The 72,089-nt window shown below is 39.7% G+C and overlaps 1 protein-coding gene across 1 annotated transcript; it reads left to right on the forward strand.

Moving 5' to 3' along the window:
- The first annotated feature begins 33,376 nt into the window (after positions 1 to 33,376).
- GEM (GTP binding protein overexpressed in skeletal muscle) lies at positions 33,377 to 48,616 on the forward strand. Its single transcript, XM_027856947.1, has 5 exons — positions 33,377 to 33,533; positions 35,324 to 35,663; positions 42,198 to 42,274; positions 44,537 to 44,741; positions 47,450 to 48,616. The coding sequence occupies exons 2-5, from the start codon at positions 35,333 to 35,335 to the stop codon at positions 47,725 to 47,727; spliced, it is 891 nt and encodes a 296-aa protein (XP_027712748.1). The 5' UTR covers positions 33,377 to 33,533; positions 35,324 to 35,332; the 3' UTR covers positions 47,728 to 48,616.
- The last annotated feature ends 23,473 nt before the right edge of the window (positions 48,617 to 72,089 follow it).

The raw sequence follows: 72,089 nt of genomic DNA on the forward strand, positions 1-72,089 counted from the left end.
CAGGAGAGGTGAATTTGAGAATCATCAGCATAGAAATGATAATTAAATCTATGGGAACTCATGAGATCACCAAGTGAAATAGAATAGAGGGAGAAGAGAAGGCAGCTCAGGGTAGACTCCTGAGAAATATTACAGTTAAAGGGCAGGAATTAGATGAAGATACAGCAAGGGAAATTGAGAATGATTGGTCAGATAGTTAGGAGAACCAGGAGAGTGTCATCCTGAAAACCTAGAGAAAAGAGAATATCAAGGAGGAGAGGGTGATCAACAGTGTCAAAGGCTGCAGGGAGATCAAAGACAATGAGGATGGAGAAAAGGCCATTGCATTAGGCAAGAGATCATTGATAACTTTGGAGAGAGCCCTTTTGGCCATAAGGTAGAAAGCTGGATTATAAATGATTAGGAAGAGAGTGAGAAGAGAAAGTGCAGATGGTCACAAAGGACAGAAGAGATTTTATGTAGTATCTATTATTTGGTTCATTTCTAGTTGTCTCCCAAAGGCATTCATTTCACCTTCAAGGAACCATGATTACTGATAATATTTGAACTTAGAGCATATTTATTACAAAGCAAATACAAACACAAGTGGACCCTGCTTCTGAGCACAGTTAGCAAGGGATGTTTTTTTAATCCAGCTTTTTTTAGTGGCCCCCTTGCCTTTGGTAAATCATTTTTGCTTGCTAGAAGTTAGATAAGAGAAGCTCAAAGACAAGAGGCCTCAGCTGAGCTGAACTTTTTGCCTTGGGTAAGTAAGGGAATAATTTGAATGATAGGATTTAAAGTTGGTTTTAAGAGTTTTCCCTTGCTATTATCAGCCAACACGCTATAGATCTAAGTGAAAAGCATTAGACATTTCAGATGTTCTAGAAAGCTGAGGGTACTGAACCAAAAACTTCCAGGCACCTCTTTTAGTTTATCATGTTGCCTTGCACATAATACTTCCCTTAATACCGAAACTCATACCCTTAATGGCAAAACGACCTTCTTCTTTTTTTTTTTTTTTTTCTTATTCTTGGGATATAGTGGGTGGGGAGTCAAACTGGGATTTATTTATTTTTCAAACATTTAGGCTTACTGGGAATTATTTTGGGGGAGCAAAGAGAGTCTCTTTTCATATATCTAATGGACACCATGCAGTAGTAACCTGCAATAAAATCTCAGAGTCATATTTTTTTCTTCCAGTTTGAGTTTTCCTTTGAATTAAAAACAAACTTAAATACATTTTTATTGATATCTTTTTATGCCATCTAAACTTTTCCCTCTATCCCTGTTTCCCCTACTTCCTTATAATTCTATTCATATAATAAAGATTTTAAAAAGAAAAAAAGAAGAGAAAAAATAGTAAAACCAATCAATGCATTAAAAAAAATCTGACATTATATGCAATGTTTCACACTCATGTACTCCTTGCCTCAACAAAGGAATTCTTGATAATTTTGCAACATTTATTTTTGATTGTTTTATGGTTGTTGTTTCTTCCATTTGTATAGTCTAATTCTTTGGTACAAAGTTTTCTTGGCTCTGCTTACTTCACTTTGCATCAGTTCATGTAAGCCTTTTAAATTTTTAAAAATTTAACAGAGTTCATTGATATTTTTCATGTTTTTTATATCAGAATTTCTCCTAGTAGATATTTATAAACATTTGATTATAAAATGTTTAAAGAATCCCTTTCTAGAAACCCATCTCATATAACAAATATTTTTAATGGAAAAAAAAAAGAAAAAGAGGAAGAGGAAAAAAAATCAGAAAAATCAATTAGTACATTGACAAAGTCTAAAAATATATGCAGTGTTCCACACTCATGGGCCTCCTCGGTAGGCTGTTTTGTCATATTTCTTTTTTATATCTCATTTGCTCCTCATCATAACCTTGTGGGGCAGCCCCATTTTGCAGATGAGGAAACAGACTGAAGCTAAGGCTAAGTGACTTACCTAGGGTTCACATATTCATTCATTCAATAAACATTTATTAAGCACCTACTATGTGCCAGGCACTGTGCTAAGTGCTAGGGATACAAAAGGAGACAAAAGATAGTCCCTAACCTCAAGGAGCTTACAATCTAATGGGGGAGACAAAATGTAAACAAATATATACAAAGGAAGCTATATACAGGATAAATAGGAAATAATTAAAAGAGGGAAAGCACTAGAAATAAGAAATGTTAGATCTGAGGCAGCGTTTGGACTCAGGTCTTCTTGATTCCAGGTCCAGCACTCTCTAATCATTTTACTCCACCTAGTTGCCTATAACTGTATGCCAATTACCCCACATATATTGTTGTTGTTCAGTTCTTTTTCAGTCATGGCCAACTCCTAGTAACCCCATTTGGGGTTTTCTGGGTAGCAATACAGGAGTGGTTTACCATTTTCTTCTCCAAATTGTTTTACAGATAAGGAAACTGAGGCAAACAGGGTTTGACTTGCCCAGGGTATCTGAGGCTAATGTCAGTGTCTGAAGCCAGATTTGAACTCATGAAGATGAGTCTTCCTGACTCCAGGGCTGGTGCTCTATCCACTGCACTACCTAATTGTCCTACTTGGCATATAGTTTGTATTTATTTGTTTACAAGTTATATTTCTCTAGTAGACTGTAATCTCTCTTTAAGGCAAGAGACAGTTTTATTTTTGTGTTTGTATTCCCAGTATTGAGCACAGTGCCTTGCACATAGTAGGTGCTCAATAAATCCTACTCCAAAGCCTCTTAATGGCCCAGAAGTAATCCATGGCTCTTAAATGGTATGTCATTTCATCATAAGCTCTGGCAGGTCCTGCCAAGTCAGAAAGAAAGGCTAGTCCAGCAACAGTCTAGGTATATTCTGCGTTGTCTGGGGTGTTCAGGGAAGACTGGAATCTCTGGTGAGAGGACTTGCTGGGTCCTTTTCAGGGCTGTTCATATACCTCTGGTATCTACCTGATTCACCCAACTCTTGCCTGTGGCTCCAAGAAGCTTTTGGCCCCGGCAAACTGTCTCAGCAGATGGGCTAAACCAGGTTGAGGGTAACCAATGGGCTTCAGACCTGTCAGTGAGTTAAGGCAATGTCTACCCCAAGCAAGTGACATTTCTCTTGAAGTCCCAGACCCAAAGAATCAGACCCATGGCAGGAGGCCATGATTACAAATTCTGTGGAATAAAGCAACAATGGGGCAGCTAAGTGGGATAGTGGTTAGAGTACCAGGCCTGGAGTCTGGAAGACTTGAGTTCAAGTCTGGAAGACTTGAGTTCAAGTCTGGCCTCAGACTCTTAGTTCTGTGACCATGGGCAAGTCACTTAACCCTTTTTTTGCTGAGCTTGAGAAGGATGTGACAAATCACTCCATTATGGGGTCACAAAGAGTTGGACACAACTGAAATGACTGAACAACAATAACAACAAAGCAATGCCACTGAGATGTTATCACAGTGAACGGATGGCTGGGAGAAGGAAGTTGAAGCCAAGACACATAATGGAGATAGCAAAATGTCCCGATTCATGGGACCTGGGACTGCTGAGACGAGCAGGCTACCCTACTGAGCCACCTGAAATGGAAGTCTGAAATGGAGGTGGTACAGATGGACTTCTGGGAAAGCTGTTACTCCCAAGGCAGTGGGGCAGCAGAGGTGAAGAAGCCACTGTGGCTGAAACTAGAGTTCAATCATTAGAAGTTAGTCATTCAGTCAATGAGTGCCGAATAAGTACTTACTATGTACCAGTCAGCTATAAGAGAGGGGGCTCAAGGGCTACCAACACATTGCACCACATCCCCCCAAAACTAACCATGTTGTTGTAGGACAGTTGTTTCAGTGGTGTCTCACTCTTCATGACCCCATTTGGGGTTTTCTTGGCAGAGATACTAGAGTGGTTTGCCATTTCTTTCTCCAGCTCATTTTACAGATGAGGAAACTGAGGGAAACAGAGTTAAGTGGCTTGCCCAAGGTCACACAACTAATAAGTATCTGAGGCTGGATTTGAACTCAGGAAGGTGAATCTCTCTGACTCCAGACCCAGCACTCCAACCACTGCATTATCTAGCTGCCCTAGAGTCAGGGGGACCTAAGTTCAAATACAGCCTCAGACATTTACTAGCTCTGCGACCGTGGGCAAGTCAGTTAACCTTGATTTGCCTGAATCTACTGGAGAAGAAAATAGCAAACCATTCCTCTATCTTGGCCAAGAAAACCCCAGGGACAGTATGGTCCACAGGGTCAGAAAGGGTTGACAGAACTGAAAAACAACAAATCTAATCCCATTACCATGTTACTAACTCAAACCTTGATTGACACCACCTCCTTCAGTTTCCTCTCTCTACTGATTGAAGAGCTGGAGGGTAGAGTACCAAATTCTTCCCAATGCCTTCCTTTAGAGAGGAAGGGCAGAAACTAGACTTTTTGGCTCACTCATCATCTGCTGTTCTGCCTGGTTTCAACTCCATGGAACAAAACATCCCTTCCCTTGTACCCCCTGGTCTCTTCCCTCCCTTTCCTGCCTCCTTTTGTGTGTTGTCTACCCTCATCAAATTGTAAGCTCCTAGAGGGCAGGGACTGTCTTTTGCCTCTTTTTGTATCTGCAGAGCTTAGCACAGTGCCTGGCACATAGTAGATGCTTAATAAATATTTATTAACAATTGGAGCATGAGGGCTGAAAAAAAGGCCATTGAGTTTGGTGATTAGGAAGTCACTAGAGGCCTTTCATTTGCTACTCTACAGGGTTTCAACTCCAAGGGAAAAGATACTCCTCCCAGGATAAACTCATCACTTCTAATCCCATTTAGCAGCTGGCTGGCACAATGGATTGAGTACCAGGCTTGGAATTCATCTCCCTGAGTTAAAATCTGGCCTCAAACACTAGCTCTGTGACCCTGGGCAAGTCACTTAACCTTGTTTGCCTCAGTTCCTCAATCTGTAAAATGAGGAAGGAAATGGCAAATCTATCTAGTATCTTTGCCAAGAAAACTCCAAATGGGGTCATGAAGAATTGAACGTGACTGAAGAACAACAACCACAGAGACCCTAAAGATGGCATTTTCAAAAGGATGGAAGCCATATATCAAGGAATTAGGAAAACCATTTTTCTGCAGATGATTTTTCTAAAGTCCTTCATATAATTGATAGAGAGTGGATGGTGGGAAGTAGAGGGATTGAGTATAGTTAATTTCTAAAAGAAGTTTGAAGGACAGGAAAAATCTGGGAGCAGATCCTTTGAGAACTGGGGGAGGCTTTTGGGAATGGGGAGACATGAGTGGATTTGTTGATACATGGGCAGGATCCTGTGGAGAGGGAGAGATTGAGGATGATAAGGCAGAAGGGATAATGGCTGGAGTAAATTTATTTCTTTTGTGAGTAAGAAGACTCATAAAATGCCAGAAGTCCCCATAAGTAGGGGTGCTATATGACCACTGACAATACATACCTTTTAGATCAGAAGTGAAACAAAAGCTGAGCTTGTAACTAGGAGATCAAAATATTTAGCATCCTTTGAAGAATAGCCTGTCTTTTTTAATAACCCCATTGGTTTACGGTTTCTTTCTCTTTATTCTTATGTGGTAGGCTTTATCATAATTTATGAGAAACTAGTTGAACTGTAGCATTTAACAATAATTAGGTCATGTTTCTACAGCACATGGAATGAGGAGTGGGTAGATACTTACATACTGTCTGTCTTTAATTGTTTAAGTAGGCAGGCTACAGATGGTATTAAGTGAAGGTTTGGGAAAGCTGAATGATGAAATAAAATCCCTTAGTCACTAAGAAGCTATGTTGTGGTCATGGGCACAATTTTGTGCTGGTGTATGGTGGTTTTTTTTTTGTTATTGTTTAATTTCCATTTTCAAATCTATCAATTTTTTTTAAATCATTCAACAGAACTTACAGAACTAGAAGTTTGAGGAGACAAAGACTTTGTAAAGCTGTGTAGAACACTTTGTGAACCCAAGAGGACAAGTCAAGTCAACAAGCATTATCAAGTGATTACTATGTGCCAGGAACTGTGCTCAATGCTAGGAACACAAATACAAGCAGAAAGAAAAAGTCCCTGCCCTTGAGGAGTTTACATTCTAATGGGGAAAGACAGTACATTAAAAAGAAGCTGAAAAGGGAAGTGGGAGGGAAGGAGGGCCCTATCTGGCCTGGGCAACCTCCTTAAAATGGAGGCTCTAATAAGAACCAGCCAATCAGAGGGAAAGACTGCAGGGGTGGTATGAACTTCCAATCAGAAAAGAGGCTACAGAGGTGAAGCAAACTTCCAGGGTGAAATTTTTGTAACATGGTAGAGAAAATCCAGAATCAGGAGTACAACCTGGCAAAGACTGTACTAGTACTGTGCTCATTAATACTAATAAAATTAGAGAAAGCATTTATTAAGCTCTTTCTTTATGTTAGGTACTGTGCCAAGTGCTAGGGATACAATTACAGGCAAGCAAGACAGTCCTCACCCTTAAAGAGCTTATATTCTATTGAAGGAAAACAACAAATATGAGGGTGCTAGAAAGTGGGAAACAAGGGTAGAGGAACGGTACTAAGGAGAAGGAGGTGGAAGCTGGAGAGAATTAAGACAAGAGTGAGTTGAAACATGGCTGAGGTCCTTCCCAAAATGGTGGTCCCAGGAAGGGAATTGCCTAGGAAGAGGGGAGGGCCCCAGGGTGAAGCATTCTCAAGGTGGCAATACAGAAGGCAAGGAGAAAGAGGTGAAAGCCCAGAGAGAATGAAGACAATGTATTTGGCACAGTAAATTGTCAACTCAGTGAGTGACACCATCACTGTCTGAGGCCATTATAGTTTGACAAGGAGGGGGCAAAAGAAACATCCCATTACTTTTAAAAAAAAATGCTATCTTGTTTTAAGAAGTTGAGTGAGGCAAGATGCTATTTTAGGTGTGTACTTTCTGACTTTGTGTGGCTAGTCAGCAATGGATCTGAAAAATGATCTGGGGACTTTTGTGGACTATAACCTCGATATGAGTCAATGATGTGATATTGTAACCAAGAAAGCTAGAAATCTTAGGCTATATTGAGAGGACTGTCAATAATTAGGTCATAGTATTAATGTATTCTATTATAGTCAGCTCAACTTTTATGGTCAGTTACTCCCAACACCTTGAGCAGCTAGCTGGCTCAGTGGATAGAGCACTGGGCTTGGAACCAGAAAGATGCATCTTCTTGAGTTCAAATCTGACCTCAGACACTTAGGGAGTTTGTATGACCCTGGGCAAGTCACTGAACTCTGTTTGCCTCAATTTCCTTATCTGGAAAATGAGCTAGAGAAGGAAATGGCAAACCCCTCTGGTAAGCATCTTTGCCAAGAAAACCCCAAATGGAGTCACAAAGAGTCAGACATGACTGAAAAATGACCTAACAACAGCAAGACTCCCAATATCTGGAGTGTTGAGGTCAGTTCTTACTGCCACATATTAGAAGTGGCACTGACAGCCTGGAGAATGCCTAGAAGAGGGCATTGGGAAGTGAAAGATCTTGAATCTAGAACATTTGAGAATCCACTGAAGAATCTAGGGACACACAGCAGTTGCCTTTAAGTATTTGAAGAACTTGTTACCCGCCAAGAGTTGCAGAGAGACAAATTTAGGTTTGACATTGGGAACAACTTATTAACAATCAGAGCTATTAAAATGTGTGATAGACTGCCTCAAGAAATAATGGATTTCTCTTCATTAGAGGTCTCTGAGTGAAGACTAGGTGATCACTTGCTAGCTATATAGTAGAGGGGTTTCCTGTTAAGGTACAGGTGGATTTGGACTGGCCTCTGTGGTTTCCTTCAACTTTGAGATTCTGTGGGTCTGTGAGTGCTCAAAGGTGCTTAGTATGAAGCCAGGGCATAAGTGGAGCACCTGGAGAGTCTATAGGGGCTTAATAAATGTTTATTGAATAAATGAAGGAAAGGATTTCGTATGACGGCTTTGTATTTGCAAAAACAAGGCTTGAAAGTGACCTTGTGAATTTGAGAAGTCTAGAGGTCTTGGGTCCTATTGGGTCAGAGCTGAATGGCATCAAGGGGACAAATTCCTGGAAACTGTTCCAGAGTTCTCGGAGATGAAAAACTCAAGAAGATTGGTTGAGACTGGCTTTTTTTTTTTTTTTACCAGAAGTCATGGACAGAGCAGAGCTGATGTTAAAATGTTAAAATTCAATGTTCAAAAACCTAATTAACAATCCTGAAAACTGCTTTATGGAGTTAAGTATCAGCCTCCCAAGAATATGATTGCAGTTGTATGTTAAGTTACTAAATCTTGTCTTAAGTTGTTCTATCGATGTGACCTGTCAGTCTTTTATAAGAATTTCTTCTGTGTGTAGGACATGAGCACCTGTCCCATAACTAATTTATATTGTACAGCGGTACCTTTCAACTCCCTCATTGTGGTGGCTTCTGCACAGGCCAAAGCTCTGCTTTAAATAATTCACCTCCAGAGTGCTGTTCAAAGAAGGCTGGAGCTAAAGAATGTGAGGAAGAGAAACCTAACTTCTCTCTTTAGAGACCAGGCTCCGTAAGACTGAACCTAATATGTACCCTTTGCTCCGGACCCATGCTGGTGGTCTGGTCTGTATTGAGTTCAGTCCTGGTCTCTAAACCTGGACACTTTAAAAACAATGTTCTGTTGCCTACAGAAAAAGAAACAAAAGGTAGAAAAAGCAGGCAGGGGCCCAGTAACAAACTCACACAGTTGAATCCATGCTCCATGTGGGAGCCACAATGGGTTGAGGGAAGAGCACAGCTGCCCTCCAAGCTTCTCATGGGGAGGCTAGGGACAAAGTTCACTACTTGCCATATGGGAACTGAAGCAAAAAAACCCAGTTAGAAGTTGTCTCTCCTTTGAAAAGGTCTACTGAGTCAAAGGGTCATCTGACTCTATAGCCAATAAGGGGGGCTCTTCATTCTCTCAAAGTACAAGCTTTTCAGCCTTGAGACACACATGGCCAGAAATAGGTCTCTCATATGGTGCCTTGGAACCAAGAAGATCAATTTTAATTATCCTCTATGGTATGGTCCTAATTACACAACCAAGTCTCAGTAATATTGATAAGCTCTCCTTGCACTAAGATACCTGGTTTACCTTATTTATCACCCATAGCTTTTGTTTTGTATATAGACATTTATGTGTATAGGTAGATGTTTAGGGCAGCTAGAGACATAGGGCAGCTAGGTGGCATAGTGGGTTGAGTGCCAGCACTGGAATCAAGAAAACTCATTTTTTTGAGTTCAACTCCCACCCCAGACACTTCCTAGCTGTGTGACCCTGGTCAAGTCACTTAACCCTCCTTGCTTCAGTTCCTCATCTGTAAAATGAGCTGGAGAAGGAAATTGCAAACTGCTCCAGTATCTTTGCCAAGAAAATCCAAGCTGGTGTCATGAAGAGTTGGACACAACTGAACAATAACAATTTGAGACCAAGTGTTTTATTCCTGGTTTCTTTATTATATAGTGTTTCCTTGAAATATGAACATGTTGGGGACAGGGACTGTTTTGTCTTTCTGGCACATAGTAAGTGCTTGATAAATGCTTGTTGATTGACTGTCTGACTTTTGTATTCTTCTTATGTTGTGGCTGCTACTTTCCATGGTCTAGTGTGTCAGATGCATGCAATCAGTTTTCTGCCTCCCTTTTCAATTTAAAGCCCTTTTGATTGGATTTATAGGATCAGGCAAATCTATTTTTACTGGCCTTTGTTAGGTGTGCTCTACGCTTGGCCAAAAGCTTATTATTTCAATATATTAAGCTGTGGTTCAGAAATCTAAATCATATTCTTAGATATCATCTTCTTAGCCATCTGTTCATTTCCCATGCCCTTCTTCTCTGTGCCAATGCCTCCTAACCTTGGAAGACAACAGTGATGAAAACACGAACTTTTGGGTCTTCAGTTTTAGCTTCAGAATCCCTAACTACTTTCTAGGCTCTTTGGAGTTGCTTCATTTGTCCTCTCTTTAATCACTAGGAATGGGGTTGTGATTATTGGATTTGACAATTACGGGAAGCTCTCCATTATGTCCTTGACACATCTCGTAGGTATACAGCTTCCTCATCAGCAGAGAGTCAACAACCGCCAGGATGGGGATCTTTCTTTGACTGTTCCTGGATGACCTTTCTCCCAGTGACACTTGCATTATTTGTTAAAACACAAGAAGCTGCTTCATCTTCTGAAGGTTTAGCAGCTGGAAAGTCTCATACCCATTGTAGGTAGGTCCTGATGAGTGTGAACAAGGAATTCTATGAAGAGGCATGTATTTAAATTCCTACTATTCAAAGCTGTAATTATATAAAATATGATCACTGGTTCTAGCCCAATGTGCATTTGAGTAAAGCAATTACTTGGTGCAGTGCTTAGAGCGCCGAGCTTGGAGTTAGGAACATCTGAGTTTAAATATGGCGTCTGACACTATCTATGAGACTGTGTGCAAGTCACTGAAACCTGTTTGCCTCAGTTTTCTCATCTGTAAAATGAACTGGAGAAGGAAATGGCAAACCACTCCAGTATCTTTGCCATGAAAACCCTAAACTTGGTCACAAAGAGTGGGGCACGACTGAAAAACAACTAAACAACAATAACAACAAACAAAACTACTTCATGGGATTTGTTACTTGCAGTAATTGGGACTTAGCTCCAAACACAAATCATACATCTTCATATGTTCAGTGGTCTTTTTTTCTCTTCCTCATCTTTGTTTAATTGTTCTGCCCTCCACTATCCTGACAAAATTTGCTGAGCTTTTCAGATCCCTTTTCTTCTTTGCTTCTTTTCTGAAGCCCATCCTTCGTTCTTTCAAGGACTCCTTCATTCACCACATAACCCACATGTTCAGCCTTCTCACCTTCTCACATAGCAGAGGAATCAAACTGTAATTTGTGCATAGATAGTTGTTCCTTCTCATTGGTAGAAATACAGACTTAGCACAACAAAATTCCTCTTATCTTCTAGAGGAAAAGGGATAGGAACCAGACCTGTGATCTCACCAGCACAGGGAACTTTACCTACCAACGCAGATCCAAAGCTTTTCTGCAACTTACAGAATTGCCTAGAGCATTGAGAGGTTAAGTTGTGCCCAGGATCACACAAATACTATGTGTCAGAGGTGGGCCCGGAACTCAAGCCTTCCTGGTTTCTAAACTGGTCCACAATCCACCCTACTCTATGCTACCTTTCCTTCTCCAGTCTTCCTGGAAAGAAGAAGCTCAGCTTTCTGTCTCTGTTTTTCCTTGTTGTGGTTATTTTTGACCATGTTCACTACCTTGGGGGCTCAGTTGTTGAGGCCTCCAGACTGAGGGCTTCATTTATTTATGGCAGATTGCTTGCCTTTTCTCAGGACAGTCAACATAGCTCAGTCTTTTGACTGCAATCCCTACATTCCTGGAACAGTCACAATGCAGATAGAATTCTCCCTCAGCTATTTTCTGTTAGAAAGTCTCTAGTAGAAATACAATTTGTTGAGTCTTTTCAGACTCTCTGTGACTCCATTTGGGGTTTTCTTGGTAAAAATACTGGTGTAGTTTGCCATTTCCTTCTCCAGCTCATTTTACAGATAAGGAAATGGAGGCAAACAGGGTTAAGTGATTCACACATCTAGTGAGTGTCTGAGGCCAGAATTGATCTCAAGAAGAGGAGTCTTCCTGAGTCTAGCCCTGTTGCTCTACCCACTGTGCCACCTAGGTGCCCCAGAAATACAATGACCAGCTTATTAACGCCATTCCTACAACTTTTATTCTCTCCCCTTAGCTCTACTCTGGAGTCCATAACTCCATTCAAGGTACAGCTCAAGTGCTACCAGCCACATGAAGCCTTTCTTGTTAGCATTCTCTCCCTCGAATTATGTTGTATTTACTTTATGTATCTTTTGTATTTACTTATCTGTGTGAATTTGTTCCTGACCCTTCCCCCTCCTTCCCTACCCCCTCACCAGTAGAATATCAGCTTCCTCTGGGCAGAGACCGTTTTGTTTTGTCTTTATGTCCCCAGCACCAAGCTTAGGGCCTGGTACACACTAAGTACTTAACATGCTTGCCAAATCGAATCATATTTAATTAATCTCTTTAAAGTCCGCAAACCGGGCTGTATGGTAGTACATAAATAGTATTATCCCCATTTTACAGATGAGGAAATTGAAGCTCCAAGGGGTGAAATGTTTTGCTTTGTAGGCTTCTGAGGCAGGCTTTGTGATGCCTATTTCAGCGCTCTATTGACTATCTGTGCTCCTGTCTTCTGAGGACCTTCCTAGCTGAGGTGGGAGAGACTGGCCACTCAGTAATAACATTAACTTTTTTTCCCCTCTATAACTCATGAAGAATGTCTGCTAAGGCAGGGGGTAAGAGGTGGGGAAGATTGCAATTTGCATTGATGGAGTGACCACATTGAAGAAATCATGGATTTTTGGAGTGTTGATGTACATATTATTGTTGTTGTAGTGCTCTTTGGATTTTGGTTTATTCTTTTGAATCTGTATTTTTCTGGCATCAAAGCTCTCTGTTTCAGCATGGGAGCATTTGGAGAGTAGAGGCCATCTTGAATTAATTAGATCCCAATGGCATCTTCCCCAAGCCAATGTGTCTAAGGGCACTAGCCATGTGTTGTTCAAATGGTGATTCTCATAATGGCACTTGCCAAATGATGTTATGGATGCATTGTTAGTAAAGTACTTTCAGTTCCTAGATGAAAAGCCTTTATATTAGTACTATGTACCCTTTGTGATTATTTCTGGTCTCATTGTTAATTTATGCATTAAAAAACCTATGAAACCTTTTAACTCAGATCTACAAATGGAACTGTGCTTAACAAATGTCTTTTGTTGCTGATGTTGATGCTGATGCAGCTTATCTCTTGCTATGTATGCATGTGTTGCATGTGTGTGTACACACACATACATAAATATGCAAAAACATATAAATGTTTTGGTGATGTTTAAAAAAATAGTCACTTCCCAGCACCACCTTTCATGATACATATCCTTGTAACAAAGAGAATTTAAAAAAAAAATGGGACCTGTGATATTTCATTGGTGTAAAGGAGCTTCTGATGAAGGATTCAATCTATCAAAAATACAGGTCAGTATTTCTCTGAAACTTATGTTATTTGAGAATGTAATGAGAATGTCCATTGTCTTGGCTTCACTGGCCCAATTTTGCATTAGGCAACCATTTTATGATGAAGTGTTTTGATCTTTGTTTTCATAAATTATTTTTCAATTTTAAGATAAGCATATGTGTGATATAGGTTGGTAAACAACATGTGTATATGTTGTCCTTAACAACTGGCAAACATATGGGACTCCCAGATAGGAGAGGTCACCAATGGGAAATTTTTGTAAACAATTTTTTCATTGGCTTATGTTATCAGGTACCAACTAAATAACTAGTAAACAAATGAGGTCATCACCCACTAATCAGAACTTGGGTATAACCAGTTAGATGGGAGAGAAAATAAACACTTATATAGCACCTACTGTACCCTAGGCACAATGCTAAGTGATTTACAAACATTATATCATTTGAGCCTCACAACAATCCTAGGAGGTAGGTGCCAGTATTATCCCCATTTTACAGTTGAGGAAACTGAGGCTAACAGAGGTTAAATGACTTGCTTAGAGTCACGTAGATGGTAGCTCTTCGAGGAAGGATTTGAACTTAGGTCGTTTTTACTCTAAGCTTAGTGCTGTACCACCTCTAATTCACATAGCTAGAATTAAAGAAAACTTTACCAGAGACTTCAGCCTTCAGCCTGCTATTTCATTGTGAATAGGACCTAGCTTCTGTATTTCCACCCCTACTCTCCCTCCCCCCAGCCTGAGACTTATATTTGTCTGAAGGAAGTGCTGATTGATTGATGGAGATTCAGTTTGCCAGGCAACCACCTTGCAGTGAGACACATGACGTCTGACTGGGTAGAGATAGAACCTTATCATTGAGTACTAGTATGAGATCTGCTTACTGAGAAGCCCCAGGAAATCATCGGTGGTTTGTTCTCAATGGAGACATTTATATGGTCTAATAGGTAATTACAAACTAGAATTAAACATTGATTAATAAAGTTTGATTGCATGCATTGAAAAGTGCGAGTCTGTTTAGTGCTTGCATTACACTAGTTAGCATACATAATCGTGAATCGGTTTTGTGTTCTCACTACGTGTTGACTGGGGATAATGAGAGGAGATGTTACGTGCCCTAGCTAGAATTATCCAACCGGGATGTGTAAGACTGACCTTGAACCCAGGTCTTCCTGACTCTGAGGCCAGCTCTCTATGAACTGCACCATGATGACTCAACAAAAAGAAATGCAAAATAGACCACTGTGGGGACCGTGTCTGATAATGTATATAGCATTTCACATCCACAGTCCAGCGCCTGTCTATTGGGAGGAGGGTCATATGTCTCATCATCCATCATGGGTCTGTCTGAATCCCCAAGAGACAAAGTCCTTAGTAGGAGGAAGGAGGGAAGAGAGAGGGTAGTGATGAGATAGAGAAGAAAAAGGGACTTAATGTTTCTCCACCACCAGGATATATTTTTATCCCATTGGAAACATAACAAGGATAACAGTTGTTGGGGCACATATCACTTGTGCTGAAACACAGAGTGGGATAACCTCATAATTTCTTGAAGCCGTCTACTTCTTTCATGTGTCAGAAGAACTTTTACAGAGTTTAAATAAATTTTAATGGGAAGGAGCATCTGTTTCCTATCCAACCACCAGGCACTGCATCAAGGTTGGACGACAGTTTTCTGGTAAGGCACGAACCATGCTTTCTGCACACCATCTGCTGATATGAAAACATTGTATTCCTACAGGAGTGGGGGGAAAGTTGGGGTGGGGAGAGTAGAATCAGAGCAAAGGGAGGGAGGTACTTTGGCCAAAAGTCTCTGCCTTCCCCAGCCTGTGGCTCAGGGTGGCACTTCTGCCCCGTGCTGATTGACACACGCAGTCAAGCTTCTGTGCGCCTTGACCTTTTGGAATGGGACTATGGCCAGCAGGAGTAAAGCTCCTGGCTCTCTTTTCTTTAGCAAGGCCCCTCCTTATAAAAACTTCTGGTTGCACTTGCCCCCTTGTACGGGAAAGAGTCTGTCTGTGGTTGGATTTGAGGGCATCTTGACCACATTTGGTCCTGAAGGCTTCTCCCTATTCAGGCCTTTATCTGTCTCTCACTTGATCAAATGAGAAAATATTTCTAAAGTGCTTAGCACAGTTCCTGGAATGTAATAGGCACTATAGAAATATTAGTCATTACTATTATTATTACTTGAGGAGCCACTGCTCTGGTTTCAGGATTGAAGCTTCTAATGCTGAGGGCAGGACCATTATCACGGCCCATGACGTTGGCATTCAGGCCATGAGGCCAAGTACGCTTGTTTTCTGTAAGTCCCTGCCCACATGGAACGGCAAGGCCACCATCAAACTGAATTTAAGACACGGAGAGTCAAAGACAAGATGAAAGAAACAGTATCTGCCCTCATGGAACTTACATTTTACCAGAGGATGGGGGTATAATATTTAAACAAATTATTTAAAACAGATGTAGTTCTTTTTATACAACTTTTATTTTTTTTTGTAAATAGCATTTTATTTTCCAAAGTAGTTTTCGCTCATTTTTTAATGAGATTTTGAGTTCCAAATTTTTCTCCCTCCCTCCCCCTTTCCTTCCCCTTCCCCAAGATGGCAAGCAATCTGATATAGGTTATACATGTGCAATCATGTTAAACCTATTTCCACATTAGTCATGTTGTGAAAAAAAAAGCAGAACAAAAGGGAAAAAACACACAAAAAATGAAAATAATATGCTTTGATCTGCATTCAGACTCCACAGTTCTTTCTCAGGATGTGGATAGCATTTTCCATCATGAGTCTTTTGGAATTGTCTTAGATCATTGCGTTGCTAAGAAGAGCTAAGTCTATCATAGTTGGTCATCGTATAATGTTTCTATTACCGTGTTCTTCTCATTTCAGTCAGCATCAGTTCATATACGCCTTTCCAGGGTTTTTGGAAGTTTGCTGGCTCATCATTTCTTATAACACAATAGTATTCCATTACATTCATATACCATGACTTGTTCAGCCATCCGCCAATTGATGGGCATTCCCTCAATTTCCAATTATTTGCCACAACAAATAAAAGTTACTACAAATGTTTTTGTATATGTAGGTCCTTTTCCCTTTTTTATGATCTTTTTGGGATACAGACCTAAAAGTGGTATTGCTGCAGATGTAATTTTTAAACAGACAAATGACATAATTGAGGAAGGAGAAATATTCACAAAACCAGGGGGATCAAAAAAGGCTACTAGTAGAAAATGGTGCCTTAGTTGAGTCTTGAAGGAAGCTTAGGATTCTAAAACGCAGCGGTGAAGAGGATATACATTTCAGGCCAGTATAACGGGATGGCCTAGTGTCATTAGAGTTGGACCTCCTCCAAATCGACAGATGGGAAAAGTGAGGCCCGGAGAAGAGAATCAATTGTCTATGTTCATACTGTTAGTTAATGATTGAGGTAGGACTAGAGCCTAGATCTTGTGATGTTAAATGGGAGCTTTTAAATACTTAGTCGGTGATATTATATAGAGATTCTGTAAAGATGGTGAAGGCCTACAGATGTTCCTGTTTATGAATGATATAGTGCTGATTGCATCAAGTTCTGCAACACTGTGAGTTTTCTTATTGAAATCCATAATCATTCAAAGGAAGCCAGGTGGCATGGTATAGTGGAAAGGGCCCTGGCTTTAGAGTTGGTAGCCATGTGTTTGAATCTCAGCTCTGCTGCCTATGAGACCATGGACAAGTCACTTAATTTCTCTGGGTTTAGAATGACTTTAAAAATGAGGAGTTTGGATGAAATGATTTCTTAGGTCCCTTCCAGCTCTAAATCTGTGATTATATTACTGTCCCAGAATAATCAGGTGAATGAAGGATAATTATGTCTGAGATAAATCAGATTGGTAAAGAATGTTTGTGGTCCAGACTTTGATATGTTGGTTGGGCAGCATTTTGTTGTTGATGTTAAGTCATGTCTGACTCTTCGTGACCCATTAGGGATTTTTCTGGCAAAGATACTGTAATGGTTTGCCATTTTCTCCTCCAGTTCATTTTACAGATGAGGAAACTGAGGGAAACAGGGTTCAATGTCTTTCTCAGGGTCATACAGTTAGTAAGTATCTGAGACCAGATTTGAACTCAGGAAGATGAGCCTTTCTGACTCCGGGCCCAGTACTTTATCCACTATGCCACTTACCTGCCCCTGGGCAGCCTAATGCAGAAGGAAGGGGTGGTGCAAAGGATGCCACCATAGAAATGTATTCTTAGAGAAGAAAAAAAAGGATGGGCTGATCATGCAGCATGTGGACAGCTGATATCTTTACAATACTGAGAGAAAGCAAGAAAGGCTTCTAGAATGTTGGGGGCATCACCCTGTAGTGTATTTAGGGGAGTACGTGGATGAGTCATGTAGATTAAACAGGAATGGATGGGCTGCAATCTGCATTGTGGGAAGCAATAATCATGGATGACCAATAATCATACGGATGTGAATACTAGTGTGTTAATAAGTGATAGTCAATTAATCAACAAGCATTTATGAAGGGCCTACATATAATGTGCAGGTACTTTCCTAGTAGCTGGGAAGATCAAGAAAAAAAAGAAATAGCCCCTGACTTCAGGGAGTTTGCCTTCTATTGAGGGAGGTGACACATATATATATGTACAAAATGTATAGAAAGTAAATACAAGATACAGAAATATATATATTTATATATGTACATAAATATAAATATGTGCATATAAATGAAAACAGATATAGCAAAAGCAGAAATTTGTTTTGCTTGACTATACATATTTGTAACAGAGGTGTTATATTTCATTCATTCTCAGTGTGAGGAGGGAGTTTGGGGTGGGAGGGAGAGAAGGTGGCTTTTTGTTGACTAAAAAAATTGAAAAAGAAAGAAAGGTGATATAAAAAAGGTTTTTTGGCCTTGTGTTGAGGCTGATGATGCGTTGGTGAAGACCAGTGGCAAAATTCTGCACCCTCCCTTCGCCCCCCCCCCATATTCTCCCCTATTCTCTGACACCCACTGCCAATGTGAGGGAGAGCAACAGAATTCTGATTCTGGGTAGAGAAAGAGCTTGAATGCTTGGGGGCATTGTAGGGACTGAGGAACTGTGGGCCATTTCTAAGCCCATAAATGAGCCAGAGCCTGTTGGAACAGCATCAATTCACACCCATCTAACTCTGCTTCTAATAAATGTACCCAGAGACGAATGTGACGCACATCTTAGGCAGTTTGAGTTGGCCAGAATGATAATACAGTATGTTAGTTAAGGACTGCAGCCAGAGCCTATATTGATTATTCAGGTTATCTTCTGTTATAACTTGGACTTGCAGTTTTTCACCCATTAAAGGCTACATTCATTTTCCTTTAAAAACAGTTCTGGACTATGGACAGCATGGGGGCAAATTGAATGTATCTTACCCAAGGAAGCCAAAGAGTTTTGCTGCATTTCAGGTGCTCAAGAATCCATCCAGTTGAGAAGAGGCTGTTTTTAAATGCAGACTCAGGAAAAATTAAGCAAACTAAACAATATCCACAGAAAGTGGTACCAACTTTGCCATTCCTTGTTCTTACTGCCAGAACCCTTGGGCTATATGGCAAGGTTCAGTTGCTTTCATTTATTTCTTCAAGGGGTTCATTCTGCTGTCATGATCAATCTGATGGGTGTGAAATAGAATCTTAGAGTTGCTTTCATTTGCATTTCTCTAATTATTAGTGATTTGGAGCATTTACTTTGAACCACATGGCTATTGATAGATTGGATATGTTCCTTTGAGAATTGCCTGTTCATATTCTTTGACCATTTATCAATTAGTAACTCCCCTTTAGGCCTAGCCCTGCTCCTGAAAGGGTTGGAAAGCCGTATGGATATTAAAAGCCAAAACTTATACTCATGCCCAAAAGAGCTGTGATTTCTCATCTTAGAGAACAACTTCGAATATCTACTCTGACAAGGTAGATCTCCACCCACTCACAGAATTAGCCAAATCCTAGGAAGCTGCCTGAGGCCTAGATTAGGTGACTTGCCCAAGGTCACATAGCTAGTAAGTGTAAGAAGTGGGATTTGAGCCCACATTGTTATTTTATAGACTGTTCTCCTGGTTAGGCTCACTTCATTCTATATCAATGCCTATAAGTCTTCTTGGGTTTCTCTAAGCCCATCCCTTTTTCATTTCTTGGATCACATTCAATTATATTTATATACCATAATTTGTTCAGCCATTCCCCATTTGATGGGCACTCCTTTAGTTTGTTGTCACCATCAAAAAAAAAGCTGCTACAAATATTATTTATACATATGGGCTCTCTAGCTATGTTGGAATTGCGTGGGATCAAGATCCTTTCATGCAGGGGGTAGCTTTCTCAGTCTCTGGGGACCTTCAGTTGATGCAGCTTCTGTACCTGATACTTCTGCCTTTTTCCCTTCACTTTTCATTCTCTCTCTTTTGCTGCTTTGCTTCAAGAGGAAGAAGGTACATTTAATAGCTTGGTTGTAGTCAAGGGTCCTTCTAAAACTGAATGAAGAAGAATTTATTAAGTACATAGTATGTGCCAAGCACTGGGCTAAGGGCTGGGGATCCAAGTGAGGAGACAAAGATAGTCTCTGTCCTCAAGGAGATTATATTCTAATAGGGTAGAAAACTGCAGGAAGGGAATGGTGGCCAAGGAAGGGCACTTTGGCTGGAAAATTACAGTGACAACTGATTCTTCTTAACCCTCTCCTGCTGCCTTGACTGTTTCAGTTGTTCCTCAACTGGGCAGAGTCTAGTTTCTGTTGGGTTTTGATAGGCTGTCTGTCCTCCTCCTCCCATCCTTCAGGTACCTGCCCAAGAACTCTAGTCAGCTGTAACCAGATCAGGAAAAAATCAACTAGAAATTTTTCTCCCCATTGATTCTCTGATCACTTTGCTTTCTTTTAAAAATTTTAATTAAATCTCATTTTATTTTTTCAATAAATAAAAAGTTATTTTCTCTCCCTCCCATACTTGCCTTCTTCATTCCGTGGGGGGGAAAGGAACAATTAAACCCTTGTAATAATTATGTATAGCCAAGCAAAACTGATTTGTGCATTGGCCACGTCCAAAAATAATTCTATATATTGAGTTTGTCACTTCTCTATCAGGAGATGAGCAGCATTCTTCATCATTAGTGCTCCGGGATCATTGTTGGACATTATATTGATCAGAGTTCTTAAGTATTTCAAAATTGTTCAGTTTTATAATATTGTTGTTACTATGTAAATGATTGTCCTGGTTCTCTAGTTTTGCTCACTTCACTCTGTATCAGTTCATATAAATCTTCCCAAGTTTCTCTGAAGCCATCCCTTTTGTCATTGCTGATGGCAGAATCATATTCCATTACATTCATATAGTATAATTTGTTAAGCTGTTCTCCAATTGGTGAACACCCTTTTAGTTTCCATTTCTTTGCCACTACATAAAGAACTGCTATAAATATTTTTGTGCATATGAGTCCTTTTCCTCTTTCACTGATCTCTTTGCATTTGATGTAGTAGAGATATCTCTGGGTAAACAAAGGGTAAACATAGTTTAACACTTTTTGGGCAGAGTTCCAAAGTGCTTTCCAGAATAACTATACTAATTCACAGTTCTAACAACAGGGTATTAATGTGCCTGTTTTTGTATAGCCCTTCCAGTATTTGTCATTTTCCTTTTTTTTATCAACTTTGCCAATTTGATAGGTGTGAGATGGAAGCTCAGTGTTATTTTAATTTGCATTTCTCTAATTGTTAGTGATTTGAAGCATTTCTTTTGAGTCATATGGTTGTTGATACATTGGACTTGTTCCTTTGAGAATTGTCTGTTCACATTCTTTGACCATTTATCAATTAATTAGTTAATGGCTCCTACTCTTATACATTTGAATGCTTTCCCTATATAACTTGGAAATGAGACCTTTATCAGAGAAACTTGATGCAAAATTTTTTGCCCAGTTACAAAGTGTTTTTTGACCACCACCTTTTCTTCCTGGAGACCACCTTGACACTGAATTGCTTCTATATTTCATTATCAGTTAAGTGTTTAATATATAGAAATCTTATTTCTGTAATGGCTCAGTGCTATGTGAAAATAGCCTGCAGTAAGGAGATGAGTTTGAGTCCCAGCTTGCTAACTTTACAATTCTGTAACCAGTTTCTTCATTTGTACTACTTAATTTGAAGGGCTGTTGTGAAGATGAAATGAGACCATGCATGCACAGCGATCACTGACACTTGGTAAGATGAAATTAACAACTGGAATATGACTCTTGGTGGAGTTATCGGTGGAGTTAGAGACTGGACACATGATTTCTTTGATACAAGGAACTCCTGGATGAAAGAACTCTGTCTTCCAATGCAGGTTTGCACCTTTCCGGCAACTTAAGAAGTTTTCTAGGGCACTCAAAGTTTAAGTAGGGTTTGCCCAGGGTCACATAGCCATTAGATGTCAGAGGTGGGATTTGAACCCAGGTTTCCCTCACTTCAGAGTACATCAGATTACATCCTCTCTACCCAAGCTCATTATCAACTTTGGCCTGCTTTCCAAGTTTTTTAAAATTTGGGGAAAAAAAGCCTGGATGTATATATATGTATACATATACATATATTATTTATACATGAACAAATCACATAGATGTTTGTGTTTATATGCATATGTACATATATAGACACACACACGTATATATATACATATACAAATATACAGTGTGCTTTCAAAAGGAACAGGATAGGTTAAAAAGAAAAACGGGAAGTATGTGTAGTATGGTAAGATGATATATTAGAAGGTATATTCATGTGAGAAAATCCAGAAAACAGATGGGGAAAAGTATAGCAAAGAGCACTTATGTGAAGATCAGTGGAGGAAGAAATAGAAGTTATTTTGTCATTAGCATGGGACTGATTGGTGGGGTGGAAATGATGGAAGTCTTGAGGGAAGTGACTGTTCCCTCCTAAACTTGGGATAGAGAAAGAGGAAAAATCCAATCAAATCTGACATGGTTATGTTCTCAGGGCTCCAAATAATTCTCTAAGACTATAAATTTCAGAAAAGGGTACTGAGTTGCATTGATAGAGAAAATTCCTTTCAACAGGAATAAAATCACAAGTCTAATTTTTAAAAAAGGTTGCCATCCACCCTAGATTTTGGGAGAGCAGGTTCCAAAGGGTTCAGGGGAAAGCTAGGTATTATTTTATAGGGTAAGCCAGGGTAAGCCAGCTTGGTTATAATAGGAAACTCTCAAGAATGAAATTGTGAAGACAAATAGGGAAATAAGAAAAACAGAATTTATTTGAAAACACTGATGTGGATACACAGAAGACTCACCAACAAACTAAAAAGATTTTAAGAGATAGGAACTATAGGTGGAAGTAAGGGCAAGAAATAGCAAATGAATATAAAAGTATGGCATGACCTTCTTGGAAGTAGTATTAGGAGGGGCAGCTAGGTGGTGCAGTGGATTGAGCACTGGCCCTGAGGTCAGAAGAACCTGAGTTCAAATCCTGCCTCAGACCAAACATTTGACACTTACTAGCTGTGTGACCCTGAGCAAGTCACTTAACCCCAATTGCCTTAAAAAAAAAAAAGTAGCATCAGGAGTTCTAAAACTCAGAATAAGCAGAGACCAGTGAAGAAAACTAAGGACAACATAAAAAATTTTTTTAGAGGTCTATTGGAAGAAAGAGGAGGATCAGAGAAAGGATAGAATAATGGCAAGATACCTGGATGATGAGACCTGACAAGAGAGAGGGAAGAGCTCTATATTCTTATTTCATTTGTTTTCTTTGCTGAGAAGAATGGCCTCTACATTGGAAATGGTAGAGCTAAAATGGCAAATAAGAAGCTGATGTCCAAGATCACTAAGGAGACAGTGTGATTGAATCTACTTGACCTTGACAAATTCAAGTCATGTGACCTAGATGAACGACTTTTTCAGAAACTAACAGATGTGATTGCTTAACCATGGTGAGTGATGTTTGATGTTTAAAAGAATGTGGAGTGTGTAGGACAGAATGAGTTTACAGGCAAGACCAGAGAAATACATATATTCCAATTTTCAAAAGAAGTTAAGAGCTAATAGAGTCAACAAACTATAGGCCTGTGAACTTGACTTTAAATCCTAGGAATATTCTAGAACTGATCAATAAAAAGGTGGTTAGTGAACAAGTAGAAAAGAAAGTGGGGATTACAACGAACCAGCATGACTTCATCAACAATAGATCAAGCCAAAAGAATCTTATTTCCTTTTTTGACAAGGTGACTAAATTAATAGGTCATGGGGATTCTGTAGATACATCATCCTTAGATTTCTGTGCAACATATAATCAAGTATTTCTTACCATCCTTATGGAAAAGATGAGGCATTATGGGCCAGTTTATAATAGATGGATTTTTGAAGTGATTGAGTGGCTGAATTTAAAGAACAACCATTAATAGTTTCATATTAATGTGGGAGTGGAGTGCCCAAAGTATCTTAGTGCTTAGCCCCATGTCATTTAACGTTTTACTCGGTGACTTGGATAAAGGGATGTATGGAAGACTTATCAAATTTTCAGATGGCACAAAACTGGGAGGGATAGCTAGCACACTGGAGGACAGTCAGGATCCAAAAAGATCTTTGAGAACTGGAAATTGAGGGGATACCCATCAATTAGGGAATGGCTGAACAAGTTATGGTATATGGTTGTGATGGAATACTAGTGTGCTATACAAAATAATGAGCAGGATGATTTCAGAAAAACCTGGGAAGACTTACGTGAACAGATGCGAAGTGAAGTGAGCAGAACCTGGTAAACATTGTAACACAAATATTGTACAATGATCAACTATGAATGACTTAGCTATTCTCAGCAATGTAATAATCCAAGACAATTCCAAAGAAATCATGATGAAAAATGCTATTCACATGCAAAGAAAGAACTGATGGAGTCTGAAGGCAGATCGAAGCATACTATTTTTCACTTTGTGTGTGTGTGTGTGTGTGTGTGTATGTGTGTGTTTCTTTTGGTCTGTATCTTCTTTTACAACATGATAAATAATGGAAATATGTTTTGCATGATTGCGCACGTATAACCTATATTGAATTGCTTACCGTCTCAGGGAGAGGAAGATGAGAGAGGGAGGGAGAAAATTTGGAACTTAAAATTTAAAAAAAGAATGTTAGAAATTATCTTTACATGTAATTGGGAAAAATTAAGATCTTTGATCTTAATCAAAGATTAAGTCTGTCAAATCTTTGACAGACTAGAATATTGGAATGTATTTAATAAGATGAAATTCAGTAGGCAGAAATGCAAAGTCTTACTCATGAGTTTAAACAATCAACTCTATAACTACAACATGAGTGAGACATGAGTTGTCAGGAAAAGATCTAAGGATTTCAGTGGACTGAAAGCTCAACATGGGCGAAGCCAGAGAAAAGAAAAGCAATTTCAGGCTGTGTTAAGAGAGGCATCACTTCCAAGAATAATATGACGATAGCACCATTGTATTGTGCCCTGACCAGACAACATCTGGAGCATTGCACTCAGTTTGGGGTGCCATGGTTTGAGAAAAACAAGAATAAGCTTGAGGGCATCCACAGGAGGCCAGACAGGATGGTGAAGGACCTTGAGTCTGGTAGAAGTAACTAAGGATGTTGTAATCTCAAGAAAGAAATTGCAGAGTTGATATGATAGTTCTTCAAGTATTTTTGAAGGGCTGCAATGAACAAGAGGTATTTCATTCTATTTACTCCCGAAGGTCAGAAGCAGGGGCAAAAAGCAGAGGTTGTAAAGATTTAAATTTTGGATTGATATTAGCAACAAACTTTCTAACAATTAGAGAAATCCAGGAGTGGAATGGCGTGTCTCAGGAAGGTGGAGGTTTCCCTTCCTCAGAGAACCTGGATGACCCCTTGTTGGGAATGTCATTATGGGAATTCTTTTACAGTTATGGGTTTGACTAGATGGCTATTGGAATCCCTTCCAATTCCAAAATTCTCCTTTTCTGTGGAAAGCATTTGGTTAACTCCAAAATGTTCTCCAAGCATCAGCTATCGTTATTATTAGACTGTAAGTGCTAGAAGGGCTGTCTTACACTTCTTTTGTTTCCCCTCCATTATCCTAGACACAATGTTGGGCCCTTTGAAGGCAGTACATAAATTCCTGGCCAATGGAGGAAAAGAATGAATGATGAACATGTGTGAAGTCAAGAGTCAGCAGCCTTGAGAAACAATAAGAATATGATACAGAAATATTGAGACCAAGTACTGTTACTGGCAGAACAAAAACCAAAAACATAACCTTTGTATTTGTAAAACTTTATCTTTCACGGGCTATCCTAAGTAGTACAGTGAATAGAGTGCTGGGCCTGGAGTCAGGAAGACTCATCTTCCTGAGTTCAAGTCTGGCTTCAGACACATATTAGCTGTGTGACCCTGAGCAAGTCACTTCACCCTGTTTGCCTCAGTTTCCTCATCTGTAAAGTGAGTTGGAGAAGGAAATGGTCACAAAAAGTTGGACACAACTGAAACAACTCAACAACAACAAATGAGTGCATTATTTTGTACCCAAGAAAACCCCAAATAGGGTCAATGACTGAAAAATGACTGAACAACAACAAAAATAACTAGTAAACTGAATGCTGAGCTTGCCTCTGTACCTTGGAAGTCCTGACCTGACTATCATTTTCCTCTTGTTTTTCCAGTTGCCTAGGGTTTTGTTTTCTCTTTTCAAACACAAAGCAATACTTTTCCATGTAGTAATCCTTTCCTCTTCACAGACCCAAAGAAAAGGGTGGTTCTTTTTCATATTCTAACACTTCACACTTTACCTCTCACTAGATTCTAGCTCCTAGTTATTTCTGTGGATTGGGGGAGAGCTCCAGTGTGTGTGGAGGTAGTAAGTCTTCAGGACTTTGTTTATTCAGAACTTAAGCATAATATTCATTCACACATATCTTAAGCATAGTATTCTTCTCGGCGATTATTCTTTTCTGAGTGATATCTAGCGGGAATTAATTTTTTTTTTTTGGTCTCCTGTGTTCATTCACTAAGAGTTGTTCATAGAGGTCACTTATTTCAAAGCCTTGTGTCATTTTGGATTCCCCTCCACAATCTCCCCAGAGGGTCCTTCGGTTCTTTCATCAAGACCTGGTGATGTCACTGGTCCTTTTTGAAAATGAAGGAGGAAAAACAATGACAAGACAGTAATAGGACACTCCCTATCTCCCTTGGCAGCCTATTCCACTTTGGGGCAGCTTGAATTATTAGGACGTTGAGTTGAAATCTACTTCTTTGTAATTTCTCTGTCTTGCTGCTTGTTCTGACCTCTGGAATGGCTCTGAATTTTTTTTTAACTTGAGAGGCTATTAAACCCAGTGCTTGGGGCTGACTTCCAGTCTTGTTTCTTCTATGCTCTAGGGGAGGGATTCATAAGTCTTTTTTTGTGTGTCATGGATCCATTTCATAGTTTAGTGAAACCTACAGACTCCTTCTTAGAATAATATTTATTGTTATTATTAGCACAATGCCTGACACATGGTAAGTGCTTAATAAATGCTTGTTGGCTGACTAAATTAATTAAAAAACAGCATTACAAAGAAAACCAACTATATTGAATTACTTTATCTACCTACCTACCTATCCATCTATCTATCTCTCTGTCTGTCTGTCTGTCTATCTATCTAAACCCCAGGTTAAGGACCTTTGCTGTAGGGACAGTTAGGTGACCCTTGGTGCACATCATCTAAACTATGGCCTACTTGATAAGGTTATACATTTATGACTAAAATAACACTTATTTAGTGACATTTTGGATTGAGACTTGGTTCCACCCACTTGGTAGGGGTTGAAGATGGTGATGGCTGTAGGGGGTGGGGAAAATGACCATTCTGTTTCCTAGTTATACTTTTGTTTCTTCCTTCATCTTAGCCATGACTTGAAAAGCCCCATGTATGCTGGCAGAAAGAAAATGCTGTGAGGGCTAATTCATCTGCCAATATGACCCAATCTTCTGCCAGGTTTGGTTTTTTTTTTTTTATCTTAAAAGCTTGCCATACCTTTTTACTTGCCTAAATCACATTCCTGATGTCCTGATTCTACCTTTCAGGTCATGTCTAAATATGATTAAAAATTTATACATACGCTATAAATACCTAAGAGTGGGTTCAAATATAGTGAGTCATATGGAAGATTTGAGAGGAGAGAGGTCACATTGCTAGGGGATCAGAAAAAAACTTCATGGAAAAGATATGCTGGGCCTTCATTCATCTACTTCATTTAACAAGCATTATCAAGCATTATCACCTCAGTGAAAGGTGTTTGAGATTAAAAAAAAACTTTTAAACAAAGAACTATTCCTACCCTAAAGAAACTTACACTCTATGAGGAGGGTAGAGGTGAAGTGAGACAACATGAACACAAATTAGTAAATATATGCATCTGTAGCAAATATAAAGTTTTTTTTTGTGAGAAGACAGAGGACTAGCAACTAGGTGAAATCAGGAGAAGTCTTATTGAAAAGATGGCATTTGAGTTGAGATCTGAAGGAATTTAGGGACTCTACAAGACATAGGCAAGGAGGGAGTGCATTCTAACTGTGGAAGTAGCCCATGTAAAGGCATGAGGTGGAGACAGAACATTGTGTGTACAACAATCCATCTACCAATGGGGCCGGGTTGAAGAGCTCCTGAAGGAGAGTGCTGGAAAGGTGGTCTGGAGCCACATTGCAAAGGGCTATAAATGCCAAATAGAGGAGCCTAGAGGATATGAGAGCCCCAGGAGCTTCTTGAGTGAGGGAATGATATGGTCAGACATGTGCTTTAGGAATGTCAGCTATCAGCTGAGTAGAGAATGGATTGGAGAGGGAAAAGCAGGGAGACCCATTTGGTTGTTCTTTGGCCATTTTTCAGTCATGTCCAACTTTTCATGACCCCATTTGGGATTTTCTTGGTAAAGAAACTGGAATGGTTTGCCATTTTCTTTTCTAGCTCATCTAACAGATGAAGAACTGAGACAAACAGGATTAAGTGACTTGCCCAGGGTCACACAGCTTGAAGGTGTCTTGAGGTCAGATTTGAACTCAGAAAGATGTGTCTTCCTGACTTCAGGCCTGGTACTCTATCCAGTGCACCACCTAGCTGCCCCAGACCCATTTGGAGCAAAAAGTCTAGGTAAGAAGGGATAAAGACCTGGACCAGAATGGTGACTGGACATAAGAGATATGGTACAGATAAAATCACTAGGACTTGGTGGCCGGTTATCCAATCGACTGATTATTCAATAGGAGTTGTGGGAAGGTGAAGAGTGACACAGAGGTGTCACACCCCAGTGTCTAGAATGATGGTTAGTGATCTCAACATAGATAGAAAAGTTAGGAAAAGAGGAAGTTTTGAAGAATTTGAACAGATGGCGAGGGAAGGAGTCCATTCCAGCCTTGGGAGACAATATATGCAAAAGGCAGGAAAGGGCAGATCAAGATCGACTGCAATATATAATCTGTAAAGGGGAAAAGTACTCAATAAGGCTGGAAAGATGTCAGACAGTTCATCGATAAGCTAAAAGTATACCTGTACGTTTCTCTAACAAATACACTTCATCAATTTTACGAAAATGAGTACTGAAGTCCAAAGCTCCCCTAGTACATCTCAAAGAGATTTGCCATGAATTCTCTTATAAATTAAAGAATTCTTTTATAATAGGAACAACAAAGTTGAGTTTTGTAGTTCATTGTTTTGTAAAGAACACTTCCACTGTGTCTAGGGGTTCATTTAAGATAGTGGCATCCTATATATTTAACAGACCATTGCCTTTTAAAATGTTTTTACCCTGACAGACCATCATGTAGTATTTTGTACTTTGTGGCAATGAGGCCATAAAACTGACAGATGGTAAAAGAGAGAAATTCATTTAGGACCAAATATAGGACTAGATATCAGGCTATGTCTATGAGTTATAGAGAACTGATGAATGGAGCAATCACTTTGCTAAACCCGATTGTGGAGACCTCAGAGTGGAGTGTCTACATGACTGAGGTCCCCAAAGGATGTAAATTTGCTTCTCTGCTTCACTACAGGTGTGTGAACCTGATCTCTTGACTATCATTTCTGGCTCAGGCATTTCACCATATACTTTAGTTAAAATCAATTCATTTGAAAGACAGGGTAGGGTAATGGGAAGGGCATTTAATTTGGGGTCGGTAAGCAGCTAGGTGATGTATCGGCTAGAACGCCAGGCCTAAAATCAGGAAGACCTAAGTTCAAATCTGCCCTCAGACACTTACTACCATTGTGACCCTGGGCAAGTCACTTACTAAACCCTCTGTTTCAGTCTCCACATCTGTAAAATGAGAATAATAGCACCCATCTCCCAAGGTTATTGTGAGGATCAAGTGCATTGCTTTGCTTAGCATAGTGCCTAGTACATATAATTGCTGATTATTATTATTATTATGCCTGGGTTCAAATCCCAACTTTACCAGTTTCTAGGTGGCTGACTTAGAGCAAACCTCTCAGCTTCATTGAGCCTCAGTTCCTCAAATATAAAAATGGAGATAATACATGCCTTGTCTATTTCAAAGGCTTGTGACTATGTGATTTGAGTGAGATTAATGGATATAAAGTGTTTTGTTCATCTGTGAAGTGCTGCACACTTGAAAGCCACAGAGTGAAGTGTATTGTCTCAGGAGAGTTATAAGCTATAAGGTGGCCTTAGAGAATAAGATAATAGATTTTTGGCTGGAAGGGAGCTTAGAGGTCTAACTTTTTTATTTTAGAAAGAAGTATACATTTCTGTGTTCTCTGCCCCTGGAAGAAAGGTGTGTGAGTGTGGGTGGTAGTGTAGAGGGTGTGTTTGTTGGGGGGATGGTAGGGGTGGGGAATTGGTCTTAATGTAGAAGGGATTTAAGAAGGGATACTTGCTTTGCATGGAAAGTTGGACTTGATGACCATTAATATCTTCTTCAAACTTTATGATTTTATCACAACAGATGGATTTTTTAAATGGATTTATGTATGTGAATTAGCTTTTCTTTTCCCCCATTTATTTATTTTTAACATTCATTTAAAAAAATTTGAGTTTCAAATTCTCTTCCTCCCTTTTGTCCCTCCTCCACTCAATGAAAAAACAAGCAATATGATATATATTTTACATGTGAAGTCATGCAAAACATATTCACATATTAGCCATGTTCCTCCTAAAATAAATGGCAAGAAATATAAAGAAAGTGAAAAAATATGTTTCAATCTGCACTCAGAATTCATCAGTTCTCTCTCTGGAGGTGGATAGCATTTTTTTCGTCATGGGTCCTTTGGAATTGTCTTGGATCATTGTCTTGATCAGAGTAGCTAAGTCTTTCACAGTTAATAATCATGACAATATTGCTTTTACTGTGTACAATGTTCTCCTAGTCCTGCTCACTTCACTTTACATCAGTTTGTACGAGTCTTCCTAGATTTTTCTGAAACCATCTTGCTCTTCATTTCTTTCTTTCTTTCCTTTTTTTTTTTGGTGAGTCAATTGTGGTTAAGTGACTTCCCCAGGGTCACATAGCTAGTAAGTGTCAAGTGTCTGAGGTCACATTTGAATTCAGGTCCTCCTGACTCCAAGGCCAGAGTTTTATCCACTAGCTGCCCCTCCCTCTTCATTTCTTAAAACAGTTAAAGAAATTAATTCAGACTACTCATTGGAAGGACAAATCCTAAGCTTCAGCTTAAATACTTTGGCCACATAATGAGGAGACAGGACTAATTGGAAAGGACCCTGATGTCGGGAAAGATTGAAGGAAAAAGGAAAAGGGGACAGCAGAGGATGAGATGGATAGATAGTATGATGGAAGCAATAAACATGAGCTTGGAGAGACTTTGGGAGATATTGGAGGATAGAAGAATCTGGTGTGCTATGGTCCACGGGGTCACAAAAAGTCAGACACAGCAAACACATGGACATTCCACCACAATCATTCATCACAATTGTTCAGTCATTCCGCAGTTGATGTGCATCCCCTCCATTTCCAATTCTTTGCCACCACAAAAAGAGTCATTATAAATATTTTTGTACATATAGATCCCTTTCCCTTTTCTTTGATGTCTTTAGGTTATAGACCTAGTATTTATCTGTGTCTTCATCAGAACAATTCTATGGGAGGCTGGAGTGAGAGAAAAGAAACCTAGGAGAATATTTTCCAAGTTCATTGGTTAGAATTAGCAGCTGCAGAGCTGTTATCTGTAATCGGTATTGTCTTTTAGTGACTGCAAACTCGATATAAGTCAAGAGTGTGACATGGTAGTCAAAAAACCAAATGTGATTTTCAGCTGCTTTACTAGGAGCACAGTGTTCGGAATGAAAGATGGGATAGTTCTGCTATTGTACCCTGCCTTCATCAGACACCATCTGGAATATTGTGTCCCGTTATGGCACGCCACATTTTAGAAAAGGTGCTGATAGTCTGGATGCATGTCTAGAGAATGGCAACCCGAAAGTGAGGGGAACTGGAGACCATGCCATAAAAAAATCAGTTTAAGGAACTGGAAAATGTTTCCTAAGATCCTTGAGAATTGAAGATTATTTCATCTTTGTACTTGTATCCCTGGTCCTTAGCACAGTGCCTTACACAGAGTAGACACTTAATAAATGCTTGTTGATTGATCTGGAGAAGCCTTTGTGGAGGGAGCATGAGAGATATCTTAATAGTATTTGGAGGGATAGCATGTGGAAAAGAGATTAGATTTATTTTGTTCAGACCCAAAGGCACAGCTAGTAGCAGTGGGTAAAAACTGAAGAAAAGCAAGTTTAGGTTCCATGTGAGGAAGGACTCCTAACAATCAGAGCTATCCAGAAGTGGAACGGTCTGCCTTAGAAGGTGGTGAGTTCCTCATTAATAGAGGCCTTTCATCGAAAGCTGCTTGATCACTTGCCAGGGAAGTTGTTCAGCAGATTTCTGCTCAGGTAGGGTTCCATTAGATACCTCCTTGAAGTCCCTTCCAAATTCTGACATTCTGTGATTTTTGTGATTTTTGGTACTATTGGAATAGAATCTGTGGTCTACAGTATATGTATATGACTGGTTGAATAGAAGAAAGGATATATTTGAATGGTGTTTCAGTGATTCTTCTTTTTCCAGCAGCAAGTCATTCAGGATAATCCACAGTGCAGATAAACCACCTGCAGATAACCAAAAAAATGACTGTAGTTTCCTTTAAATTGGAGGCACATTTGAACTTGGCCACGGAGATAGCTGCAGTGCCTTTTGGCTTTTTCTCTGACTCATTGGCCAAGCCAGAAGCAAAGCTGGCTAGAGGAAAAGATTGATACATTGAAAAGGTCCTGAGTCATCTCCCAACACGGCATCCGGGGAAATTCAGGTGCCCTCTAAGAAGAGATGATTTAGGTGCATTTGTTGGTAGATTCAGACTGGCATCACATGCACACTATTCAAAGGAATCCCTTAGGTGCCTTGGGTTGAAGGAGACACCACTCCTGCCCCTGGTTAATGACTCTCTGGCCTTGGCCTCATGCCTGAAGTACTGATGTGCCTGGGGATTATTGCAGAGATGATGATGATTGAGGTCCTGATCAAATCCCCTGACACTATAATGCCCTGCAACTGATTGCAGGGGTCTGGCATCTGGTGAGGTGGGCAGAGGCAAGTAGGGAGGGCCAGGGGAATTTACCATAATCTGTTTTGGTACCTCGTTGTTTCCTTCCCTAAACAGTCCCCTTCGAAGCTCTCCATGTCTCCCCTTCTCCCTCTTTTCCTCATTCTCTGCAGAAGGAGCAGAGAATCATGAGTAGCTCCCCGGCTATCCCCACTCTTTTTCTTGGGCCGAAGATGGGGTGAAATGAGACGCGAGGCTGTTTCTTTCAGCAGAAGATGCTGCTAAAATAAATGCTTCCCCCACCCCACACCCCTTCCTCCCACCCTTTTTCCAGGTGGCTGCAAATTCATGATTTGGAGGCTGATGTTTTGGCACCGAGGGTTGATCGATGTTGTCGTGACAAAGCAGAATGAATGGAGCCCCAGCTCCCCTTCGCAAAACAACCCCGAGCGTTTGCGTATCCTTCATCCGGGCAGCTCTCGAGTACATTGCCGGGAAAGACGATTAAGTGACACTTGGAGTATTTTTCCATTTTCTTGTTTTCACCTTGTAAAAAAAAAAAAAGTCACAGGATCTGCTTCCCTGGCACTCTGGAAAAGCGGGTGGAGGTTTGGGGAGGGAGGGGGGAAGAAAAATCATATGACTGCAAGTAACTGATTTTGTGTTCGCTGGGGGCGTCTGCAACTTTGGGCTCTTCTGCATACCCGTTTCCTCCCAGCGGGGGGCCGCCTGCTCTGTGGCCAGGGCAGTGACGTCACGGAAAAGCCCTGTCTGATCAGATGTGCTTAATATAAACCTGGGGGAGCCGAGCAACGGCTGGAGAGAGGCAGCCAGTGGGAAGGAGAGAGGAGTTTACTCCAGCAGAGCGGCACACCAGCCTGCACTCACTCGCTCCGGTGTGAAGTGGAGATTCCCCGGGATCCCGCCGCTGCCTTGACTGGAAGGGACTGTGAAAAGTCAGGTAGTGTGTGTGAGCGTGTATGTGTGTATGTATGAGCACTCTTGGGAGGCTACGCTAGAACTTGGGGCTTTATCGGAGGCCAAAGCCCTCTGCAGTGAAGGGGTGCGGATGGATGGGACGAGGATGGATGGGACACGCGATACCGGGAGCAGCAAATGCGGTGTCCTCCATCAGCCTGAACTTCTTTCTAAGTAGTGAAAAGTGATCGTGGACTCTATAATCCAGGCTCTAAATTTCCCAGAAAAAAGAGAGGAGCTTAAGATGAGAATAATGGCAATTCTTTTTCGGGAAGATGGGGAATGATATCATTAATCAGTACCAATTTTCAAGGCAGATGACCAGATGGATGGTGATGGTGATGTTTTTCTCTCCCCCCCCCCAAAAACCCCCAAACCCTGCCACTTTGAATTACTGTTCTTATGTGCCATTCAACGTCTTGTCTGGGGACTGATATGCTGCTAGTGACTTCTTGCTTAATGTATTTCTTGCTCTTGAGAACGGATTTTGTTGAGGAAGAATATAAATGCTCCACTCCAGGTACTGAGTTCACAAAACTCCAGGAAAGAGGGAACCCAGTAGCCTAGAAGCTATAGTGGACCTGTCAGAGAGTGTTGATCGTACTACAGATTTATGAGCTAAGGAGGGCTTTTAGAGGTCACCTAATTCAAGCCCCTCATGTTGCAGATGAGGAAATTTAGACCAGAGCAGAGAATTGACCTGCCCCAAGATCTCACAGCTTGTAAGTGTGAGAGGGGATATTTGAAGTCATCCAAGTCCAAAACCATCCATTACTTCATCATGTCTTTCTGATGCCCAATAGTCCATTTTTTCCTGTATCTGTTTTCTACCATTGAGGCTTCCAGAAGATTAAAAAGCTCTGTTGAATTAATGAGAAATTGCAACAGGACTCAGTGAAAAGTGATGTGCATGGGCATTCCCAGTGCATGTTTGATAGGGTTGGAAGCGACTGAGTGCACATTTAATGCCAGGATAATGAACATCATGGTGGTGTTTTTTTTAAAGGCATGCCAGTGAGCAGACAGCAATGTTGAGGCATAAAACTCAAAGTGAAAAAATAATTAAAATAGTAGCCTCAGCAGCTGGAGAGCATCAAGGCAATGTGACTAAACATGGTAGTTTCAATGTATATACTGCTCAAGCATAGGGGCAATGATGTCATTGCCACAGGTTTCCAACCAAAGCAAAGCAGGCTGATGGATAGGTCAGTGTAATTAAGTGAAGAATGAGCTGGAAAGATAACTTGGTCTCTGGTCTGCTGCTCCTCAGAACCGCTCACTTGTAGATTTAAATGGAGGAGGATTTTTTTGGGTGTGTTTGTGACTTTAACTTTTTTAGGATCAACTCTCAGTATTAGCCCTCAGAAGCTAAGAAGAAGCTTAGTGTGATAGAGAGAGCACTGGATTTGGTGCCAGAGGATCAAGGAATCACTTGATCTCTGGGCCTTAGTTTCTTCATCTGTAAAACTAGTGGCTTAGAGTACTTGATCTCTCCAGGACCTTCTACTTCTAAATTTATGACCTATCTGGGGAGTACTCATCCATGATACCTTTTTCCTTCCCTTAGAAATGGTACCTAGAGCTGTTTCGATACCTAAAGTAGATTAGAAATCCTACTCCTAGGAGTGTGACTAAGCAATTCAGACTTGGACCACTTAGAGCTCAGGGCTGTTTCATTGGTACCTTGTGTTTTGGGGATATGTAGTTCTCAGTTCATGAAAAAAAAATGAGGAAACTCCTAGAACGTAATCCTGTGGCCTGTTTGCTCCCCAGGAACCAACAATGACTCTGAACAATGTCACCATGCGCCGAAGCAGCACAGCCCTGCAGGCCCAGCAGCAGCGCTGGAGCATTCCTGCAGATGGGAGGCACCTGATGGTCCAGAAAGACCCACACCCATACAACAACCGTAACCGATACTCCATGAACCCAGAAGACTACTACCGGAGAAGCTGGTCATCTGACTCCACAGATTCAGTCATCTCCTCTGAGTCTGGAAATACATATTACCGAGTGGTGCTGATTGGGGAACACGGTGTGGGCAAGTCTACCCTGGCCAACATCTTTGCAGGTGTAACTGACAGCATGGACAGTGACTGTGAGGTATTGGGAGGTAAGTAGCTGAGTGTTGAACTGTCTCTAGTCCACAGGCCACATCAGCATTAAAAGCAGAACAAAATAGCTGGGCTATTTATCAGTAGGATTTAGAACTGAGATAATTCATCTTGGCATTAACTGGTTTGTGAAAGCCACAAGTCTCTGGTTCAAGCCCTGTGGACCAGGAAGAGTAAAATAACCATTGACAAGGATCAAATCTTCTGAATCTTGGCCAGAGAGGGGAATGCTTGGATTCCAAGGCTAAACAAAAGAGAGAAGAAGTGAGGTCTAGTGGTGAGAACCAAGGGCATGAAATCCTATTTCTACTTTCCATAACTGTGTGACCCTGGACCAAGTTCCTTGGTCACTCATTGCCCCAGCTCTTAAGGGGATGATTTCAATTTTCATGTTGGAAAAATTCATGTGCATACCTCAGGGGAAAAATAGAGCTGTATCTTTCTGGGAGTTGCAGTGGAAAGGTGGGCATAGCATTATTCTTACTGTTATACCTTTTTAACATGGTCAGAGTGGACTGATCCATTAAGGTTGCTAAGTTGTAGGTAAATAAGAAAGGACTTTATTCATTATTCCTAAAAAAGGAGGACTATAGATAAATAAATAGTAAAGCAAAGGGGGAAAAAATCAGTGTTCTTTCTGAACAAGATAGAAGGAAATAGATGCTGCTTCATGCCAGGTGCCTTCCTCCTTGTTTCACAAGGCTGGGTGTGGCTATAAGAGGAGCCTTCTAGCTCTATCTAGCAAGCTGGGCAGATTCCCACATATCCCACTACTAGACTGTAAGCTGTGTGAAGGCAGCGAGCGTGTCTTTTCTAAACTCTGTGGTTAGAACTTAGCACAGTGCTCTGAGCTCAATAGGTATTGTTGGATTGGTGCCACACAATTAGTGATACTTCCAGACTTAGATAGGGCTGCTGGGAATTGATAACATCTTTTTAAAAAAACTACACCTGTAATTTCATTAGCTAAAAGCAACTCCCATTGAAGAAACTCCCTCTCCCAAGGCAAGTTACCAACTGTTCTGCAGTTCACAGTCTCTGAGGCACTGAGAGAACAAGAGTCCTGACCAAGGTCACACATCCAGGATGTGCCAGAGTTGGGATTTGAACCAAGGTTTTCCTGGCTTTAAAGTCTGCTCTCTAAATTCTGTGCTACTTTGCTACTCCAATACCACATGTCCATATGATAAATCTACTTTTGTCTAGTGCTTATATATCACTGTGCCTGGCACTCAGTAAGTACTTAATAAATGCATCTTGAGTGATTGCTTTGCACCTAGAGTGCTTTCACACCTATGTGATTCTCAGAATAACAGTTTAGTGAGATGCGCAAGAAACATTCTGCTCATTGAGGTTTGGGGGTAAATGACCTCTAGAGCCCCTTCTAACTCCAAGACGCTATGATTAATTTCACAGATTTTCCAGTGGGTGGTATTGTGAGTCAGACTGTTGAAGACACCTCACTTACGGATTTGGAAAGATGATAGATTGGATGCTACCTGGGGGGGTCACTTCTTTGGAGAATTTGAGAGATGCTGGAAACTTGTTAGATCGCATGATATAATTTATCTTGTTTTTATCTTCAAGGACAGAAAGAAGCCTTGACAGTAAGGAAGTTCAGAAGGGAGAGGAGGAGATAATGAGTTCAGTTTTAGACTTCACTCACACATTTAATAAATCAACTAGCATTGATTAGGTATCTACTATGTGCCAAGTATTTTGCTCAGTCCTGGGAATACAAAGACAAAAATGAAATAGTCCCTGCCCTCCAGGAGATTATATTCTATTAGGTGTGATGAATGAAAAACTCTAAGAGACAGAATTTTTGGGCAATTAATTATCATTTTATTTATTATGCTAGCTAATAATCAAGAAATTGATGATCAGTGGTTTCTGTCAGTAACCAAAGACAAAAACTTAGATAGCCTCAAAGCCTTAAATATTTTTTTTGAAAGGGAATGCCAATGAAAAGTGAAAGGCAACCCTGATTGGTGGACATTTAATGAGGAGGTGGGCTAGAAGTCTTCAGCTCCTCCTGCTAAGAATGTTGCTTGATCATGAGACTCAGCTGCCTTCAACAATATGGACAGAGGAATCTATCTCCATCCAGACCTCTCTGGTTGGTTTTCTCCTTCATGAACTGGGTCACCCTAAACTCCATTGGAGGGGCACAAGGACAATGCTGCTTTCTCCTTTCTCCTTTCATCTAAACTGAATTTTGTATCAGGGTGGGGAACCTTGAGGCCACATGTGGCCTTCTAGGTCCTTGGGTGGTGGCCTTTTGACGGAGCCCAAGTTTTACAGAACAAATCCTTTTTTTAAGGGGATTTGTTTCGTGAAGTTTGGATTCAGTCAAAGGGCCACACCCGAGGACTTAGAGGGTCACATGTGGCCTTGAGGCCACAGGTTCCCAACCCCTGAGTCCAAACCGAAGTGAATTCTCCTATTTGGGTGGAGTCCCACCCAAGATTCAGAAGCATGTTTCTTTGAGGGCTAGGACAATCTCATCAATCAGTCAAGTCCTTCAGAGACTGACTTTTTATAGGGGCTGGGCCTTGAAAGAGAAAAAAAGGAGAAAATTTTGATCCCAAACTAATAATAGTAAAATAATTTCTCTCATAAGGGAGACGACATATAAATAAGAAAGAAGATAGCATGGATGACTAAAACTCTGCTCCACCAAGATAATTGAAAAATATAACATAAAAGTGATTAGCTTAAACCTTTCTCTTCTGCCACTCACCCCAACCTTCCCCCAAAGCTCACTGAATTCTCATTCTCTTTGCCTTCTTCCATCCCTCCCCACTAGAAAGGGCAAAAAATAAACAAGTAAAGAGAGGAATCAAACCTTGGATAATTGAGAGTCATTAGTGCCTCATTGTAAAGATCATCAATAAGTAACTTGCATTTAAATAAGAGCATATGTTTCTATAGTGCTTTATGGTTTCTGAAACACTTAGGTAACACAAGTATCATTAGACCCATTTTCCAGAAGAGGAAATTGTGCCTTAGGGACTTAAAATGACTTATCCAAGGTCACACAGCTAATATGTAACGGAGTCAGAATTTGAACCCAAGTCTCTCTTGACTCCAAGTCCCAGTACTCTTTCCATGACACCACAACATTCTTGGAGTCCCCAAGGCATGCTGGGAAGTGCATATATGACCTCAGATCTCCCCATCTAGCCCATGCAAAGTGTGATAGTGTTCAGCAGTATATCTTACTGACCCATTGTTTCATGCTCACAATTATTTGGAGGCAGAGATATGACTGTAAGTGACAACCTTAAGAAAAATTACCCTTTTGTGTGGTGTTGTGAAAGATCTTTAGATTCTCTGTCCCTTGGAGACAGATCCCTAGTCCGTTTCCTCCTCATGATGACTTTCTTTAAAAACCCAGAAAAGGTTTGGTTTTGCCTCTATTTTTCTCCAATTCTTGCTACCTGTTTCAGCCTGTGTTCAGGTCACGTTGTTCCTTGGCCCTCAGGCTTCCTGATTTCCCCATTGATTCTGATTTCCAGGGAAGTCCGTGTTGAAGGTGTGCAAACAGCAACTTCTGAGTTTAGGGAAGGGCCTAAAAGAAAAGGTAAAAACCTTCCTCTAGAGAATTGGCCAACTTGACCATTGGTCAAGGGGAGTGATTAATCCTAATAACCTTAATGCCTGGTGTTGTCTCCTTAAATTAAAACCTTGGGATTCTATAGATTCAGGGTAATGTTTTTCTTAAGTTTGCATGGTTAATTCAAGAGGTCCTACCCACAAGTACTTAAAATAAAATAATGACTGCATCCTATTGAAATCTTATTCTTCCTGAATATTCAGGGAATGACACATGTGACATGAATAAAGAATTTTTAATCTAACCCACAAATGGGGATCATACTCAAGATGGGAAGAAACATAAACACATATGGAGGTGGGGGAGGCTGAGGGATAAATACACACAATGGCACAGCCAATAGGCAGCCTTCTTCATCTGTATGCTGCTTCTTTCTTGTCTCCCACTTGTTCGTAGCTTCAAGACATGAAGGGATTCTAAACCGGGCAGAGAGATGTTCCTATGTACTTGCTAGGTAGGTAGGGCTGGGCTTGGGCCTGGATCTATGATTTCATTGGCTCAGGAAACTCCCGGATGAGGAAACTCCCTTTATTAATGCAGGTTGCCAAAATCTCTTGCTTAGAGCAGCAATTCTCAAACATTTTGGTTTCAGGACTCCTTTATACTCTGAAGAATTATTGAGGATTCCCTGAACAGTATTTATTTATGTTGGTTATATCTCTCAGTATTTACTGAATTAGAAAAAAATCTTAGTATTTTAAAGAAGATAGTTTTCTGTACCCCCTAACACTTACCAGTTGTGTGACCCTGGGCAAGTCACTTAAACCCTTTTTGCCTCAGTTCCCTCATCTGTAAAATGAGCTGGAGAAGGGAATGGAAAACTACTTTGGTTTCTTTGCCAAGAAAACTCCAAATGGGTTCATGAAAAGTTGTACATGACTCAAATGACTGAATACCACCACCCTCTAAAAGACTCTTAGGGTCCCTAAGACTATACTTTAAGAATCTCTGGCCTAGAGCATTAAACAAATTAAGTGACTTGCTCATAGTCACATAGATAGTATGTTTCAGAGGTGAGACTTTGAGGTTAGCTCTCTATTTACTATATATGTGTGTGTATGTATACATAAATGTGTATATATACATACATACATACATACATATATATATATATATGTAGCCTGGTTCACTTACTTTTCTTGTTAAGATAAGATTTGTTCATAACAAGACTCCTAGGATGACCACAATAATTCCTTGCCTCAATGGAAAAGAAGATCCTAATAACCATTTCCAAGTATCAAAATCCAAAAGCAAGAAATATCAGAATAAAGGGAAAGACTTTTTAAATGGGTCTGGGTGTAAGACGATGGATGGAAGAACTTCCTGCAAAATCTTGTCTTCTTTCCCTGTTCTTTTTCCTAATCCTTCCCTTCTGCTCCCTGCCTAAATGTTCCCCTGGACTCTGACTATGTTTGCACGTTGTGCTCACCCTTCACCCACAAACAGTTTCAGAGCAAGGGAGGGGAAGGAAAGTTTCCATTACTAAACAGAGCTGGAGCTACTACTTCTGTTGTACTCTAATGGTAAAATAAGCTCTGTGTATTCCTGGAGAATTAATTATGTTTTTCAAAAAAGGGATAAAGAGAACTGGCACCAACACGGAGTGTCTCAAGATCTTTTTCTTTCTGCCCCCTCAGAAGAAGAAAACTAGGGATGGTATACAGAACTCAAGTCCACTAAACTTGCCCCAGAATCAAGGAATGACTACAAATCATAATTGACTATAAAGTGAGGATAAAGGCTTTTGTATGTGGCTAAGGGAAGCTAGTCCCACTCTTTTCCCCCTACTATTTCCTTGTTCACAACGGTCATTGGCTCTGAGCCAGGGAGGCTTGGGTTGTATCGTGCTTTCCTCTAATGTCCAGGCCCCATAAAATATGTGCCATCTGTTCAAGCTGTACATGGTGTGTGAGTGGAAGTGGCCCATGCCACATATTAAATGCCACAATGATTTAATAGTCATTCATACGTATTGGATAAGCATCTTTAGTAGGGTCCTTGCCTTGAGTTAGTAAAATGTGTGTGGTGGTGATACAGTGTCTAGAGTGCTGGGCCTGGAGTCAGGAGCACTCCTCTTTGTGAGTTCAAATCTAGCCTCAGACACTTACTAGCTGTATGACCCTCTGCGAGTCACTTAACCCTGTTTGCCCCAGTTTTCTCACCTGTAAAATGAGCTGGAGAAGGGAATGGCAAACCACTCCATTATCTTTGCCAAGAAAACTCCAGATGGGGTCATGTAGAGTCGGACACAACTGACAAATGGCTGAACAACAAGACAAGCCGTGTGTACAAGGGGAAAAGCCTTGGATTTACTGCCTTTGCCAATTATTCCCTAAGTGACCTTGGACAAGCCTCTAACCCTCTCTGGGCTTCCATTTTCTCATGTGTTAAGTAAGGGGAAGGGTAGGGTTGGACAAGGTGACCTCGATGGTGTGAGAGGCTGCATGGAGCAGTGGAAAATATGCTAAATCTTGAGTCGGAGAACGTGGGTTCAAATTTCGGTTCTGCTACTTACCTTGGGCTCCAGAGAGCAAATAATAGCTAGCATTTATATAGTGATTTAAGGTTTGCAAAGTACTTTGAATATGTTACCTCATTTGATCTGCACAACAACCTTGTGAAGTAGATGTCCTCATTGTCCTTATTTTACAAATGAGGAAACTGAGGTAAACGGAGATTAAGTGACTTGCCCAATGTCATACAGCTAGTAAGTATCTGAGTCAAGATTTGAACTCAGGTCTTCCTGACACCTTATAGTTGCATTATCTGTTAAAGATGGGGATTGGTCAAATGGCCCTTAAGTTCCCTTCCATCCCTAAGCCTGTCATTCTGTGATTCTCAGCTATAGCCCTCCCACCCAAAAGCGTCACTCCTAGGTTTCTACCTTCAATATCATTTTTGTTTTCTCTTCTAGAAGACACCTATGAACGAACCCTGATTGTTGATGGGGAAAGTGCAACCATCATCTTGTTGGACATGTGGGAAAATAAGGTATGTGGCTCCAGCTGATATTTGTCTACTAGTCCTAAAGAAAGCGGCTTTTCATAAGTAAGGGTCTGAACCACAAACAAGTTCCAGTTCCTTGCCTTATACCCAATCAACTATTTTATTTTGTCATTGGTAAGAAAACCATCATTTACAGGAGGCAGTAGACTATTTCAAAACATGTGAAACTATGTAAAATTGTCATTCTAACCTCCAGCCTTCAGCATTTGCTTTTTCCAGAAGGACTCCAGTTTACAGCTTTCAAATGAATATGACAGATTTGCACAGGGAACATGTTTTATCTAAATTTTGTACCTACTCCAGCACTTGGCAAAGGTCTCTTGTACAGAAAGCCCTTATCAAATGTTTGTTGACTATGCCCAAAAGGCTATAAAACTGTGCATACCCTTTGATCCAGCAATACCACTGCTAGGTCTTTATTCTAAAGAGACTTTTTTTTTTATAAAAAGGAAAAGAACCTACTTGTACAAAAATATTTATAGCAGCTCTTTTTGTGGTGGCTAAGAATTGGCAATTGAAGGAATGCCCATCAATTGGGGAATGGCTGAATAAATGATGATATATGATTGTAATGGAATATTATTGTGCTATAAGAAATGACAAGCAGGATGATTCCTGAAAAACCTGGAAAGACTTATATGACCTGATACAAAATGAAGGGAGCAGAACCAGGAGAAAATCGTACACAGAAACAGCAATGTTGAATGATGAAGAATTGTGAATGACTTAACTATTGTAAGCAATATAATGATCCATGACGATCCCAAAGGACTCATGATGAAAAATGCTATCCATCTCAAGAGAAAGAACTGATATTGTCTGATTATAAACTGAAGCATACTATTTCTCTCTATTTCTTTATTTCTCTTTTTCTCTTTCTCTTTCCTTTTCTCTTTTTTTCTTCCTCTCCCCTCCCTCCTTCCCTCTCTTTTCTTCCTTCCTTTCTTCCTTTCTGTTTTCTTGCACAAAATGACTAATATGGAAATATTTTGCATGATTGCACATGTATTACCTATATCAGATTGCTTACTGTCTCAGGGTGGGAAGGAGGGATAGAATTTGGAACTCAAAACTTAAAAAAAAGAATGTTAAGATTTTATTTTTACATGTAATTGGGGAAAAAATAGAATATTATTAAAAAAGAACCCAAAATCAAGTGTTTGTTGAATGACCAAAATGAGCATATTTGCAAGGTTCCTCATTTATATTCTATGCCTGTAAATCCGTTATAATAACTTCATGCTTATTGATGATATTTCATCACCATCACTTAGGAAGACATCTTGGGGAGCTTTGGGGTGAGGTAGAAAAGAATCTTCCTTGGTGTGGCTTGATGCTCATTTGCAATTCAATATATGGTGTTTATGTACTAAAATTCTGAACTGATATGACTGAGAGGAACCTCAGAGATTATGTAGCCAATCCTATCCTCTCCCTGGCACATTTCACCACGTATTTTACAGATGAGGAGACAGACCCAGAGAAGTGGAATCTCTTCTTCTCCAAAGCACTCCTCATTTCCCCACAAAGTTGTGCTCACTTTCTAAATGAGGTCTTTCCTGAACAGCTTCTTCTCCATTCTCACTGGTTGCTAATGCTTCCACCCCTAATTATCTTGTATTTATATATTTATTTTGTATATGCTTCTATGTGTACATTTTGTCCCTTCCAATAGATTCTTGAGGATAGTGACTATGTCACTTTTGAATCGTATAAAGTAGGCATTTAATTAATACCTGTTGATTGTTTGGTTGTTTTTTTTTTAGTTTGTTCCACTTTATTTTTTAAATTAATTTTTTTCCTATTAACAAGCATTTATTTTCTATCCTTTCCACTTCTTCCTCTTCAACTGGAAAACAAAAAGACAAACCATACCCTTGTAACAAATATGCATAGTCAAGCAAAATAAATCCCTACATTGGCTGGGTTCAAAAATATGTCTCATTCTACATATTTAATACATTACCTCTCTATCAAAAGCATTCTTTATCACTGGTGCTCTGGCATCATGGTTAGTCATTGTGTTGATCAGAGTTCTTAAATCTTTCAAATTTATTCATTTCTTACAATGTTATAAAATTATTCTCCTGGTTTTGCTAACTTTACTCTTCATCAGTTCAAATAAATTTTCCCAGTTTTCTCTGAAACCATACACTTTGTCATTCCTTATGGCACAATGGAATATTGTCATATTCATATGCTCTAATTGAAATGGGTTGCTCATGAAAGCATTTCTCATTTCACCAGGGGGAAAATGAATGGCTCCAAGATCATTGCATGCAGGTAGGGGATGCCTACCTGATTGTCTACTCCATCACTGACAGAGCAAGTTTTGAGAAGGCATCTGAGCTTCGAATTCAGCTTCGCCGGGCTCGCCAAACAGAAGACATTCCCATTATTTTAGTTGGGAACAAAAGTGACCTGGTGCGGTGCCGAGAAGTCTCTGTGTCAGGTATGCGCAGCTATACAGGTAATGTAGTCACTTGGCCCCTTCTTTTCTATGGTTTGTTCCCCTACTGTCTTTGACTAAAGGCCTGAAGCAGGGCTCCAAGGAGGTCCCAGTTATGGACCACAGTGATTTATTTATGTTGTTAAGACTCCTATTCTCTTTCTCTCTCTGTCTCTCTCTCTGTCTTTGTCTCTCTGTGTCTGTCTCTCCCTCTGTAATGAATAGCATACTGGACATGAGAGTCAGGAAGACCTGAATTCAAATCTTGTCTCTGACACTTATTAGCTATGTGACCCTGGGCAAGTCATTTAACATCTATAGGCCTCAGTTTTCTCATCTCTTAAATGAGAGGGTTGGACTCAGTGATCTCAAAGGTCTCTTCTAGCTCTGAATCCATGATCTTTTCCCTATTTATTGCAAAGTAGCCTTTGAACCCAGCTAGGACAAGGGCCCCAGTCTTTCAAGACATCTTGGTAAACCTCAAAGCCTTATTTTATTTTGGTAAATAATCAATCTTGTCTTGACTATCACAATCCCCTATTGTCCAAATGTTTCTCTCCAAAGTTCCCTGAGATTTCTATCATGAAAATTTTTACTGGTGGCACACTGCCACACCCTGTAGGGGATGTCAAAACTTCAGTGAACTGAAAAGTAACTTTCCTACATGCAAGAAAAGGTTAGAGAGAAATTGTGAGGAGCAGAATTTTGGACAAAGAATGTTGCTTGATGAGCAACTTCTTTGTTTCTGGTCCCCATGGCTATCTAGATTACTTGAGGGTAATTTAAAACATTAAACTAATCAGACCCAAATTAATCAATGTAATTTGGGTATTTTTCATATCAAGAAAGAACTAATTCATTTGGTTGTATAGACAACAGGATCCCATAAATGATTTCAGGACCCCTGAGATGAATTATTAACTCAATATAGATTTGGCCATTGGTACGTGTTTGAAAAGGAAAATAGATTTGGAAAGGGAAATAGAAGACAACACAATTATGCTCTACTGTAAGAAAATCCAGTATACAGTGGTTCACACTTACAAGTCAGTTAGCATTACACAGTTGTAAAAGTAGTAAGTTCACACTAAAAAAAGGATCGATCATTTCTTGTTCGTTTTAATTTTGGGGAAAACATATTCAACCAATAAGGTCATTTTTTTAAAATTGTAGAGTCACTTGAAGAATGATAGCTAGAAAAAAGACTAGAAACTGATCTTATCTTTGTTGGCACCATTGTGGTTGAGGTATGATGTAATAGGGCAGAATATGGGCTGTGGCGGATACGAACTACTTCAGGATCTAGAAATATTTGAAAGAAGGTGAATTTCTCAACCAGCTGCTCTTTCCCCATGACATTTGCCAGCGAAGTCCTTGACTAAGGAGTGCATCATTAGCTGGCTCTCATTGGATAGCTGTTCACTGCAGGCCCTTCATGTTTCACAGAAGGATTTTTCTCTTGAAGCTTGGGGGCTGAAATCACCTCATTAAGAAAGGTGGCTGTAGTTTGAAATGAAGTTTAAACTATAACATTTTAAAAAACAAAAAATGAAATGTTGACATAAAACAAGAAATTTATCAAGTTGAATTATTCTTGTATGTAAGGTGAAAGTTTTTAGAAGTTGAAAGTAAGTCTTTCATGCCATATTGCTGCTTAATTCTATGAGACAGTTTCCTAAGCACCTAAAAAGTGTCCAACTCACTTATGGCAAATTTGCATACTATTCACATATTTTTAAGAGAATATTTTAAATAAGTTATTTTACTTTGATAGATTTGTGATTTTATCTGCATGGGCCTGCTTTCTACCAGCACTGATTGCCATTTTTCTGGTGTGATCCATATTCAAGTTTTACCATAAGTGTTCCATATGGGGATTTATACAATGCTCTAGTGGCCTTCCTCTTGTTTTTAAAAATATCTCAGCTGGTGTTGGAGGGTGGCTGCTGATGTAGCATTGGGATGTCCAATTTTATTCAAAGCACTATAAGTTTTTATATGTTATCCATCTCGAATTTTCAAAGCAACTCTCCTGGGTAGAGAATGGCAAGTATTGTAGCTATTTTGAGTAGAAAAAAACTGGACAGTAACAGTATCATAACTTGCTGAGGGTCAAACAACTTCCTTGTGATGGATCCCGAATCCGAAGTGATGACTGATTTTCGAGACTCTTTCTGCAAGACCATTCATTTCAATTTATGCATTGGGAGAATGTGCCTCATTATGGTGAAAGGGGTACGCTAGAACCATTGGTTATGAATGAACAAAATCCACATCTGTGGCAATTACAGAATAAAAAGAAGCCAAATGTTCAGGTTACTTATCTACTTATAACCCTCAGAAGGCTGAACCCAACCATAGAAGAAGAAGAAGAGGAAGAAGAAGAAGAAGAAGAAGAAGAAGATGATGATGATGATGATTACTCACATTTATATAGTACCTTAAGGTTTGCAAATCACTTTACTTATGTTATCTTGTTTGACCCTCACAACAACCCTGAGAGTTAGGTGATATTATTATCCCCATTTTACAGATAAGGAAATTACAGTCAGTTGACTTGCCCAGGGTCACACAGTTCATAACTGAGAGAGTCAGGATTTGAACGCAGGTCTTCCTAGATCCAAGTCTAACACTCTTATCCTTGATACTCCTTAGCTTCCTTGGAAGATTAGCAGACCTGGCTTCATGAGTTTTCTCTTTCTTTCTTGCAGAAGGGAGAGCTTGTGCAGTAGTCTTCGATTGCAAGTTCATTGAGACCTCTGCTGCGGTTCAGCACAATGTGAAGGAGCTGTTCGAAGGCATTGTTCGGCAGGTACGCCTGAGGCGCGATAGCAAGGAGAAGAATGAGAGGAGACTGGCCTACCAGAAGAGGAGAGAGAGCATTCCCAAAAAAGCTCGCCGGTTCTGGGGCAAGATAGTGGCCAAGAATAACAAGAACATGGCCTTCAAGCTGAAATCCAAGTCCTGCCATGACCTCTCTGTGCTTTAGAAGCTTTGGCCTCCCCAAGATGTCCTCCTTTATGGACATTGTTAAAGTCCATTGGGACCAATAATCAATCTACATTAGATTGGATGCTCGCTTGTTGTTAGACTTGGTGTCCCCATTGCAGTTGGGAATTGGCAACATGCAACACAGTGCATGGGAAATGAGAGGTCTTTGTTACTTGTCAGTATTTATTCACAGGAAGAAGCTTGTCCTTCACTACCTGAATCCATCCAGACTCACTGTAGGGCAAATTTTGCTGTTGACATGTTTTTTTTCTTCTCTCTTTTTGATAACAGCAGAATTTTAAAAATAAAAATGGAACCCGTAGGACAAGAACATTTCTTTATTAACATAACTTTATCCAGTGCTCTACCCAGTGGATTTGAAGCCAACATGGCATCAACCTATATACCTTCTGAGGGTTATTCAGGATGGGGACACTTGTCCTTTTTCCACTGTAAGAATGGCCTCCCCAGTCAAATTCAGAGGTGCCTTGTTAATGCTTTATAGAGTTACGACTAGAGTGTTGGCCTCCTTACTATGATAATACTGTTCCTTGGTAAAGCTGTGAAAAGAAGTGACTGACCTCACTGGAAACTGAACCTAGAAATCAGTTTTGTTAAGTGCCCGCAGCTAGAAATCTGCAATTCCATAGACTAGGCAATTGATATATGTACCCCTCATATGGTGTTAAAGATTATATATCCTTGAATATGTAGCTTACCTTTTTGGTGCGTGTTGTTGTTTATTTAGGGGAGAAATCCTTTTAACCAAGTTCTCCTTCAAGTCAAAATACTCTTTAAAATGATCATCTTTTGTTATGCCACAGAGCCATTAAAAAAAAAAAATCAGATCTTTAAAAAAAAAAAAGTCTGATTATTGCAATCAGGAGCGCAAATGCCAAATGTCTGAATACAAGCAGTGGTCTGAGCTTTTATAAAACATTTCTCTGTGCCCATGTACTTCTGATACTTGGTATCAGCCGTCGCGTATGTCACAGCTATCCCATATTTATTATTCTTATTCTGCAGAAAGAATAAACATTTTAATATTTGATAATGTATATTTATGAACAGATTTCTTAATGGGAAAAATGTTGATTTTTATTACTGTTTTCTATCTTTTTCAGAATATGCCATTTTTATCTACATGTCTTGTAATAAAAGAAATAAAAAATGTTTGGAAGAAATCCTTAATGTTTTCCCTCCCTAAATGAGATGGTCGCGATTGCTGTTTATAGAGCCCCGAAAGCCAGAGCATTCTAAAGACACTTATCTATTATTACTTCGTATTATAGACAGCAGCAGCAACAACAGCATGGACATAATTGGGTTTAAAGAACATTCCCATCATCCACACCCTGGGGACTAGGAATTATAGTAATACAAAGATATTTTTAGGTGATACATTTGTAAAGTACTTAGGAAGTATTAAGGGTCATCTAAATGCTAAGTAATAGTAATAGCTGGTCTGAGCTTCTTCTCCAATCTGGTAAATTCCTGATTGAACAGATGGGCCTTGCAGCTCTCCCCAAAGGCCAATAGGTTTGGACTTGGCCAAAGCAGAAGAGGAAGTCATAAAAGATTATAAAATTGTAAGCTGGTTATTCAAAGGCCTAGGCCTGGTCTGGTGTTATGTTAGCTAAATTCTTCCCTCTGATGTTAATTCTATTTAACTCTATTTTTATACTATCTCCCTATGAGTGTGGAGGGATGGGAGAGGATTACAAATTTTGCTGGAGTAGAAGATTCACACTATCTTTCTTTCACAAGGTACACTGTGCCCTCACATGCCCCTTCTAGTTTCATTTCTCCATCTCCCTGGGTATTTTCGGAGCTGCACCCAAACAGTCACCTCCATATCTGCTTCCCCTTTACTATTCCTTATTGAAGTGTGTGCAAACATCCCTGCTATTCATTGGAGAGGTCATGTGGAATAGTGAGTAGAGCATGGAATTGTAGCCAGAGGACCTGAGTTTAAATTCTGACTCTGATATACTACCTATGTGGCCCTGACCAAACATTAATTCTCTGGACCTGTTTCCTCACCTATAAAATGAAGGGAGGGGGCCATATGTGATCTCTAGGGTCCCTTTCAGCTCTTAAATTGTATGAGGTTGCTGTCTTAGAGTGACCCAGGAGACTCAGGAAATCTAAATGTCTTAACCTTGAGAGTGGCATGTCACCCTTGCATAGTCATGGGCTTCCTCACTGTGTCTTCTCTCCTTGGTCTCCTTGGCCCAGAACAGGATAAAGTAGGTCATATACGATTGATACTTTCCTTTAGCTGGTTCTATATGAATGCAAGTTCTCAGAATAAGGGAATTTCAGAGTTGGAAGGAACTTAAGTATCCATCTGGTCCAACTCTAACTCGAAAAAGAATCCCTGCTACATCACACCTTTGTCTGAAGACCCCCAGTCCTCCAGGCAGTCTGAAAACCACTTCCTTGGGCAGCACACTGCACTCTTGGATAGCTCTAAGTGGGAGAATGTTTTTTCCCTCTAATGTCAAGCTGAAATTTCGTCTCTTCTTGACTTCCATCCATTGCTTCAAGCAAGACAAGCGTGACCCCTCTTTTCCATGACAGCCTTCCAATTCCCTGTAGACAGCTCTCATGACCCCCTTGACCTCTTTACTAGAGGTGAAATGTTCTTCAAACAATAACCATATGGGCCCCCAAAACAGAGAATTTCAGTTTTGGCCAGTTCCAATTTTTGGGAAGTTCTTTTTTATATTCAGCTTAACATCAGTTTCTTTGTAACCATACCATTCGTTGGTCCTAGTTCTGCTGTCTGAGTCCAAGCAGAAAGATTCATGTTAAAATTCAACCAACATTTTTAATATATATTTTATTTTTTCCCCCTATTACATGTTAAAACAATGTTCAAACTTTTTAAAAAAGTTTAGTGTTCTAAATTTTATCCCTCTTTCCTTCCCTTCCCCCTCCCTGAGATGGTAAACGATCAGATATAGGTTATACATGGGCAATCATATAAAACATTTCCATGTTAGTAATTTTGTGAGGGAAGACATGAATAAAAGAAAAAGTATGAAAGAAAGAAAGTGAAAAATAGCATGCTTCAGTCTGTGACACCTTCTAGGCACAGAACATTATGCCAGGCATTGGTATATACTGAACATTTGGATAAGAACAGGCTCCTTCGCCCATGGAGCCTACAATCTAATAGAAGAATGGGATTCAGACACAAATAATAATTCAAAACAATATATCATTAATACACAAGAGTTTTTAACAGAAGTCTGTTCTGAGGTCTGAGGGAGAGATTGACTCGACCGTAAACTCAAGTATTTTGAGTCTTATCGATCTTTGCAGCCCTAGGGCTTTCTATGGTACATTCCACATAGAAACTGTTTAATATATTCAAATCAATTCAACAGACATCTACTATGTACCTATTTTGTATCACACACTGTACAAATTGTTGGAATACAAGAAAATTAAAACTGTCACTGTGCTCAGCCTGCTGGGGAAAGCCATGTGCACATGGAAAAAAGAATGCAAAATAGATTCAAAATGAATGCAAAGTCATTTTAGGGGAGGGAAGGTGGATACTAACAACTGGTGGAATAAGGAAAAGTCCCTTGTAAGAGGTAGTATTTGAAGAGGAAAAAATGTTAAATGATAAAGATGATCTGTAGCATTCCCAATCCAATCCATTTAAGGAAGGGATAAGCTTTAAAAATGGGCAATGGATAACAGAATAGACTTTGTCCCTACTATTAAAAGAAAGGTTTTTCTCCTCCCTCCCCAAAGGGCTGAAAGGCCAAAGAAACCACTTTAGACAAAATCTCAATTGCCTTGCTAAATAGGAAAAAACCTAGGAGACAAGGGCATTGAGTTTAGAACATTAGAAGATCATTGAAGATTCAAAGCAATATCTCATCATAAATCAGAGAAAAGCAATGAAAGGGAAAACAAGCCTATATACAGAGAGATGAGAGTAAGAACCAGAAAAGCCAGATTATCTCAAGAGCATTAGTAAATGAAAACGAAAGGACAGTAAATAGATGGTAATTGGAACATATCTGCAGACATTTCTATGATCAAGTAGTTTAACTACAAAGAATAGTGGAACTGTGTCCTATTCCTACACTAACACCTATACAACTAATGTAATATGTGAGGAAATGACAATATCATCTAGGAAGATGAAACTGGACACACTGAAGGGTGTCTGGACTTGATCAAATATATACTGAAGAAATCTGTTTTGGAGTTAATAGCATTTTAGAGGCACTCAGGTATCAGTTTGCAAGACATCTGTGAGCGGAGAGATTCCAAAAGAACATAAAAGCTTGCAGTAGGTGTGACCAAGAAAGTGTTAGCCAGTTTCTCATTACTATAAAGCCTTTATGAGAATTGCCTATAAACACGTCCAGATCCTTCATGAAAACATAAAGAAGGTTTAATTGGGTCTTACTCCAAGGCAGGATTTCATAGGCAGGCCAAATCTTTATTGCTGTTGTTCAGTCATTTTCAGTCGTGTCTGACTCTTTGTGACCCCATTTGGGGTTTTGTTGGTAAAGATACTGGAGTGGTTTGCCATTCCTTCTCCAGCTCATTTTACAGGTGAGGAAACTCAGACAAACAAGGTTAAGTGACTTGCCCAGGGGTCATACAGCTAATAAATGTTCGAGGCCAGATTTGAACTCAGGAAGACGTGTCTTCCTTAGCTGCCCCAAATCTCCATTAATTATAGACTTATTGAAACATGTAGAAAATATATGTGTGTGTATATATTTTGTTCAGATTTGTGATTTTCTCATACTGAGGAAACTTTGAAACTCCCATTGTGGAAATCCTTTCCACTGATGTAGATTAGTAACTGGTCCATAACTTGTGACTTAGAAAGTTACTTGAGAGGAGAGTGAAAGGTTGAATGATTTTCCCATGGTCATACAACTAGTATGTCAAAAGCAAGACTTGAATTAAAGTATTCTTGATTTAGAGGTTACCCTTTATCAATAACTCAGCAAACATTTATTAAGGACTTACTATATTCTAGGCATTATGCTGTGTCCTGGAAATACAGATTTTTTGAAAAAGTAGCTCCCGCCTTCAAGAATCTTATATTCTACTAAGCATGCTCACAAATAAATACTTAGAGGACATATGTCCTATAAATATATAGATATATGCCATATATGTTTCTATATACATATATGTCTATTTAGAATATACACATATGTATAGATAACACATAAATGTATAAATATAAGTATATAAATTCTATATCTATCTATTTATATAAAGATAGTAAATATCTATATCTAGAGATATAATACATTATGACATATATTATATAACATATAAATATATGATATTTAAATATATTTAATTTATTGTATTTAATATATAATATATAAATATCTATATAAATATAGTAAATAAATAAATATCAATCTATATCAATCTATATCGATGTCTATATCTATATCCATATATAGTGATTTGGGAGGTATTAACAATTGAAGAACTAGGTAGCACAGTGGAGAGTGCCAGGCTTGGAGTTAGGAAGACTCATCTTCCTGTGTTCAAATCACTTACTAGTGATCCTGGGCAAGTCACTTAATCCTGTTTGCCTCTGTTTCCTCATCTGTTAAATGAGCTGGAGAAGGACATGGAAAACCATTCCAGTATCTTTGCTAAGAAAACACCAAAAGCAGTCATGAAGAGACTAAAAATGACTGAAATGACTGAACAACAAAAACAAAATAACTGGGGAAACTGGGGAAGGCTTCTTGAAAGAGATAGCATTTGACTCCTGTATTTGATTCAATAGAACTAAAGACAGATTTAGAACTTTCTTCAACCAGGGTGTCTTCCATGTAATATGTTGAAATCATATGATTTTATAACAGATGTGGCCAACATTGTTCAAAAATCTGCTGAATGTCAACATTAAGCTAAGAATAAGACCAGGAGACATATATTCACCTCAGATGTTTACTAGTGTCACAGAGGATGTATATGTGAATGTGTGTGTGTGTGTGTGTGTGTGTGTACTCACAAAGTCCAAAGGGAAGAGGAATTTCTTCTAAGTTCTTTAAATATTCCCAATTGCAAAGAGCATTGTACTTATCACATTGAGCCCTAAGAGTCTCTTCAATACAATCTATAGTTATTCAAATGCTATTGGCTTAAATTATCCACTTTAGAAAAATGAAGTGAATGGAAAATGTATATCACCAAGAATGTAACATTTGGTTTGATGAGCAGTCCATTGAATTAGTACAGCAGTGTCTGTTTTGGACAAATACTATAGATGGATCTGGGTCCAAAGAGGAGGAAAAGATCAGGCTGGGTCATTTCTGGGAAACTGTAAAGCTCTTTCAATGATCTGGAGTTTCTTGTTGCTCAAAAACTTATCTTTTAAATGCCAACATTCTGCCTGTGATGCTAGATGATGGCGTGCTATGGAATGCCAAGATCCCAGAAGAAATAAAAGTTGCCAGTGATGCAAAGAACACGGGGAATCATCAAATCCTTGAACTGGAGGAATGGGAACCTTTGATGACCTCTAGTTCTATCCATACCTGAAATATACTAGCTAACCCTAGAACAATATCCTGGACAAGTGGCCATCTAGTCTTTTCTGGAAGATTTCCATTGATGAGGGTCTAGACTTCTTTACTCTGTCATGTCCCTCAGAGCAGTAGTGCAGTGGATATAGTATCCAGTGGATACTGAACCTAGAGGTGGGAAAACCTGAGTTCAATTTTAATCCCAGGTGTTTACTAGCTGTGTGACCCTAGGCAAGTCACTTAACCTCTGTCTACCTCTATTTCCCCAATTATAATTGGAAGATAGTAGTAGCACCACAACTTCCATGGTTGTAGAAAGAAATGAGATAATATTTATGAAGTGATTAGTACAGTGCCTAACATATAGTAGGTGCTTAACAGATGCTCATTTCCTTCCTTTAAAAAATATCATTGAGAACATGTCTGTCTGGAAAAGGTTTTGAGTTTATCATAGAGTGAGAGATTAAGAGAGATGGACAATCCAAATGCTGCATTGATACTAACAAAATATTAAGAGAAAAAGAAAAGGGGAAGGGAGGAAACAAGCATTTATTAAGCACCCATTATGTGCCAAGTACTCTACACATATTATTTCATTTGATCATCACAACAACCCTGAGAGGTAGATGTTATTATTAGTTCTATTTTTAAATTGAGGAAACTGAGGCACACAGAGGTTGAGTGACTTGCCAAGGGTCAAACAGCTAGGAAGCATCTGAAATAAGATTTGAACTCACAGCTTCCTGACACCACTGTACCAACTGGCTGAGAACAAGCACAGATCTTTAGCAGATTGGGTGGGTCCTTTACGGAGCCTTTTTAGAAAGACAAAGACAAGAATCACACAGGGTGAGAAGGTGGACAAAAGTTGAGATTTAACTGTGAGGAGTAGTACTCAACTCACATCTACAAGATCACGGATTAATCTCAAAGTATCAAAGGTAAATGGACCACAAACTTTAACCAATCTATTTGACTAAAGGAAGTATTCTCATTTCACATGCACTTCTGGAACATTTGAAGCATAGCATATATTTGGGGGTGTCCCACTGGTATGTTTAAGGTCTCGGGGCTATGTTCTGCTTGGAGGAATCTGGCCCAGGATGTAGGTGATTCAGAACAGTTTGGGAGTTCTATTCACTGGGCATTTGTTTGAGGTATTTGTAACTATATTTTTATTTGCTAGCCTGGAATAATGGTAGTGCAGATGTTTCCAAATAAAGATCCTATGGAAGAATTGTAGCCGGGAGTTATTTCCATTTCTTGTGAATGTTGGAGGGAGGAGGGGTCTTCTAAGAGATGGTTGAGGAAATGTCGAGTACAATGGAAGAGGGAGATTAAGATTCATCAGAAATAGGCAGAAGACAGAATTGTGAGCAGGGTAACTTTAGCAGTCAGCTTTTCTTTCAGAAAAAAAGAAGAAAGGGGGAGGGAAATCAGACAGTTGAAAATAGTAAACTTTAATTTATATTTTAATAAGATAAAGCAGACACAGCAAAGAGGTGGGGAGCTATTTCTATTTCTTGTGAATGTTGGAGGGAGGAGGGGTCTTCTAAGAGATGGCTGGGGAAATGTCAAATACAATGGAAGAGTGGGATGATTCATCAGAAATAGGCAGAAGACAATTGTGAGCAGGGTAACTTTAGCAGTTAGCTTTTCTTTCAGAAAAAAAAGAAGAAAGCGGGAGGGAAATCAGACAGTTGAAAACAGTAGACTTTAATTTATATTTTAATAAGATAAAGCAGACACAGCAAAGAGGTGGTGGTGGGGTGTCCTATTAAGTAAGCTGAAGGAAATTGCCTTGTGATTCATCTATTTGATTATATGATGTAGCTGGTGGTCTGCCATAATGTGTTTCAGTATTTGGAAACAGTCATCTGAGGAGCTGGGGAGAAAACAGTACCAACAACTTGAAGTGCCTATCTATTGTGGTAGGGAAATGTATGAGGGGTTGTTTGGGCCAAATTACTCCTGAGGTGCATCAGAAAGATTGTGAAGTCAGGTACCATTACCACTGCTTTCTGATAAGAATTACACTCCCCCACCCCTCACCCCACCCTCACCCCATTAGTCCACTACTTAACATTGGAGGTGAGCAACAGAAATCTGATAACAAGACCTGACGTTCACATAGGGTTTAAGGTTTGCAAAGTGATTTGTAAAATTAGTTTATTTAACCCTCACCCTAACTCTGTAAGAATACTAAAGATATCCACACCATTTTACCATTGCCATTTATTAAATGTCTTGACCATGGTCCCAAAGCCAGGGAGGATTTGAACCTAGGTCTCTTGTGTATAATTTTACTGCAGGAGATTTTCCTATACATCTGCAAATCCTAACCCGTCTTAATTTCAGTGCCTTCCCTCTGTTAATTATTTCCTCTTTATCCTGTATATAGCTTGCTTTGTTTATACTTATTTGCATGTTGTCTCCTCCATTAGATTGTAAGCTTCTTGGGGGCAGGGACTGGTTTTTGCCTCTTTTTGTATCTATTCCCAGTGCTTAGCACAGTTCCTAGCATGTAGTAGTCCTTTAAGAAATGTTTATTGCATTGAATTAAATTGAATTAGGTCCAGAGAAGTTGTTTTCATTTTGCACATGAATTTTCCAAGGCACGGATAAGCTAATTAACTTTCTCCTGGTTATATAGATAGCCAGTGCCAGACCTTTTGATTTGTGACTGGTGAAAGATGAAATGACTGAGGAAACAAAGGTTTTAGTTTCCTAGCATTTTTATTTATTAAGCAATGCATACCGGTTGTCTAGCAATTCAGGACCAGTCTCCTTCCTCAGCTTAGGGCTAGACCCCAAAACAGGGGGAGACAGACTTTCATACATTAAAAACAATTATCCAAATAAGGCCAATTAATTGAAAGGAAACAACACAGCATTAGGTTATCGGATTTCTAATTGGATGAGAGATTAAGGACTTTCCAATTTGAGAGAGCAAATAGGTGCAATTCCCTAAATTCAGAAAAGGAAGTATTCCACTCCCCTCAAGTGTTTGTAAACAATCAAAGGAACATGGAAACAATAACTGATTGATCAGTATGGGAACAGTTTTCAGATAAGACATTGGCTTCTGTCTTTGGATCTGACTGGGGTTCTGGTGCCTGTAACCTAGGTCCTTAGTTAAAGGTCTCTAAGCAGCAGGTATAGGTGGTGCAGCTTCCCAGCCACACAGGGCTAGGTTTAAACAACACAATGAGGTTTTCTCCCAATTCCCACAATAAAGTTTTCTCACAAGACAGACACTGGACTAGATCCATAATTGAATAGAAAGGGAATTAAGCTAGCTCCAGAATTGAGTCACAAGATGGAGTCAGTGTGGTTCACACAATTCTCACAATTAGCCTACTTCCCTCAATTTCCTCACTTGTCTGATGATCTGATGTCATTGCAATAGGATATAAAGAAATGAGGAGCTAACAATAATAATAGCTTATATAGTGCTTTGTGTGTGGTAATACAAATATTATTCCCATTTTACAGAGAAGGAAACTGAGGCTTAGAGAGGTGAAATGATTTAACCAAAGTCATATAGCTAATGAGTAGAAGAGTGAGGATTTGAATCCAGGTCCCCAGAATCTAAGTCAACTAGCCTCAGCAGATACAGTATATTCATACTACCGCTTGACTGCCTAGAAAATGTCATTATGGCCCCTAATTGAGTCTTGCACCTAGGATCCAGACACCATACAATCAATGGACCTTGACCCTCTCCTTGAAAATTTACTTCCCTCACTCCTTTAGGACACCCTCCCACATCTTCATGGCTAAGAAGGTAGCTTTAAGAATTTACCCCTCCAAGATAATAGCTTTGCATTTTTACAGAGGCTTTCAATGACTTAACCTTAAAATGTCACTGTTGGTGGGAATTTCTAGCTCCACAGCAGGCCACTGTGTGTGTGTGTGTGTGTGTGTGTGTGTGTGTGTTGGATTAGGTGGGTCATTCAGGGCCTCTCATATCAAGGCACCCATGTGGACCACTGTTGGACTTTGGCCCAATTCTGACCAGCCAGGCCCTTTTGAATGCATAAACCAAGTTTAAAATATTAACATCTGGGGAAATGCCAATTCAATCTCTTTTGGCAGAGAGAGAGAGAGAGATAGGGACTCTTTGCTTTCTTCATTGTACCTTTGAAAGTCTCCTTTCCTATTCAGCAATAAGAAGTGTTCTTTCAGGTGCTGAAAGAGAGGATATTTGAATCATAGGAATATAGGTTGGGGGGGATCTCCCAAGGTCACCTTGCCTATCACCTTATCTTCGTCTGCATAAACAGGGCCACATAGTCTGTGTCTAACTGACAATTCAGAATATAGAATGTCTGGGCTTTTACTGCTGCTCATACTCACCATGATAACTAAGAAATAACATTGACAGAGATACAAAAATTCATGTCCTTTAAGATTTGAGATGTAAGCTGCTTAAATCAAGGCCTGGAACATGAAAGGCTCTAATGCTAGTGAACTACTTGCTTGATTGTCCTGTTACCTTAGGGTGTGGACCTCATGGAAAGGCTGAGACCTGACTAACAGGTCTTTCTACATATGAGAACATTGTCCTTTGATCTGTGGTTGTGGCTACTGCCTGCTTCTGGGGCTCTTCCCAAGAAACCACACCCCATGTCTGATTTTGAAATTGCCGCCCCTTTTTTCTACAGCTATGTCACATGGAACCATATATGTTAAAACTGTTCTTAAAACAGTTTAACATTTAAGATACAGTTTTTAAATATATACCTTAAAACTTCGATCTTTGCTTCTTGTCCATTGTCCCCCATAATTCCCCAATCAAAAGACAAATGTATATCACAGTCACAGGAATGCATAGAGTGGCAGGACCTGGCCCATGTTCTACATGTGCCTGTGGTTGGTCAGTCAAATAAACATTTACTAAATGCCTACTATGTGCCGGGCACTGTCCTAAGAGCACATGTGTTTGAATTTTTTTTTTGAAAAAAATTGCTTTAATCAGCTAAGATCCATCTTCTCACCATCCCCCCCTCAATATCCATGTGTGTCCAGTTGAAATCATAAGAAAAACACAACCCATTTACAAATGTATATGATCAATCAAAGCATATTTCCACATTGGGCATGTCTAAAAATTTGTCTCATTTTGCATTCTGAGTCCTTCACTTTTCTATCAGGAGGTGGGTAGCATGTTCATCATTAGTTTTCTGGAATCTTGGTTGCTTATTATATATTGTTGAGTTCAGTACATTACCATTCAATTACATCTATATATTACAACTTATTCTTTCATTTCCCAATTTATGGGCACTCTCTCAGATTCCCATTCTTTGCCACCTCAAAAAGAGTTAGAAATATTTTTGTACATCCTTAGATTTTTTTTTTGCTTAGAACTAATCTCTTCCTTAATCTGCCCTTTCCTTAATTCCTTTTCCCCTTCTTCCCTTTCCCTTCCATTTCCCTGTTCAATGAAATGTATTTTTGTACTCAACTCTGTGTAGGTATGTATTCTTATTTCTTTTGACCAGTTCAGATGAGAGTGAGATTCAAATGTCAGCCACTCCTCCTCCCATTCCTTGTTTGTATAGATATCTACTTGTGCACCCTCATTATGAGATAATTTTCCCTAATCTTCCTTTCCCACCAATCCCTGTTCCTTTCCACATGTATTCCTCTTCTTTTCTCTTTCCATTATTTTCTTAAAATCATCAAGATATAATAGTCTTGTTTAATTGGATTCCCTCTCTGAACTCAGATTCAGAAGGATTCAGAAGAGACATATGTATTATCTCCCCATACTTGGGGGGGATAAGCAGTTTGTCCTTGTTGGGTCCTTTATCATCATTCATTCATGTTTACCTTTCTGAGTTTTTCCTTTACTCCTGTATTTGGACTTCAAAGTTTCTCCACAACACTGGTCTTTTCATCAGGAATGTTTGGAAGTCCTCTATTTCATGGAAGATTCATTCCCCCCTATAGTATTATACTCAGTTTTGTTGTGTAAGTTATTTCTGGCTGTAAGCCCATCTTCTAGAATAGTGTATTCCAAGTTCTCTGTTGCTTTATAATGATGGCTTCTGAATCCTGTGTGATCCTGACTGTGGCTTCTCTATACTCAAATTCTTTCTTTTTAGCTGCTTGCAGTATTTTATATTTGATGTAAAAGCTCTGGATTTTGGCTATGATATTACCGGGAGTTTTCATTTGGGGGTTTCTTTCAGGAGGTGGCTGGTGGATTCTTTCTAGTTCCACTTTGTCCTCTGGTTCTTAAGAGACAGTTTTAAGATTTCTTGAAATAGGATGTTGACATTTTTGGTCATAGTGTTTGATAGTCCAATGATTCTTAACTTTTTTCTCCTTGATCTTTTTTCCCAGTCAATTGTTTTTGCTATGAGATACTTTACATTTTCTGCTGCTTTTTTCAGCCTTTAAACTTTGTTTTAATATCTCTTATTGCTTCATGAATTCATTGGCTTCTCTTTGTTTCATTCTAATTGTTGCTTGAGCAAGGTTTTGTACCTCTTGTGCCAAGCTATTAAGTTCCTTTCCAATTTTTTCTTCTATAGCCCTCATTTCTTTTCCAATTTTTTCTTCAAGCCCTTTCATTCTATTTATAAAAATATTTTTACGCCCCCTTTTAACTCTTAATTTTTCTCTCCTAGGAATTTTGGTTGAGTTTGTGCCCAAACTGCATTTTAATCTGAGGAAATGCTTGTAGATGTTTTGGAGTAATTTTTGTGTATGTGTTTATGTCTTAAGCATCCTCACCACTATATAGCTCATTATGATGTGGTTCTTTTTGCTTGTTTGTTTCTTTGTCCATTCTTCCAGCCTCCTTCCTGACTTCAGACTTGAAGTTAGAGTTGGCCTCTGCCATACTTTTGGAGGGAAGATCTGGGCTGGTCCCACTGCTACTTCCTTGAAGTATCAAGTGCTGTGTTATTCCAGGATCTCATGGACAGACTAAGGACTTGGAGACTTTGGGTGCTCTCTAAGGGGTCTGGTCCAGGGCAAGGTCTGATTGCTGCCATTCTGGTCTGTGCTCTACAAATTCTGGATCTGAGTTTGGGTCTGTGAAAGAGTAAACTGCTGCTAGACTTTGCCCCATCAGATAACTGGGGAGCTCTGTTGGTTCAGAGTGGCAGAATTGTAGGCTGGCTTTCCTCAGGTCTGAGTTTCCTGCCTTGGTTATTCCTCTGCAGTCTGGGCTAGATACTGGAAATGAAACTCTGCTCTGAGCTTGGGGTCTGAGCCATATAACTGCTGCTACTGGCTTCTGAACTTCCTCCTTTCTTGGTACATTGCCCAGGGCCTCCCTACCTGAAGTTCCACTTGCACCGTTCTCATTCTGCTTTGGGTCTATGACCCAGAATTGGGTAGTAGGCAACAAACCCGCCTTTTGGCATCTGTCCCTATTACAGTGCCCTAGTATGATCTAGGGGTTACTCAGTACGAATCTGGACTTTCTTTTGGGCTGGTATGCAGCCTCTCCCTTAGCATAGGAATGTTTTGCCCCAACCCTGTCCCTAATGTCTGTAGGCCTCACTGTCTGTCTCTCTATGTGGACCTGGGCTGGACAAAAGACTCACTGTGTCTTTTTCTGGATTTCCTGGTCTATTTTCTGGATTTGGCTTGGTGTATTTATAGATCTGTTTGAGGAGTTGTAGATGTGAGAAATCAATTGCACTGCTTCTTTTTCCTCTGCCGTCTTGACACCCCTTTCCCACCAGTGAGTTTGAATTTCATGAGCCTAACATTTCATACTAGGGAGTTAGACTCAACAAATACACTTTCAAATGCACAATCCTAATCAATCCCTTACTAAAATAGGTAATTAGCTATTGAAACAGAAGGGCAAACAGATGCACAGTTCATAAATTTTTTAAATAGCTTTCTTAATTCTAGACATTATCCATATCTAATGTTCATTTGTAAATATACATGAGGCAGACTAAGAGGGTGGTCTAGGAACATCAAATGACTGAATCTGAGACTTAGAAAGGCCCTCAAAGGTTTTCAAGTTTAATTCACCTCTAAACAGGAATTCTGCCTAAACTAACTCTACCATCAATTTCAAGATCTCCAATGATGAGGAGTTCACTACCAATTAAGGTAGTTCATTCCATCTTCAGACAGCTCTAATTCTCAAGAAGTACAACTTGTCTGAAACTTAGAGTATGTGAAAGCAAATAGTATAAGGGATAGAGACCAGTCATTTTCTTGGTATAGAGAACTCCCAGGTGAGGAAAGTCCTCTTATCAATGCAGTCCTCTTATTTTCTGCAATTTATAGTCTTAGTGAGTTACCCAGAGCAGCAGTATCAAACATACTGGCTCATCCTCCCAAGTACTGGAACAAGATTAGAATCTAATTGGGAAATATTTTACAAAATAAAATTTTGTTGTTCATTCATGTCTGACTCTTCATGACCCCATTTGAGATTTTCTTGGCAAAGATATTGGAGTAGTTTGCCATTTCTTTCTCCAGCTCATTTTAGAGATGAAGAAACTAAAGTAAATAGGGTTAAGTGACTTACCCAGGTCACACAGTTTTTAAATGTCTGAGTCTGGATTTGAACTCAGGAAGATAAGTCTCTCTGACTCCAGGCACAGAACTCTATCCAGTGTGCCAATACAACATAGATAATGTTACATTAAAAAAAAACAAAGTCAATATGTGTCCCTGTAGGGATCCTTATGAATGGATTAGTGGCCCCCCTTTTTATATGAGTTTGACCTCACTGGCTCAGAGCCCTGAGATTTTAAGTGACTTTGCCAGTGTCACTTAAGTCTATATTTAAGGTTGCCCAGTGTGTATTAGAGGCAGAATTTGGATCCAGATCGTTGTGGCTTCAAGGTCACCTCTATCCATTATGCAACACTACCACTTCTAAGTAGTATGAAATAAGGAAGAAAAGGGCCATAGGAATCAGATTGTGATAGTTCCTAAATGTCTTTGTTTCATTAAGTATTCAATATTATCTTGGCCAAATTTCAAAATTAGCAACTGTACCTGAATGTACCAACACGTAAACTGAACATGTTGGCAAATTCTTTTTCGTTCATTCATTCATTCATCCACTTAATCACTTCATACATTCATGTGTCTAGGTCCTCTTGGGCAGCAGCTAAATTCCATCCCAGGAAAGATTTTTGTTTCCAGAGGGGGTGAATGAAGCACATGGTACTGTTTAGTATAGTAGTTTAATGGTGAGGTTAGCTTTCAGAGCCCTCATAAAAATCATAAACCTTTAAAGTCTTACAGGTAATTTTTTTTTTTTTTTGGCTAGGCAATGGGATTAAGTGACTTGCCCAGAGTCACATAGCTAGTAAGTGTTATGTGTCTGAGGCCAGATTTGAACTCAGGTCCTCCTGACTTCAGGGACGGTGCTCTATCCAGTGCGCCACCTAGCTGCCCCTGTTAGAGGTAATTTTGTCCAACACCCTCATTGTACACATTCAAAAACTGAAACCCAGAGAAAGTGACTTGGCCACAATCACAAATCTAGTAAATGATAAAACTGAGAATGGAACCCAAGCCTCCTGACTCTTGGGTTAAAGTTCTTGCTATTGCACCATAATGGACCCAGTCAGAAAGGGATGATTATAGAGGGGGGTTTGAGGGTATATGTATGAATATATGTGGCCAAATCCACGGAAAGTGGCCCCAGGAAAAGGCCACTCCTTCTCCCCCTCTCAAGCCTGATGTGTTACCCTCTTGTCACTCAAGGTGTCCCACTGCATGGCTGTGACTTGCTCTGTCCCCCTGGACTAGATGTCCAGAGAGGCAGGCAGCTTTCTTCACCCTCTTCTTACTCTCTCAGACCCCAGGTCTCCTCCAGATATTAGCTCCTTTCAGCCAAGGAGGGAACAGATGACAAGGGTAGGACCTGATGCATTTGTCCGGTTTAACAGCTCAACAGATTCAAGGAACAGCTCTCTAATGGCGGAATCTGCTTTCAGTTAGAAACAGACTGAAGAGGTTTTCTTGGGGGAGTGGTGCAGCAAAAGAGCTTCCCTGGGGCAGCCGACTATTGCACCTTCTTGTAAAGTCTTCCCTGTTCATCAAAGTGCCAGATTGTGGAGCCATCAGCGACAGGTGGAGGAGCAGAAAGTGAAGACTAGTAAGTGGGCAGTAGTGTGAACACTCAGGGTGAAAATATGATTTTAGACTTTAAAGCCTGCTTTAGACCAAGGGTGTCAAGGTTTGGACTTGTAGTCTGAAGCCCTGGATTTGAGTCAGTGCTCTGCTGCATGTTATCTGTATGATCCTTGGCCTCAGTTTCCTTATCTGTAAAATGAGGGGGGTGGACGACATGTATTCTGAAGTTCCTTCCAGCTCTGGGTTTGTAATCCTAGAACTACACGAACTCTCAAAATCCCTTCTGGCTCCGACATGATCTGTTTCTGAGATCTTATCAGCATCACTCCCCTTCTACTGCCCTCAGAAACACGGTGACCAAAATAGTCCGAGGCCTGCAAGGCTTTAGGCCAACTCTAACCCAAGTTTTTGATTTTAGCTTCCTGAAATTGAGGCAATTGAAAACAGCAAACAAAAGCAATGCAACAAAAATACATAGATAAAGCACTAACTTCCAGGCATGTTTGGAAGTAAAAACAAGCCTATGCAAAAAGAATGGTTTTCTCTAAATAGATAACCCCATTAACCACAGACAGAAAGAGGCAGCAGCAGCCTCCTCCTTCCCTTTCCTCCAAACCTACCAGGTAGTTGATGTAGGGAGTGAAAAAGATGTACATAGCAAAAAACTCACTTTATAATCCTTGAATTTCCAGAAGTCAGGTCGGAGAGAGGTCCACTTTCTCCCCCTGCTCCCTTTTTAAAAGTGTGTGTAAAGCCAATAATTTTTTATCTTTTTTTTTTTTATGTTAGGTAGCAGGTAAAGTGGTCCCTTAATTGCTGGTCGCATATTGACACACCAAACTCTGGCTTTTAACCTCTAGAAAGCAGCTCCCAAAGGCTTTGAGTCATTTGCTAGTAACAGAAAGTATGTAGGATGGGCAGAGGCAACAATCCCGGAACAGCCCTGTCAAAGAGATACAACCCCTCAACGAGCAGATGACACCACAAGGCAGGCAAAGAAAATCACCTGAAGAAGTCAAAGGCATGATGGAAGAGCTGTGACTACTTCTCAAGTCATTTCTGAAAGAGATGCAAAAGAATCATAGCAACATCAGCTCCAAAAGCGTGGGGTTCGGATCCTACAATCATAGATTTAGACCTGGAAGGGCCTCTGAGCTCAGAGTCCATCCTCATTTTACAGCTGAGAAAATGGAGGCCCAGAAAGGTTGTGACTTGCTCAGGGTCACACAGCTCACAAATATTTGATGCAGAATTAAAACTCAGGTCAAAACCTTATACTTGTTCACAATGGCATGTTGTAGTGGGGACCTGTAGATCACTAAAGGGAGCTGGTCAGCACTGCGCCCAGAAGCCAACAGACCCAGGTATATCCTTGCAGGTCTGTGAAGGGTCAAATTCTTATAGGCCCTTTGTAGACATGAGAACCAAGCCAAGGTTTATAATAGGGATGAAGGGAAAGCATTTCACACTCAATTAATTTTACCTGACCAGGCTAAAGCACGAAGAGATATCTTTGTTTATTCATAAAGGCTTGATATCTATGCTGACATCTAGACCAGAAGCATCTGCCTATCACCAACTTGCGTTAGTTCTATACATTTCATCTCTCTTGTCCGTTGAGGACAACAAATTTTTTTTTTAAATTGTTTTAGAAGTGCAAAATATCAGTTAAAAAATGAACAGATGGCTGGAAAATTGGTTTAATTATCATCTGCCTCTGCCTTTTAATAACACAGTGATGTAAAACCAAATACATCCCCTGGAAAGCTTGGAGAATAACTTGATACTAAAGTGCTGACATGCATTTTTTTCTGTTAATAACTTAGACTTCATGAATCCAGGTCCAGTGAAAAGCCAGCTTGCTAGAAAGGACATGGAGGAAAATTTGATACTCTACATGTGTTGTGTCAAACTCACATAGAAACGAGGGTGGCCAAACCATATGTAAGAATCCTCATGGGCCCCATATTGACTTAGAAAGACACATATCAATGATATCTAAGTTTTATTGCATTTTTATTTATGTTGTCAAATGCTTCCCAATTACATTTTAACCTGGTTCTGGTCACAAAGAACATTGTGGGCTATAGCATTTTATTATTATCAATTGTTAATAATGATGAATATTTAATTAATATTGTTAATAAATAATACTTTATTAATAATTAATAGTAATATTAATTAATAATAATAGTTTAGTTTTAGTTAATTTAGCATTGGCTGCATGTTTGACACCTCTGCCCTGCATGCAGAGACATGGAGAGAAGACTGGAAAAAGAGACCAAGGGACTGTTATTTTCTCCTTTTCTCACTCAGTGTGAGGCCTAGAACACAAATCTTTTCACTTTTCCATGTCTTGCTGTTAATCTTTCTGTGGAAGATAGTGTAGCTAAATGGATAGAGTACTCAGAAAGATTTATGTTCAAATCCTGTCTCTGATTCCAACCAGCTGTGAGAACTTGAGCAAATTAGTTAGCTTCTCTGATCCTGTTTCTGCGTATATAAAATGGGAATAATAAATATTCTGTATATATCTTCCTGGGTAGCTAGGTGGCACAGTGGATAGAGTGCTGGGCCTAGAGTCAGGAAGACCTGAGTAAGTCACTTAACCTTGTTTGCCTCAGTTTCCTCATCTGTAAAATGAGCTAGAGAAAATAATGGCAAAACCACTTCAATATTTTTGCCAAGAAAACCCTGAAAGGGGTCATGAAGAGTTGGACATGACTGAAAAATGACTAAACAACAATATGTCTTGTTTATATATATTTACATATTTATATATAAATATAAATATATTTACATATTTATAGTTTTTATATATTTTACACATTTACATTTATTTATATATTGTCTTCTCTTTTAGGATGTGAGCTTCATGAGGACAGAGACTATTTTTGCCTTTCTTTGTATCTCCAGTGCTTAGCACAGTGCTTGGTATATAGAAAGCACTTAATAAATGCGAATTGACTGGCCTACTAATGAAAGTAACTACCTCCTAGGTTATTGGGGGGTGGGGGGTCAACTGAGATAACATATGTAAAGTACTTTATAAACGTTAAAGTGTTATATTAATGTTATTACTCTTTATTCTGCCTGAAGGGCAGATGGAAGCCCATGAAAGAAGGCCCAATACATGCACCAAGAGGACTAGATCCTGAGGCAGAGTTTGCTTATTGGCAAGGGAACATGGAGGATTGCTAGGTGACACAGCGGATAGAGTCCTACACCTGGAATAAAAATCTGGCTTCAGGTACTTACTAGTTATGTGTCCTTGTGCAAGTCACTTAATCTCTGTCTCAGTTTTGTCTTCTGTAAAATGGGCATGATAATAACATCTGCCTCCTAGGGCTGTTGTGAAGATAAAATTAATATTTGTAAACTACTTTGTAAAACCTAAAGTACTACATAAATGCTAATCATCACCTTTATCATACTAATCATCATCATTACTATTTTCTTCTTCTTCCTCCTCCTCCTCCTCTTCTTCTTTTTCCTCCTCTTCTTCTTCTCCTTCTTCTCTTTCTTCTCCTTCTCCTTCTCCGCCTCCTCCTCCTCCTTCTTCTTCTCCTTTTTCTTTTTCTTCTTCTTCTTCTCCTTCTCCTTCTCCTTCTTCTCCTTCTCCTTCTTCTTCTCCTAGCCCTCCTCCTCCTCTTCCTGCTGTAGTGTTTAGCCCCTGCACTATTGGTATAGTACTGCTGGAATATTTTTTAAAGATGTTGAATGTATCCCCCAGGAGCCATGACAACTTGATGGGAAAGAAAATAACCAACATAGTGTAGGGAGAAAGAGAAAACAATCAACTTGGAGTGAAAAATCACAGATGGTTCATTGAAATACTAGGCTGTGTGTTCAAGGTTTTTGCTTAGCTTCATTCAGACTGTGAAGGAGCACCTGGGTAATGAAAGGCAGCCAACTGTCAGAGGGCTGGGGGTAAGCCAGACTTGATGGAATTAAATTGTAAACACCTCAGAGGAGAAGTGGGTGATGTATACACCTCACATTCTGCCACCGAGACCTAACACAATGGTACCAATGCATAGGCTTAAGTACTTTTAAATGATAATCATTATTAAATTTTTCTTCTGACTTTCCTATGGCATTTCTAGCCCATTAACCCCTTAATCACTGAGCCTTCCAACCAGGTCAGCCCATACCAGGACTTACTCTACTCAGACCAGTATGATATTTTCTAATTTTGTCCTATTCTTGGAAGATAAAACAGTCTAATTTTTATGAAGCAACTCTGAGTTTTGGCTCAAACTTCATTTCCCCAACTTACTTAGGTATTTTCTCCCTTGGGTTTTCAAAATAGGATAAGAGTCTCCTTTCTGAAGGTTACCAAGCCTGACAGGGGCCATTCAGGCATTTGACCTTATTTCAATACTTCAGTGCATACATGATATTGTAAGTGTGGATACTCCTTCCAAAGCTGCATATAGCAATCGAGCTTTGACTTTTCATTCTGGGTGATTCTTGGCCCTATCCTCCCATAAAATCTTTATAGAGGTTCCACTAAATGTACTTGAAGCCTCTCTCTAGGTCTTTCATTATTCTCTGGATACCATTCTCTCTCCCCACTCTCACCCCCCAGCCCTCAGTTTTCCCATAACTGTATTTCTACAAATAAGTTTTTTATTAATGTCTTGTTTCTTACATTATCATAGTTACCCCCAGTATCCCTTGCTTTCCCTCTCACAGAGAACCATCACATATAATGAATAGTACTTTTTAAAGAGGAAAAAACATATAGTCATATGTTCTAATTTCCTTATCTATAAAGTGAGGGATTGGACAATGTGAGGGATTGTCTGATGTTGCCTACTGCCACGTGCAGGTTGTGGCAAGATGGGACAGGAACAAGATATTAGGAAGTAACCAGAGCTCATGCTCCCGAGGCAGGGGGCTGTGCCATGTGGAGTTGTGGTGAACTGGGATAGGAACTGGATACGGGGAAGTAACTGGAGCATGTGCTCCTGAGGCAGGGGGCTGTGCCACGTGGGAGTGGGACAGCAGAGAATGAGTCCCCTTTGTCTAGTCCTCTCCTAGGTGCAGCGTTAACCCCAGATGTCTCCTTCCTGTATCCGGTCCTAGCCTCCTGCGTCACGTCCTCTCCCTAGGTGCAGCTCTAACCCCAGATGTCTCCTTCCAGTATCTAGGCCTCACTTCCTCTGCCACGTACTCTCCCTTTGTCTAGGCACTAACCCCAGACATCCCCTTCCGGTATCTGATCCTACAACTAGTCACTAGTAGGCGGGCTGAGGAGGAGGGACGAAGAAGGTACTTAAGAAACAGTAGGGATCAGAGCTCGCTCTCTCTTGCTCCTGCTCTCTTGCTCTGGCTTTCCTGCTTGGCCTTGCTGTGATGGCCTCTGAATAAAGCTCGAGTGTTTGCACCTCCTGATCGGCTTGTCTCTGTGTTTATCCGGGTGGGCACCGAAGACTGGTAAGTATGACCCTGGCAGCCTGCTCCTTATAGGAGGAGAGTGCACGGCGGAACCGGCACAGGACAAGATGACTTTTAGGGTTTTTTCCATCAATGGATCTATGATCCTATGTTTCTTTGATAGATACTCCAGTTGGACAATGAATTGACCCTAGGACTGGATGGAAGGAAGAGGGAAGGTTGGAATGCAATTGGGAAACTGTTCGGTGTTTTCAATGATCCCAACTTTTTTGTATTATACAAAAAGTTATCTTTTTAACACCAATTGGGTTAGAATTGGAGGTGAAACAATATTAAATATTAGTAATGATGATGACATAGGGCTAAAAATTATGCAACATCATAACCACCCACCTCATCTAAATTATAGGAGATCTAAAAGTCATTAGATATTCATGTAGTAAACAGAAGCAGGATCTAACATGTTACCTATAATGTTTTGTGTATGAGCAATGATATAAAAGCGTGAGGTAGCTAGATGGTGTAATACAGTGATGTCAAAGAGAAAGAGGGGCCACTAAATAGTACATAAGGATCTTAGCAGGAACATATGACACATATAAACATTACGTCTTATTTATTGTATTTTTATTTATTTTGTGAGATATTTCCCAATTACCATTTTAATCTGGTTCCAGCAGGGCTCAGTAGGGTTGTAGGCCTTTTATTTGACACATCTAATTAAATTATTTGCCAAGGTCTCACATACAGTTTTAGAAAAGCCAGGATTTAGCCCAAATCTCACAACTTCAACTTTAGTCCTCTAGGGTCAATACTCTTATTTTTCCTCTTATTGGCTGTAGTCTTCCCCTTTGCCTATCTCTGTATTAAAGTCACCAAGTACCAAGGTGTATGCTGACTTGGTTTGTAAGATATTGTCAAGTTCTGTTTTTTGGGTCTCTGTGACAGATGCTGGCATATGAGCTGTGATTATCTTCATTGTACATTCATCATGAGTACTTCAAGAATAGATGACCGATTGTTTCAGGAAATTATGTTCCTTATTGCCTTTGGAAACACTGAGAAACCCAACTCCTTCATTGCCTTAGTTTGTCTTTCCAAGGAGGACTAGGTAGCTTTCCCTCCGTTTGACTTTCTTATTGCTTCTGGATTTAATCAGGGCAGCTAGAGGATGCTGTGGATAGAGTGCTGGACCTGGGCTCATGGAGGCTGTTGTTACAACTAATATTATTAGGTGACAATTTATGTGATACTATGGTTAAGTAACATTGTGAGGACGTTGTGTCCCGTTCTTCCTCTTTTCTGAATTCTTAACTTCTAATGATATTTTTAAAGGCCCTAAGGTCTGGAAAGGGAATACTTTAATATTGTCATGGACTTATGCATAGGGAGCCTTGTAAAATTTTTTACTATTAATGGTTTACATCTGTCTAGATACAGTAATTTCAACTTAATTCTATCTAAAAACACAAAACTGAAAAGTTTACATGTGCAAAAGTAAACTGCCTATATCAGCTAATCTTTATTTACTCTTTGACTAACCAAAATAGTCCAGGGCTGAGATAACAGATATACATCTATAGATCATTCCAATTGCCAGTGAAACTGGATTCATATGAAGAGTAAAATCCAGAAAGAGTAACTGGCCAATAAAAACTGTCCAGAAATAAAGATGAGACCTGCAGTTAGCAAACAAAGAAAAGAGAGAGTAGAAGGACATTTAGGCAGGAGGTAGCAGCAGGTCCTCTGTGGAGAGGCAAACAAAAGAGCTGGCGAAGTGGATTTTATACTACACCCAAAGGTAGCAAGGAACATCTTTCTTAGTCTCTTTCCTGGAATAGGACAGTGAATAAATACATGGAGTTAGAAAAATGGAGTTAGTACAAATTATGGTACATGATTGGAATGGAATATTACTGCGCTATAAGAAATGACAAGCGGGATAACTTCAGAAAAACCTGGACTTTCATGAACTGATAAAAAGTGAAACAAGTAGAACCAGGAGAATATTGTGCTCAGTAACAGCAATATTGTATGATGAAGAACTGTGAATGATTTAGCTATTCTCAGCAATACAATAAGCCAAGACAATCCTAAAAGACTCATGATGAAAAATGCTATCTGCCTCCAGAGAAAAAACTAATGTTTTCTGAAAACAGACTGAAGCATACTATTTTCTTCCTTCCCTCCTTTGTTCCTTTCTCTTTCTTTTCTTTCTTCCTTCCTTCCTTCCTTCCTTCCTTCCTTCCTTTCTTTCTTTCTTTCTTTCTTTCTTTCTTCCTTCCTTCCTTCCTTTCTTTCTTTTTCTTTCTTTCTTTCTTTCTTTCTTTCTTTC

Source organism: Vombatus ursinus, unplaced genomic scaffold (genome assembly GCF_900497805.2).
Source record: "Vombatus ursinus unplaced genomic scaffold, bare-nosed wombat genome assembly UNPS02011767.1, whole genome shotgun sequence".
Classification (NCBI taxonomy): Eukaryota; Metazoa; Chordata; class Mammalia; order Diprotodontia; family Vombatidae; genus Vombatus; species Vombatus ursinus.

What these genes read in the sequence shown, in the direction of transcription:
- GEM (XM_027856947.1), top strand. Translation starts at nt 35,333, where the DNA reads ATGACTCTGAACAATGTCACCATGCGCCGAAGCAGCACAGCCCTGCAG. An exon ending in TGGACATGTGGGAAAATAAG is followed by an intron (nt 42,275 to 44,536) that starts GTATGTGGCTCC and finishes TCATTTCACCAG; the next exon opens with GGGGAAAATGAATGGCTCCA. An exon ending in CCGAGAAGTCTCTGTGTCAG is followed by an intron (nt 44,742 to 47,449) that starts GTATGCGCAGCT and finishes TCTTTCTTGCAG; the next exon opens with AAGGGAGAGCTTGTGCAGTA.